The sequence below is a fragment of the Pinus tabuliformis genome, chromosome 1_2 (assembly GCF_031772625.1).
Source record: "Pinus tabuliformis cultivar Carrire ecotype Pingquan chromosome 1_2, CPIR1, whole genome shotgun sequence".
NCBI classification, from domain to species: Eukaryota; Viridiplantae; Streptophyta; class Pinopsida; order Pinales; family Pinaceae; genus Pinus; species Pinus tabuliformis.
This window is the reverse complement of record NC_142298.1, coordinates 1,228,553,256-1,228,625,344: the sequence shown is the minus strand read 5'-3', so window position 1 is coordinate 1,228,625,344 and position 72,089 is coordinate 1,228,553,256.

Sequence of the window (72,089 nt, the reverse complement as noted above, 5' to 3'; positions counted from 1 at the left end):
CCTAGAGGCTGAAGTTACGCGATTGGAGCACGTGAAGTGCATCACTAATGTTGAGGCCACAACCCTCTCGAATATGCTATGGGTGCCACATTTCAACCACACCATCATCAACACAGTCTGTATCAGGAAATTTCTCACTCTAGTATATGATGTGTGTCTCTAGTTTGGAGACCCCATCCCAATTATAGATATGATAATCAACAGGATCACCTTGTTACAATATCAAGGGTAGGATCCCGCAACTACGTTTGGAGGGAAGTTGTAGGAAACGAAACTTGCAAACCAGATGAAGAGAGAGCATGGGTTAATCAAAACGTCATGTCGATATTCCATCCGCCCAATTTCAAATCCTGTGTTGTATTTTTCTATGTAAATTCTAGGTTGCAAGATCATGTGGATGTGTCACATGAACGAGGTTCTGGTGCCCATGATCTATTTGGTGGCACAATGCTCCAAATGAGTCTAGTACAACTGGGATCAGTACTTGTGCAATGAGTTTTTGGAGAATTGTCGAGAGGCTCAAGATGAGGGCAAGGAATTTCATTATGCCTGGCTATTACTATTGATTGTGCTAGTCATGTGGAGGTTGCTAGAAGACAACCAATTCCCTCCACAAGAATATGGCTTACTGGAAGGCGTGAAGTTCGCTTCGCTCTAGGAAACTAAGGACGTTGCGCGGATCATCGAGACCAAGATGTTTTGGTTGATGGTCGATATGGATTTGCACACAATGATCAGCCAAAGGACGAGACTGTCATGCACAATATATAATAGTTATGAGCCTTACACTGAGTTTAAGGTGGATTTCAGTAACTTATATATCCACGCCATAAGGGACCTAAAGAAGATATGTTGTAAGTTGTCATATCTTATGAGCAAAGCAGATGTCACATATGTTGTGAATTTTTGGCTGGGAGAATGGATGATTCCATTTGATAGAGGAAGGAAGCAACAACTAGGGAAGCTGTTGCTAAGGAAGTTGCAGATACAGAAGCTGCTGACAAGGTAGCCACAGAGAAAGAACATGTAACACAAGAGACCACCATTGATGTGGAGGAATCAGAGTCTGAGCATAGCTAGGACCAAGGAGGGACTAAGGCTGAAGGAGGTGGGGGAACAGAGAAGAGAACCCCCTTTAATCTCAAGAAAATAACCAAGCAGACAACATCGCCGCCTAGAAAGAAGAAACAATCTGATTGATATGCACATGTGGATCCACTCGTCCTCACTGAGGGGACCTTAGAGGAGATCTATGACAAGGTATGGGACATGAATATAAATCTCTGGATTGAGTTCGAGCAATAGTACCAGCAGGCATTGGGAAATGCAGAGAAGGATCTGCGTGGTTTATAGATCCAAACAAGAAGACTGCAAGCGAGCATGGAATAGGTGAGTGGGATTCAAGTGAGCATGAAACAAGCGAGTGTGTGAAAAGTAGATGCATAACATACCTTGGATCTCAAGGTAATCTAGTTTCCATATGGGCCCTGTGCGTAGATATAGAGAAGGCCATAGTACAACTGTCACAGATCAAGCATATGGGCCTCAACATTATGACACTTCCTGTCCAGACCCTACATGAGTTTCACCAATGAGTCTCGGATGAGCTGTGGGTTAGGGAGAAGTGCACACTGTTGATCATTAATGAGGTTAAAACAAATAATCAACAAAATTTCAAGGAAAAGGCGTAGGTGTTGAAGGAAAAGGAAGAGATGGATGCGCACAACCAGCACATGGAAGCAACGTTTACACAAGCATGTAATGAGCTACCAGACCTTTAGATTGTAGCTTATGTAGAATCTAGAGAAAAGATTTGGAAGCTGGCCGCATTGATCAAGGAGTCGAAAGAGGAAATCATCTGAGTCCAATTTGAGCTTCAATTACAGATTTCAGAGCTACAACTCAAACTGTAACCAAAGAATCTACTAAAGGTTCAAGAGTAGTGTGTCGTTGCTATCAAGGAAGGGATGGCCACTTTGGATGCAATTGTAAAATACTGCACAAAGCGTTTTGAGCATGCCATGGAGATTTGGACTTCACTGCGAGGACCCTACTCTACAAAAAATTAACACATGCTTAAGGAAAAAACAACTACAGTTTGATGAGATAAGGTCAATTGCGTGAATGATGGCACCAGTCCAGTGGTTCACAAAGTTACAGGAAGGAAAGCAACTTCCTAATGAGATTGAAGAGATGCACAGGAAAGAAACCATACTTAGGACAAGGAGAAATTTTTGGACTGAGGAAGCTAGTCAGTTGACTCTGTCTATGTAGAATAAGTTAAAGGGTATGCAATAGACTCAAAGAACAATGGGCCTCGCAGTGAAAGGCCCTACAATAGAAAAATTAGTCGAGGAAGTGTAGAAGACAACTACGTAGGGGAAAAATGACATGCAATTTCTGAAGTTGGAGTTCTATGAAATCCACTCCAAGATTGAAGCACCAGTTGAGTGACTTGAGGACGAGTCACCTAATTATGTTGGGGATCTATTGGGATGAGGTCCCTAGGGTTAAATTTTGGTTAATTTTTTGTATAAAGGCAAAGTCTTCGCGATTTGTGGAAGCAGAACACAGAGATAGTATGTGTCAAAGGAGTTTTAGTCCCTTAGGTGGGTATGTGTTAGGAAGGTTTTGAGACCCGCACATCATCCGCAGACCATGGTATTGTAAAGAGAAAGGCTATATATATATATATATATATATATGAGTCATAGTGAGTCTAAGGAAGTAACTGAAAATGGAATATCATTATTTTGGGCAACTAAGCTAAGGCATGAAGGTTTTCTCCTGTACTTAGGCAAAAAGGAAAGGCTCCTATAGTTGAGTGCGTGGAGACCTTGGTAAGTCCACAAGCTAAGTGTGTGGGCCCCTGCAGCTGAGTGCGCAGGGAAAAGAAGTATGTACATTGAAGATTATCTAATAAAAACACAATTTTGAGACATATCTTGTGTACTTACATCTCTGTATTTATTTTTTCACTTTATATGTATTCGTTATCTAACTAGAAATACATGAACAATTACTTATTTGATACATGAAAGCAAAAAATCTGTAATATTTATGAATGTTATGATTGTTTAATGATATTCGCCAAGATATAAGGGTTTTTTATGAGATTTTCTGCTATTAATTGTTCTAGGAAAACTATGGTTTGTGAAGACAAAGATAAGCCCTAAGGACCACAAGAACCCTTCACATAGACCTCTAGATGCAAAAACCTAGTTCTTTCATCCCCCAATACTACTTCAAATGAGACTGCAGCCTGCACTATCTGGGTTGTTGCTAAAAGGGACAACAGTTAGGGTTTTGTTGGCTGGTGCAACTAACTTTGAACCTGGGTCAAGCCCCATCAATCCCACAAGGAGTTTTCTTACGTCACCCTGTTTCAACTACTCGGTTTGTTTGTGATTGATTACTATCATTCTTATGACTCCATGCCCAATGGACCCCTCCTTCACCTTGCAATCACAATTTTAAATCCTATCTTTTGATCTTCATAACTAACCTAAAACCTAATATAGGAATTGAAAATCCATACAAAGGGAGTCATCTCTAAAGATGGAAGGGCTAGATCTAAGCTTTAAAGTTCTTTGTGGTTACCTCTGTAGTTTTCTCTTCAGCCTAGGAAAACTACGAAGTGATAACATTCTGGAAAGCATATGGGGGATTGAAAACTAAATATTCCCTAGTAAACATTAATTTCAAAGGCTTAAACCTATTTCCTCTGAGTGATAGTGACAAAAATCATTAGGCTAAATTTTTCACTCAAAATTTTGTTTAAAACTAGTTGTGACAAGTTTTCTTAGAAATATGGGTTCTACAAAGATCCACACAACATCACATCCATATCCCGATCCTTCTAAAGATGTAAGTTATCCTGAGAAGATGATTACAAAAAATAAGTTTGAAGTAGGTCAAGCAAGTAATAGTCTTATCCATAGATCTCAAACCCTTCCTAAAAGTATTATTATAGTTTAGGAAATTGAATTTTATCTTCCTTTTGAACATAGACTTTCTAGATATAAATCTAAAATCTCTCTATCTAAAATAGTCCTTGATGAATCTAAATTCACACCACTTATCCCTACAAAAAAATTGGTATTTTAAAGTCCGACAGAGATATTTTATACCAGTTCCACAAACTTTAGGATTTAGTTAATCAGTTGCATATGGTTGCAGAAGAATCATCCATATTTCAGTAGATTACTTCTACATCATTTTCCCATCAATTATTGTTCCTTTGATACCTAATCATTACTCTTCTCATGTTACTTTTGTTGTCTATACTCCCCCCTTTACAATAAATCAACAGATTCTAGTTTCCTCACCTCTACCACCTTCATCATCTAGAACTATAGTGAGTACATCCATCTCTCATACCATAATCATGGGAGCTTGATATGCTCCACTACTTTTACAAGCACCTTTGAATGTCATGCCACAATATTATGGACATCACATACCTTAATTTGATGGTACTAGGGAAATTAAAACTAAATACATATTGACAAAATGAATGATTTTACAGACCTTGAAGAGGTAGATGATGATGATGTGAAACTAAAGATTTTTTCCCAAAGTCTTGCAAGGGAAGTCAAGAAGTGGTACAAAGGGTTGGTAGCAGGAAATATTGCTAGTTTATAGCAATTTCATCAAGTTTTCCTTTCTCAGTGGGAGGTAAAGAAGAATCCACTTCAAATTCTTGCAGAATATGAAAATTTGAGAAGAGCTTCAGGTGAATCATTTCAAGAAAACACAAATAGATTCAACAACGCTTATATAACTTTGTTCCAGTAGAAATAAAGCCTCCGCTGGGTTTGGATTTGCTTCATTATCCAAATGGATTTGATGCTGACATGGCCTACCAATTAAGATAAAGAAGTCCTACTACTTTAGAAGACATGCAGAACATTGCAGTAAATGTAGAAGCAAACTTACTAGCCAAAAAAGCTAAGTTAAAGTTTAAGAGGAGGGTGACTATCAAGAAAGAAAATTCAACATCATCAGATGTTAATTTAGATACTTTGGTTAAAACCATGGAGAAAATGACCTTGAAAGATAAGGGTTCTCCAAGAGAGCCTCAAGGAGGTCCTCAAATCAGAAATCCAAACTTTAGGAGACAAAAAATTCAAACCAAACAGAGATACCAAATAAATCCAACAGACCCACAACAAATCAAACCTCCTTTACAATAGAATTATGCAAAAGAATAACAAGAAGCAACAGAAAAGTAAGAAGATGACCAAATTAATATTTTTGGGGAGGGAGAAGTAGGTAACATTTTCTTGAAAAAGGAGGAACAATATTTGTTTTTGAAATCACAACAAGAATTCATGCTTGCAGAGTTTGAAGACTATAATAAGGGTTATCAGAATGCCATTATGGAGGTTCACAAGCAATATAATTTGAGAAATAAGAAAAGTATAACAAATCCTCCCAAGAAGATCTAGACTGATACACCTTCTACAAGTCAAACAAAGGTTGATCCTCCCAAGGAAGCTCCTCAAAAGAAAGATACCATTGTTAAGGAGGTAGAAAAATATCAATCATCTTTTAATCTCGAGAATGAAATATAAAAAACTAAAATTTTTGTTCCATTAGTTGAATTGATGAAAAAGGATGCATATAAAGGTCAAATTTTGAAGCCATTGAAGGTTGAGAAAGTATCAGACACAATGAATTTAAGTGATGATCACCTAGAGTAACTTTTTCGTCTAAAGGTTCACAAAGAAAGTTCTCAAGAAGGAAATGTGTCACCATTCTATATCTGCCTTAATATTCATGATTTTATTTTGCATAACACTATGTTAGATTCAGGTGCTTCACACAAATTAATGCCTAAGGTGATTATGGAAAAGTTGGGTTTGGATAATAACCAGGCCATACAAAGATTTGTTTTCTTTTTACGCCAGTAAAGTGAAGTGTCTTGTGTTGATAAAGGATTTATGTCACCATTACAAAAATTTGAGCTAAAAGTGTGGTTATGGATGTGGTTGTCGCTAACATTCCACCAAATTATGGTATGTCGTTATCTAGGTCTTAGGGTGTGAAATTGAAGGGCTCACTGCAAATGGACATGTCATATGCCACTATCCCAATATTTGGACAACCAAGGAAGTTTTATATGAAATATCTCATGAACTACATTGTAAGAAGTCAAGATAAACCAAATAATTATCCTGTTTATTCTTTACATTCAGATATGGATTCATTTATATTGTATAATGATATATGTTTGGAGGATGAGGTTCAAAACATGGACAAAAAATTAGAGAAAGAAAAAGGAGTGATGTTGGAGACTAAACTAGAAAATGATGATGAAGAAGGCTTATGGAATATGGATTTTGATGGGGAAATCAACAAGGAAGGAGCTGGTGTTGGTATATGGATCTTAGACTCTAAACCAGGTAGATCAAAGACTTATTCCTATAAACTTTCCTTTGAATGTACCAACAATGTTGCTAAGTATGAGGCTTTGATTTTGGGTCTACATATTTTGAAAAGGTCAGGAGCTAAAAGGATTTTAGTGTATGGAGATTCATAATTATCATTAAGTAGATTAAAGGTCAGTATTCAACCAAACACCCTAGATTTAGGGCATATATAAATGTTGTCATAAATTTCTTTCAATGTTTTCCAGAGTATCATCTGTTTGTGATTCCTTGTGATCAAAATGTGTTCACCGTTTCTTTGGACACCTCAGCCAACACATGTAAGATACATTTCAATCTAAATAATAAATATGAATTTGATGTAAAACATAGGCGTTTTTCCTGAGACAAAGTGAGATATTGGCAAGTTTTCGACAATGACAAACAAATACATAATTTTTTGCAATTGAAGGAAGAATTTGTTAATTTTCATATTGATGGGGGTAGTAAGGTCTATCGTGATACAAATAAAATTGAATTCAATCAAATTAGAGAAAACAATGATGAGCATGAATTAGATCTTGAAGTTTTGCAGTTGAAAGACAATGTGATTATGAGAGGTTTAGCTCCATTGGAGGAATTGTTTGATTTTAATGATGTAGCACATAAGCCTAAAATTCAACCTATTGGGTCCGATGTGGAATACTGTAATATTGGGACTGAAGATAAGCCAAAAATTGTTATTAATTCTTTACCTCCTAAAGAGAAGAAGATGTACATTGATCTATTGAGGGAGTATTCTGATGTTTTTGCATGGGGATACGAGGACTTGAAGGCCTATGACAAAAGTATTATTCAACACACCATTCCTATCAAAGAAGATCAGAAACCTTTCAAGAAGAAGCTAAGGAGAGTGAACCTTGTTTTTCTACCCTTAATTGAGAAAGAGGTAAGAAAGATTTTTGATGCAAAGATTATTGTCCCTTTGAGATTTTCTAAGTGGTTGTCAAATTTAGTACTAGTGAGGAAGAAGGCTGGAGAGATAAGGTTATGTGTGGATTTTCAGAACCTCAATAAGGTTTCTCTCAAGGAAAATTACCCTTTTCCGAATATGGATTACATATTATAGTGGGTAGTTGGTTCTAGCATAATTTCATTGCTTGATGGTTTCTCTGGTTACAACCAGATTTTAGTGCATCCAGATGATCAGGACAAAACAACCTTTACGAAAACATGGGAAACATTCTTGTCACATGGAATGAGTCGATCTTGCGGACAAGATAGACCTTCCTAGAATCTAATGATATCTAGTGACAATCAAGCCAATCAAAAACTATCTTTCTCTAAATATGCATTTATAAACAAAGGCAAACAAGTGTTTTAGGCTTACCTTAGGTCCAATTCAAGTTTGTGGAAGTCTCGCTCCTTTGATCCAAATGAGCTCCCTTGTTGCAAATATGCAAACACAAACAAGAAAACAAATTAAATAGCACCTGAAAAACCAATATCATAAAGCATACTTAACATGATGATCAAGGAATTCATGAAACAAATGGCATAAGACAATTTTTTGAGAAAAATGAATATGATTGTATTAATTCAAATCAAAGAAGAACTTTACAACCTATGCCTTGATGTTGTACAAGCTCCTCCCAGGGTCCAACAAGAAGTCTCCTCTACTTTGACAAGTTTCACTCTCTTCCCAATGAAGCCAAAAAGGTATGTGATCTCTCCTCTCAAGCTTAACTAGGAAGTCTCAATTCCACCAGCATTTACCCTAAAAAATGTTTAGCTTCTAACCTCCCTAGCAACTAGCCCAATGCCTTAATTTATAGTGCAATGGAGGGAAGTTACTAGGTCCTCCTTCAAAGGGATAGCTCCTCTCATCAAGGGATTAGCTCCTTCTCTTTTGGGATACATGAACCACCTAAGAGCGACCAATCCACGTCAAAATTCCTTCTAGAATCATCTAGAATTAACACAAAGTGAGTTTTTTAGAATAAACTTGCGCCTTTTTTACTTTCACAGGGGTTCACACCCACTCCTTTAGGGACAGAGCGGGTAGGTCCATAGTTTTGGTAAACAGGGGGTGCGAGACCGCAGGCAACAGTGACAGAAAGTGTTGAACCAGAACTTTTTTGATTTTCAATGTCTTTATCTCATTTTCAAAGCCTGACTTGAAGAGTTGAGGTCTGAGACTTTCTTAGGAGATCAGTACAAGTGATGATAGACCCATACTGACTGCAAATAATCACGGTGATGATATTTTTGTGCAACAGATTTCCCCCTAAATTGCGAAGTCTATAGTAGATGAGGATTTCATTTATCATTTAGGAAGAGTGAAGTACTTTATCATTTCGAGGATCATCTTGTGGAGAGCCCAGTCAGAACCTATAAAAACATTCAATGCAAGATATATATATGAGATCATATCATCGCTGAGGTAGGCATTCCCATACTTAGAGCAAAACTGACTTAGAAAACTAACTACTGCTCTGGTACAGGAATGATCTTGTAATACATCACAAGTATAGACTCGTGTGGACACAGTATGGATGCAGCCATCTGTTTATGAATAGTCCACTATATAATGAATACAAAATTCCTCACAGCCTGGATTGCGGAAACTAGATCCAGGGTCTTCATTTCTACTTCCCGAAATAGTACGATTCTATCCATGCGAATGAATGTGTTGAAGTCGAACATGGTGGAAACCACTTGATTACCAGTCAATGATGTAAATTGTTCACAAGTGTGATAGAAACCACCAGTGATGTCAATGGCTCTCAAAGTACCCAGTACAATCCATGAGACGTGAATAGATGTGTTGATGTTGAACATGTCACAGAATCCTTTGATCGAAGGTCAATGATGCAACCTGTCGTAAAAGGCAAGAAACCTGCCATTGAGGCATGCAGATCCCAAGGTACTGATGATTTCTAGATCATCTTTCTAGATAATGAGCTGAAGTCGATAGAAAGTGATCTATCCCAGGCAAGCCCACAACACGAAATCATAGATAAAGTTAAAGAAATTTAGTTGCAAGGATTGACTCAGGGATGGTAAAGAAGGATGACAGATATTTTGCAGATGAATGGCTTATTGGCACTGACCTCTTGAACACATAATGACACAACAGATGGTTTGGTGACAATTGACCCAAAGTTAATACCCAAAAACTGGTTGAAAACTTTCAAATGTGGTTTGATCAACTGTTAGGCAAAGGATTTCCCAACCCAGGTGAATAAAAGTGTCGTGTTCAAGAGTGGTTACAAAGTGTGACAAATAGGCTCATTTTTCTGTCTTTTCCCCCACCATTTCTGGCAAGTACCTCTTTATTTTGGACAAGCTTGAGGATGATAACATTTTCTTGATTATAAGCTCATCCTTCGGATGAGTCCAACTTAGTTTAAATTTGAACGCTAAGAAGGAGTGGTTCGTTCATGTTTGTAATTGAACAGGTCCTTTACTGTGAAATTTTAATGAGTCGAGTATAGGAGAAACTCGACGTTTTTCAATTTTAGAGAGTCTGAAAAAACTTAAGAAGACTCTGGGGTTGACCTTTTTCGTAAATTTGTGTCTCCCAAGCCCGAAAAAATATAAAATAATACTTGAAAAAACCACTTGACCTTTACGACCAAGGAGTACTTTTCGTAATTAGTGCCCCTGATCCGAAAAAGTAAAAAAGCGATCAACGACACGTCATTTTATAACCAATATTGAATTTGAAACGAAAAAAATCCGGCAATCTTTTCATGTTTTTATGGTCATAAAAGAGCTGTAAGTGGACCGTCTTTTTAGTTCCGTTTTTACGAGTTCAAAAAGAAAAACTCAGCGATCTTTTCATGTTTTAGGAGTCAGAAAAGAGCTTAAAAGTGACTCTAAATGTTTTTCCGTTGAAAATGATAGATTTCGCCTGAATAATCCATTATCCTGAACAAAAATGCAAACATTACCATACCTGTTTGAAATGGATAAAAATGCTGCAAAAATTACCTTTCTATAAACAAATTTTCCATTCATTTATTCAAACAACTTATAAAAAGGGTTTTCGTCAATTCATTTTTATCATTTGATATTTGGGTGAGAAAATAGTGCATTTGTTCAGAAACTTCCTGTGAATATTGCGGAAAATCCAACCGTTGGAATCGAACTCCGTCTTCTCCAGGTAATCCACATCATCCTAATCTTCAATTTCAACCATTTCAATTTTTCTTTTAGGGTTTTATTTCATTTTTTAGAGGGTTTTTAGGCTAAAAAGCCGCACGCGGGGGCCCGCAGGCATAACATTGGCAGCCCGCGGACCCCGAATTTTTCTCAATGGGGAAAACGTCAGGGGTCCACACCTTCCATGAAGGCAAGGGGCGGACCCACGCACTGTCTCTAACGCAGAGGGTGCGGTCCCTGCAGCAAGGGTTTTTAACCCAAAAATTCTCAAATTTGACCCAAACAATTTAATTTCTTGCATTCTAATTTTTCCTTTTTGTTGGATGTAGAGTGTACATCATGCTAGATTGGCGTGAACGGGAGAATGAGGACATGGATCTTGCCACATTGAATCACCAACCTTCGATTGATGCATTGAAGGCATGCGGCTTGTACAAATTCTTGGCCATACCTGGAATGAGGGCCCAGGTGGATTTTTTTACAATGGTTGGTAGACAGGTGGAGCATACAGGACCAGTGCTTCTTTATTGGTGGCCACCAGCTCGAAATCGAGCTGGAAGACATATACTTTTCGACTGGTTTGCCTAAGAGAGGCGAAGACTTGACTCTATTCGGGACTAGGCCAGGTGGCCAGTCTGTCGATAGCCTCTGGCTAGAGTTCTACAATAGCTAGGCTAGAGACAAAGGGATAGACATTAAAACCATATCTCGTCCTGAAATCATGGTGATCGCGTTTACTGTCTCCAGACTTTGCGGGAGTGCTGCATTACATATTGTCACCGGATCCCAGATGCAGATGGCAGTTGACTGCTTTCGAGGCACCATCTTCAGCTGGTGCGATGTTGTGTTGGCTAATGTAAAAGGCCAACTAACCAGAGCCAAGAACGGACAATTGAAGACCTTTGGTTATGGGGATTTGGTTATGAGCTTGGTCTGGAGAGGGTCCCAATGTTGGTCCCGCGGCACCTTACTGTTGGAGCTGGGCTTCCTCGAGAGCCCAAATTGATGCGATGGGTTGCAGTTATGGCCCGTCATCCGGACGAGGGGACAGAGGTTGTTCGATTAAAACCTGAGTATTTCCAATGGTTGGAAAACCAGGTTTTTTCTATTCAGGACTTCCCTTACGCTAGGGTAGATTTTCGTGGTGACCCAGACATGGCTCTTCCACCAGGAGCGCAATGGGATGACTCAGGTAAAATCATTTTCAACATTTTATTATTTAAATTTATTTATTTATTTTTTTATATCATCCCAAAACTGATAGTAAAAGTTTCAAATGCAGATGTGGGTCCACAGCGACTAGCCACTCTCCGGCCTTACGAGAGGAAACAACTAGTTGCAACCATGCCAGCCCCACAGGACGAATCAGTAGAGACCTTGGCCGAGTTGGAGAGTCATCTAGAGTGCTTGACAGTAGACATTCCAGAGACCAGCATAGATGAAATTCATCGTTGACTTCAACGCTATGTGATTGGGGTCCCACGACATTTTAGGAGGTTCCTTTGCAAAGTGGCCCTTGTAGTGGTTTCTTATCGAGATCATCACCAGTGATAGGATGATCGCCTATTGTAGGCACATATGACATTTTTGTTTTTTGTACTTATCATTTTTGCCGATCATAAGGTGTTTTTCAACCTATGATTGAGGACGATGTATTTTTGACACACTCCTATATATATCACTATTACCGGCTTATCTTGTAAATCATGTTATGGAATAGTTTTAAATTTACATGTATGATTATTGCAAATGTCTACTTAACATTCGAGAAGCAATTGCATCTGCTAATGTATTTAAAGATCTTGGAATATGTTGATATTCAATATAATCAAATTCACGTTCCAAGAGACGCACTCTCAAAAATAATCTCAATAACACTGGATTTCTAACGGCATACACTCTATTAAGCTGTAATACAACGAGTTCAGAATCTAACCTCACTATCAAACACCGAATCCCAAATCAAATAGATTCAGATAATAACTCAATCACTGCACTATACTCTGCAATGTTGTTCGTTGTTTGACCGAGGCTTACCCCATGCATAGATAACAACTCGTCACAGGGTGAATAGATAACCCAAGCTGAGGAAGAAATGTTCCATGTATTATGACAAGCACCATCAACAAAACCAATGTATGTTTGGAGAGGCATCGACATCTGCAATATCACGAGTAAAACCAAGATAAGCAGGAATAATGAAGAAAAACACTCTCTAAGCTAAGCACACTTTTTAAACTAAAACACACCAGTTAGAAAGAAAACTATCCTAACTAAAAATCTCCAAACCCATTCTTTAAGCATAATACCTCTTCAGGTAAAGACCATTTCTGGGTTTACTTAAAGAGTCCCCATCAAAGTCTACCAATTCATAGGCCCCTTTTGCTACCTTTCGCTTGACAACATAGGGACCATGCCACATAGGAATGAATTTTCCAGTGCCTAATTTATCATTAGCTTAATCGTACAATAAGACTAGATCTCCTTCCGAAAAATTTCGAGGGGTCACATTTCGATCATACTGAGCTTTCATACGTTTTGCGTGAGTTTCGATTGCCAATGCAGCGTCACGTCAATTCTGATCTAATTGAACCAAGTATAATAAACGTTTTTCCTCTTCGGAAGTGGCTGGAAGTAACTCGATGGCCATTTTCAATGACAGGATCTCACATTCAATGGGTAACACAACTTCCAGACCATAAACCAGTTGGAAAGGAGTGAACCCTGTTGACATTTTTACTGAGGTTCAATACGCCCAAAGCGCTGAAAATAGCATGTTATGCCAATTCAACCGATGAATCCCAATGATTCTTCGGATCATGATGACTAAAACTTTGTTGAAGGATTCAACGAGACCATTAGCTTGTGGATAATAAGGAGTTGAACTATCGTGACGCAAGCCAAGCTGGCCTGTAAGTTCGGTCATCATAACGTTTCGAAAATGACGCCCATGATCAGTGATGATCGCTTGTGGAACACCAAACCTAGCAGTTATATGATTGAACACGAAAATTGCAGTTGTTTTACTGTCTACCTCAAATGTAGGCATCGCCTCGGCCCACTTGGTAAAATAATCTACCGCAAGGATGCTATACACATGCCCCCCGGCCGAGTGAGGGTTACATGTAATAAAATCGATACCCCATTTAGAAAAAGGACCAATGGCAATTATAGGGTGGAGAGGAGCAGGTGGAGCGCGCATCTTTCGATCAAAAATTTGACAGTTGTGGCATTTTTAGACCGCGTTAATACAATTTTTAAACAAAGACAGCCTGAAGTAGCCAGCGCACAATATCTTTTGGGATATGGCATACCCAGACATATGACCGCCACATGCTCCAGAGTGACAGTCATTTAGAACCCTTTCAGCTTCCTCGTGAGTTAAACAACGTCGAAAAAGAGAGTCTGCCCCATGGCGATAAAGAGTATCTCCAATAATTCTGAATTGTTGGGACTGGAATCGTATCTTCCGACGTTCTGACTTTGGAATTTCTGGCCGAAAGGATTGGGTCTAGAGATAAACAATGATATCCCCATACCACGGATCTAAAGTGCTGATTAGAAACAAGGATTCGCCTGCAATGGGCTCCTCCGCCATAGTTTCCGTGTCAGCACCCGGGAAGTCACACATTAACTCCGCAAAAACTAAAGATTTCTTAGACTTAGATTTTTCAAATTCCAAGTCGAACTCCTGCAGGATGAAAATCCATGTAGAGTACTTGCCCCCTAGCAATTGCTTGGTCAAAATGTAGATCATAGGGTTGCAATAAAAAATTACTGTAGTTTTACATAGTAAAATGTAGTGACGAAAACGTTGGACAACTTGAACAGCTGCCAATGCCAATTTCTCCACGTGTGAGTATTTTAGCTCAGTTGGATTTAAAGTTTGACCAAGGTAATATATCACATGTTCAGTACCGAATTAATCTTCCTGAACTAAGACCATTCCAATGGTGGAATGAGAGGCGGCGAGATACTCGAAGTAGTCTTGGTTGTAGTTGGGAGGATGTAATAACGGTGCATGGGTCAACGCATGTTTTAGTGCATCAAAAGACTTTTGAGCTATCTCATCCCAATAGAATGGAGTATTCTGTTTCAACAACCAGGTAAAACCCTTTATAACCTTGGCATAGTTAGGAATGAACCGTCGTAAAAAGTTTTCTTTCCCTTGCAAACTTTGGAGTTGGCGAAGACTCGAAGGTGGAGGCAATTTGACAATAGATTCGACCTTCGAGGGATCGATGCAAATGTCGGCTTTCGAAACAACAAACCCCAACAATCGACCTGTTTCTATATAGAAAACACACTTGTGTGGAATCAACCTAATCCGATAATTCCTGCACCTCATAAAGATTGCTTGTAAATGAATGAGATGATCAGCTCGATGTAATGAATGAGCAAGAAAATCATCGAGATAGGGTTGCACAATGTGCTTGATGTCATGAAATGGATAAGACATGGCCCTTTGAAAATTTGCCCCGACATTCTTGAGCCCAAAAGGTAATTTTCAATAAGCAAATGTCCCCCATGGACAAATGAAAGGTGTTTTTGGTTGATCGACAGGTAGAATATTGATTTGATTATTTCCGGAAAAACCATCCATGAAGGAGAATATTTTGCTGCCGGCATAATCATCAATGATTTGATCGATATAGGGAGTTGGGTAATTGTCCTTTGGACAGGCTCGATTAATGTCCCTATAATAGATACATATTCTTATTGTCCCTTGCTTTTTGTTAACCGGAACAATATTCGATACCCAATCCGTTAACGGGATTGGATAAATGAAACCTGCTTTGAGTAATTTTTCAACTTCTGCTTTAATAGCACCAACGTTTCTTGGGTGAATCTAATGCAAACGTTGCCGAACGGGTTTAGCGCCTGGGTAAGTCTTGATTTCATGAACAACAATTGTGGGGTAAATTCCTAGCATTTCCTCATAGTACCAGGAAAACACGTCACATAATTCTTGAAATAGGGCCTTATATATTTGAATTTCATCATCTGTAGACGAGGCACCTATATGAATGTTTTCAACAATTCCAGGCTTAAGCGAAATGTCAATAGGAATAGTTCGAGAAATGTTTCCCAAATTTAACTCTGAATCAGGATTTTTCATTGAATTCTGAGGTTCCTTGATATATTCAGTCGTAAAAATTGATGAAAAATCATTTTCAAAACGATCATTCTTGGGTAAGAATGAAGATCTGTGATGGAGATCTTCCCATGGTAAATCATCTACACATAGGATTTCACGAATTTTCTCATCAGAGTGAACAAGTTCAGAAAATGTTGTTGAATTTGAACTTTATGTGAAAAGTGATTCCTCACAGACCACATTCATTAAGTCAATTTTGGTTGAAGATGGGTTGGTAAATGATTGCACAACCTCATATGCAATTTCATATGGACTCAAAGGCATAACATCACCAAATGAGTCTATCTCAGATTCAGAAGGTATGATCCAAGGATCATGGTAAACAATGGTGTCTGACGAAATCATATGAATAGTTGCAAAAGAAGATGATGCGTTGATCGGAGGAAAGGAAAAGTTCCCAGTAAACCAGCATCTTTAACTAGTCCTACTCCAACATCCTTATACGGGATAGTCATTTTATCAACGTGCTGAATACTTTCACAAGAGGCTGGGTCGGATGAAAAGTAAGCCAGCTGATCTATTGTTACGATCTTTCCATTATGAGGAAACTTTATAACCCGAAAGACCGATGAAATGACAGTTTTCATAGTGTAAGACCAACTACGACCCAAGAGAAGGTTGTAATCTAGAGGGGCATCAACCACCTCCACATCTAGATTAACGGCTTTTCCTTCAACCCCTATAGGTAAATCATGTAGAATGCCAAAAGGATGAAACCCACGACCATCAAAGGCCTTTAGAATCGTCGGGGATTTATTTAGTGAAGGAGAACCAAGCGATCTCCAACACTGTATCGACATAATACACGTTGAGGCTCCCTCATCAATCACAGTCCTATGAATAGGCCTATTTTTTACTATCGTTGGGATCTGGAAAGCCATTTGATAAGGTAAGCGCGGTGTACTATTTGCTAGATTGAAAATTATTAGGTTCGAGTCCTGAACGTTAACAACTCCTATAGCCAACAAAAGTAATTTACGTTGTGCTGGACATGATTGCAGCACTTCCAAAGCTGACATTGCTGAGGGTGAAACAGCTAAATCCTCAACAATGTTATAGTTCTGAGCCACTCTCGCATGTGGATTGAAAGCTGCCTTTCGAAGTATACCCTTGGTGGGTGGTTTAATTACCAAGTCTGGATTAGGTTTCTCGATCTGTAGTGGATCAGAACCGGGAGCTGAGGTTGATGGGTTAGAATGAGAAGATTATGCTTCTTTACCATCAACAGGACTTTTACTACCATAATCATGCGATCAAGTTGCAATCCTAACATGGGACATCATCACTATGGGTTCTTCATTGGCACTCGAGGAAGAACCTATCATCTTACTGTCTTGACTTGGAAAAGGATCCCTTAAAACAGTAGGCGTTTGGGAACCTTCGACAATCTTCACAACCTATACACGATGAGGGCAATCTCTTGTAAAATGCTCTTCGTCACAAATGAGACAAGGATAACGAGGTTTGCGTTTTTCATCATTGGATTCTGATTTTTCAGGTTTCTCTTTTGAATTTTTATCCGTTTTATTTTTCTTCTTCCCTTTCTTCTTACCGTCGGATTTTGATTTGGCTGTAGATGACTCTACGACGTGAATATCGGCGGAAATCTCCATGGAAGAATCTCCTGTCGGGGAATCTAGCAAGGTTATGATATGAGAAGAATTCTTGGAAGACTTCTTCTTACTTTTGGTGTTAACCGTACCAATCATACCATCAGCGGCATGAGACATTGAAGGAGCTGCAGCGATTTGATTTTTCTTAGGAAGATTGGGGATTTTCTCGTGTAACGTACCTGACTGAGTATAAACCAAGTCAAGGTACTGTGGTTGAGCAATTACTTGCTCCTCAGTAATGACTCCAGCCTTAGCCACATCCTCAGTGATCTTTGGCAACAAAGATTTTACAAAACATTCAGTTAAGATTTGATCCAGAATAAAAACCTTCACTAAACGTCGTCGACGTCTCCATTCATGAATGTGATCTGAAATGTAAGTGGACGTCGACTGCTTTAATGAAGTTAGGAATTCTGTGCCAATGTCATATCTGACTGGCAACTGAAAATGAGTTAAAAACGAGGTAGCTAATTGACTAAAGTTATAAAAAGTGCCTCGCGGTAACTCAATGTACCACTTGGCCGCGAGATCAATTAGAGTGCGCTGGAAAAGCCTTAGATGGATTGAATCACCTAAAATTGAGTTAGACACACACCAGAGGTGATATGTCATCACATGGTTTGACGTGTCCTCTCTTGATTTGCCTTCAAACTTAGGAATATCACTAGGCACCTTATTCTGCATTGGCGGCCAAAACAGAAGATAATTAATGGGATCGTTCGTTAGGCGTGACAAGTCAGGCAAGTCCAAAGTTGCGATAAATGATAACTGACTATTAGGGTCCCTAAAACTCTGGGTCATGAGGCCAGCCCCAGGAGGAGGATATCCAGGATAACTAGGAATAGGAATTGCATTTGGGATATTGTATCCTCATGGAAAACTAGGATTAACTGTACTGTACTGGGGTTGTTGAGGTTGTTGATATGTGTACCCAGGGTACGGTTGATACTGATAGACTGGCTGCTCCACAGCAGGACCGAATTGGTATTTTCCCTGGTACAGTTGATAAGTAAATTGTGGTTGACTTGTGACGACCGTACTTGAACCAGGTTGTTGTTGAGCTAATTTATGTTCCTAAACTAACACAATTATTTACTATCAATCCGGGTTGTTTATTCTTGGAGGCAAATTCACTATTTGTGAAGATCAAATATAATCAAACTTTGAAAGATAAATGATTAAAAACTAAGAGAAAATATATCTTAAAACTCTTGATTCAATCAGCTTAAAAGAGGAAACATTGAAAGAGTTCTTGAACTCAAGAAGTCTACTTCCACCTCAGTTATTACTTAATGAATTAGAGATGATAACCAGAAACTCAAGATGCATAAATCATACATGAAAAAGGCTCTTAACTTAAGAGACACTTAAAGTTTTCCAACATAACTTATTCATCTTAAGATATAAATCTAAATGGAAACAAACTATTTGCATGTAAACAAAAGAGACTAATTCTAATTCACCATTTCATAGAGAGAATGCCCAACTTGAACACTTGTTTCCCAACTCAATTAGATGATGAATAAACCATTAACAAATGAAATCAATCACTATTCATAACCATGATGCAATCTGAAATAAGACTTTGAAAAACTAAAGCTACCATCAACCAGATTTGCAATGAAATAAAACTAGTTTAACTTGGAAGTGTACTTAGCTTGGAGTGGGGGCCCTCCACCCTTGCCTTGCACACTTATGAAAATGATATCAGAAGCTTTATATCAGCCAAACATCCATGTATTGATCAGCAAAATGAGAGTAACACAAGTCTCCAACTTAAGTCTTCAAACCAAAAATATTACAGCATAAAAGTATCATATGTCAATTGTGTTGAGCCATCAAAGTGTGGCTCTTAAATAAGGAGTTCATGAAACCAACTGATCTAAAATCACTCTAACAAACATATCTACTCTAAGCCACCTATCCAAGTTGAATCCATCTCCCTCATCCCAAGAAATATGACTAATATCTTGGAATCCCAAAACAGCCCTATTTAGATGGGATTTCTGGATGACTAGTCATGATTGACTAGCTCCAAAAAGGCATAATAAAGCTCGTTCTGTTGGAACCAAGCATAGGTGGCTTGGTCCTAGTTCCCAAGCTTTCTATTCATGCATCCCATTCACGCTGAAGTGGCCTGCATCCATATCAACCATGAAGTGATTACGGGAATTTCTGAAATTGCCAAAATTGCACTTAAAATCAAACTTTTATAAAAACTTTAGAAATTGACAAATTAAAGCTAAATACCTGATTAGACATCAAATATTCATTAAAATGAAATGGATGAAGTGAAAATGAAGGATAAATGGATAGTTAGGTAAGTTTCTCAAAGCAAAATGAGATCAAAACTGAGGCCCAACATCTCTCCCATGCTTATGATCAAGCATGTCCCCATGCTTGCTTGCTCCTCTTGGACCTTCTGCCCTCTGAAGTGGATGTTGTACCTGTAGCTGTTTCCCTGTTCACACAATCAGATTCTGATTCCTGTTTTTCCTTTAACATTGCTGCCTTAACCTTTTGTTTTTCATATTTTGCTTTCCACATGTTTTTATCTTTTAACCACTGGAATGCCTGTTTGGAAAGCAATTCATTTCTCCTTTTCAACCTACTTATTTCTTCTTCTAACTTTTCATTTGTTTTCATTAGTTTTTCATTGTCCTTTTTCTGTGCCTTATTCTCTGATTTTAATTCCTTTTCCACAATTTTGCTTATTTCTATCTGATCTGTTAAGTCTTGGATTTTGGCCAAATGAATTTCCTTTTCAAAATCCTGAGTGGTTTTCATTAATGATTCCCCTGCATCATTATATATGGAATCCCTTTCAAGGGGTTCTTGTGCTATATCCTGTTCTTCTAGTTTCCTAGGAGAATAAGCTTCTACTTCTATCTCAAGATCAATAGAATTTCTATTCCTATGAACAGACATAAAAGATGTTTCAGTCTCATGCATGGCCATATTTCTAGCTCTTGTTCTTGGATATAGGGGAGAATTCATCATGCTTCTACTTTCCTGTTCTACCTTTTCCTGTATATCAATAAGCTGTTCTGTAAAATGATTTTTATGCATGAATTCTTTCCATTCTAGGCCCTTTGATTTCACCTGGTATTCCACTAAGATTTTAATTAGCCCCTGATGATAGATCTGTGCTGACCTTGGCCTATTTTCTTGTTTCACTGTTTCAATCATTTTTACAAGACTTTTGTACAGGAAATATGGTAAGTTAATTCTATCATCTCCTTTGATATGCTGTAGTAATCTAACATGATATAAATGAGCAATGTTGTATCCACGATCACATGTTAAAAACTTCTGAACAATCAAGACTAGTTCCTTCCATGGTTCATTGAACCACTCTCTGGGTATCCCCTTAGTTCTATCAAATTTCCCCTTTCGGTTCTTTTCAAGGAAGAAAGTCCACCCTTTCTCCTTGAAATGTAAACCTTTGTGATACTTTTCCCCTATCATTGGCAACTCTAAGGCTTTGGACAAGTACTCTTGAGTTACTGGGACATTGATTTCTCCTACTTGAGTTTGGTCTTGACTGAAATTATTGATGAAATCTTTAGTTATCTGATCAGAATAGCCATTAAATTTCTGTAGGAATCCTATCATCCCTGACTGATACAGTTTCTCTACAGTTTCTTTGCTCCAACTCTCTATTTGAAATTTTGGTTCTACCCAGTTTGTCATGATTTCTGTGAACCAATCAATATAATCCTCTGTTGTTACTAACTTCATTTTAACAAAAATTATGACTATTGTTTTTAAATGAAATTGTAGAAGCAACGAGGCTTACCTTCCCCCTCTGACTCAACTTTAATCTGTTTGACTCTGTCCTCTTTAACCTCTGCTGTCTTTCCTCTGCACAAACTCTGTTTCAATTCCCTGTTTAAGGCACACAACACCTGAATATCTTCTATCAATACACTGTTTTCTGTTTGTTTTTGAAAAGTAAATACACATGCAGCAATAACCATGTTTTTTTCAATCTCAAAATAACATGTGTTACTGTGTATTTAAACAAAAACTTGAAAAATTTTGCTCTCGGCCTCTCAACAGCTCTTCAAAAACATTCTCTGCCTATTCACAAAGGAAAAAAAAATGACTGTGTAATTCACAAATTGCTCTCGGCCTCAATCCTTTTCATCATTTTTTTAATAAAAATGTGACTGCGTAAATACTGCACACAGAGTTATAAGAACAGAGGTCTAATCACATGCGCTCGGCCTCATATTCCTTACTGCTTATAACAAATGACAAACAATTTTTTTTTTTTTTTAAAACGCAGACTATGCAGCTCTCGGCCTCAAGGCACAACAATGCAAATTCGACATTCAACTAAGATTTGCAGTCACCATTCATATATGCAGGCGTTCCTATGTCTTTCAACCTTCTGAATATGGCACAAATGCATTAAAATTTCAATACACAGGGCGTATTATGGCATGAATACATTTGACTTGTTTTGCATATACACACTACAGCATTCCTCTGTTTTTATTTGACAATCCTCTCGGCATATACGAATGCGCACTCGGTTTACACACACAACACTCAAAAATATGTTTCAATGCGTTCAACCACCACATATGACAACACTCTATATTTGAATGCGTCCTCTGTTCTGAGCAAACACATATCCAGATGCATATGACAAACATTCCATGATTTATGCGTTCTCTGTTGGCAGCTAATGACAATTGCACACAGCCAAATCATATTCACATTCATATGACAGACTTAATGGCTATGGATACGGTGGCGCGCAGCAAACAAATGAAGGTTATGTGCAAACAAATGGTTTAACAAGCAGCGCTCATATATAACAACCCTTAGCGCTTCGGCATCCAACTAACACTCCGTTTTTGATGCATTGACTCCACATTTAACTCGAACTCCGCTATCGTGTTATGCATGCAACATGTAATTTTAAATGCCGGGCGATTGACCATTAATTCTACACCATAATCTACGCATAAATATCTGTTCAATCTATCCATACGTGCTGCAGACTTGGAGTTATCCCGGTTTTAGTGTTACCTGACTGTCACTGGCCGCGTGGGATGCAAACAAACACTTCAAATCCCTCCTTCCTCGGTCAGACAAACTGGTGTCAAAGCAGCGAAATCGTGTGAGTTAATGGCGAACTCATCCCTATCTACAGTCGCCGAGCGAAATAAACTCGAGTTCTTACCTTGTTTGCTTGCAAAACTCGGCTTCTTCTACTCATACGACTCAGATTTTGCCTTTAAAATCTCCCTCAACACACTCCTTTCTCCTTTTTCTATGTTTCGGCTTCAAACTCGACTCTCTGAGCTCTGGCAATGAAGAATGGTGGTTTGAACAGCGCAGGGAAGGTTTCTTATGACCGTTTCCTCGTTGTACCCTGCATTCATTTGTTTGGTATACGTGGTTACATGGTCGTCCTCATTGACTCAGTCCCCCGACTGAGTCATGAGGATGGCCGTATGGTTGTTTCAAATGCATACCTTCCGCCGCTCCATCATCCAATACCCACAATTGGCCAGAACACCGTGTCTCCACCGTACCCGTGTGTTGGCCTGTGTGGCACTTATGGTTTATCATTCTATTCACTGCTGCAATGTTTCTTGATTACGACCATCGTCGTGCGTCTTCATTGCAACGACCTTTGCATATGGCGTTTCATTATTTGGCTGCCGCACCACTGTGTGATCATTATCATATGGCCTGTGCACAACTATGCCAATATATACCTTATGCTCCATATGTTTTACGCCCAAAGCTATGGTTGAACTTTATAACCTTTGCACTTTCAACGTTATACCATAGTTTGGTGCGTTTGAAATATATATGCCATATACCTTTCTCTCACCATCGTATTTGAATATGCTTTCGGTTTGGTGATTTTGAAATATATATATACCATAACTTGTTTTTAACATCATCCTCTCTCACCATCGAATGAATGCTTACGACCTCCACTTGTATCATTACATTGCGCCTTTATAACTATGTTATAGGCACAGCCTTCACATGTATCATCATCATAACCCGCGGCCTTTTGTCACTATGTTATATGCTCCTTGGTTGTTTGAATATGCGCATTGGGTTATATATATTTCTTATATCTCCATATTGTATGCGCAATACTTTATACCCAATACCTTTCATATATGCGCATACTATATTCTTTTGCAACATCATTAGCTTATGCACATTTGAAAAATACTTTAGCGCTCATATAACCTATGATGTATATGTTCAATTCTTTTATACTTTAGCGCATACCTTTTATAACATATCTTTATAATTTTAAAATGACCATTGGGGTCGTGTTTAAAATTATAATCATTCTAATGCTCTGAGTTCATGTCCAGGTGAAAAGAGTGGTCCCAGTTTGATCCTTTTGCGTTTAAGGAAAATACCTAGGGAAATTTATGTGAATGAAATGGAATATGAATAGGGAATGTGGGGTATATATTGGGAATGAATATCAATGAATATTTGCAGTTACTAGCTTCAATTAGATCAAAACTAGAAGTTTCTAAAAAAAAAATTGAATTTCAAGCACAAAATGGCTATGAATATACTCCCTTGTTGTTGTTTGTACAGGCGGAATGTTGAATGCTGTTTGTACAGATGGAATGTTGAATGTTGTTTGTACATGTGGAATGGAATCCAAAATGTTATGGATAGATGAAAAGTAGACTTTTATTACTGCTCCTTGTTTACTATGCTCCATTTCTTGAATTGTTCAGGTCCCTTTGAATAATGTTTCCTTTTTCAGGTCCCTCTGCAATGCTTCTGATAGATTGTGTCGGCTCTGATCTGGTTCTGCTGCAACTAAGTTTGCTTCAGGTCCCACTGAATAATGTTTCATCTCAGGTCCCTCTGCAATGCTTCTGGAATGATTTGATCTGCTGCAACTAAGTTTTCTTCAGGTCCCACTGAATAATGTTTCATCTCAGGTCCCTTCTGGTTCTGCTGCAACAAATTTGCTTCAGGTCCAAAGTGAACAACACAATCCCTTAGCTGTGGCAGCTAAAAGCTTGCTCCAAGACTCTCCCTTGTTGAGTGTTTGACTTGTCCTCAAGTCAATTGTGGAAAGGTCCTGCATTGAAATTGTGTGAGAGTAGTAAAACAAGAATACAGAATTCATAGAGTCCAGGTTTCCCTGGTTTTCCCCTATGAATTCGTGTTTGCTTAGTGCCAGTTGCCTGGTTTTCACCAGCAAACAATTTATTTGTTGTTTTGTTTTTTTTTCATATATCTTTTTCTCTTTTTTTATGTTTTTTTTTATAGATATTTTTTTTACTATTTTTTTTATTCTTTTTCTGAACTGGAAGATGGCAGAGCCATAATTTCCAGTCCTGATTCTTCTACCAGTTGTTTCATGAATGTCTCTTTACTAATAGGCTGATGATAAACTTTCAGCCTATGACCATTTACAACAAATGAGGTGGGGGCCTGGTCAATGGTCTTTATCTTCACTGCTCCGTTATCAAAGATCTCCTCGATTTCATATGGCCCTAGCCAGTGTGTTGTAAACTTCGCCTTAAAATCCTTGAATTTGGAGTCAAATAATAAGGCCCAGTCTCCCTTATGAAATGTCTTTGTCTTTATGTATCTATCATGCCATTTGATTCTCTGTTGCTGTACTAATGCTGTCTGTTCAATTTCTTGTTGACGATGTTCATCCAATTGGTTAAGTTCCATGATCCTTTGTTGCTGTGCTTCAGTCAGGTCCATGCCCAATTCTGCTGCTAGTCTATAGGTTTGTATCTGAAATTCAATAGGCAACAAGGCTTTTTTCCCATAGACCAACTGGTATGGACTAACACCAGTTGTGTTTTTCCATGTGATTCTGTAGGCCCATAATGCATCCTTCAACTTTTTAGACCAATCTTTCCTATTTTGCTGCACTGTCTTAGTCATGATATTTTCTAAGACTTTGTTTGTGGATTCTACCTGACCATTTGCCTGAGGATGATATGGAGTAGACTTCCTATGCTTTATCTTATATTTCTCTGTCAAATCCCGCACTAACTTTGAGGTAAACTGCGTTCCTTGATCTGTCACTATTTGTCTTGGGACTCCATATCTCACAAAAATTTCTTCAAAGAGGAAGGTAACCACTGTGTCCTCTGTCGCTCTGCTCACTGCTTTGGCTTCCACCCATTTTGTTACATAGTCCGTGCACACTAGGATGTATCTTTTTCCACTTGATGGTGGATTAATGGGTCCAACAAAATCAAGTGCCCACTGTTCAAATGGCTCAATGAGGACTTGTGGCTTGAGCGGCATTTCATCTGACATGATGGGTCTCCCTATTCTTTGGCAACTGTCACACTGTTTGACATATGCCTTAGAATCTTTGAAGATAGATGGCCAGTAATAGCCCAATTGCAGCACTTTATATGTTGTTCGCTTGTCTGCAAAATGACCACCACATGGTTCGTCATGACATGCCCTGAGAATATCTAGTATTTCATCTTCACGCACACACTTTCTAATCATTAGATCTGAACCTGTATAAAACAAATCACCATTCACCCAGCTATACCTAGAACTTTCTCTAACAATTTTCTTTCTTTGCTTGCTAGTGAATTGAGTTGGAAATTTTCCAGATGACAAGTAATTGGCAATATCTGCAAACCAAGGTGTTTTAACTGCTATGGCAAATAGATGTTCATCAGGGAAGTTGTCTATAACTGGATTTGGGTCTTCAGGTGATTGGATGCGGGACAGAAAGTCAGCCACCTAGTTTTCTTTACCTGGCCAGTCTTGGATTGTAATGTTAAATTCTTGCAATAACAGGAGCCATCTAGTAATTCGTCCATTAGTGATGGGTTTGTTCATCAAGTATTTTATTGCTGAGTGATCTGTGTGAATAAAAACTTGATATCCTGTGATGTAATGCCTGAATTTGTTTACTGCATGTATGATGGCTAACATTTCCTTTTCAGTGACTGTATAGTTTGTTTCTACAGGTGTCAAATTCTTACTGATAAAGTATATTGCATAGTTGAACAAATTTTCTTTCTGTCCCAAAGAGGCACCTATTGCAGTGTCTGATGCGTCAGTGGAAATATGAAAAGGCAAAGACCAATTTGGCCCTCGAAGTATGGGTGCCACTGACAGTTTATCTTTTAAAATTTGAAAAGCATTCTGACAGCTATTCGTCCATTGGAATTCAACATCTTTTGCTAAAAGTTTAAACAGGGGTTGAGCTATTTTGCTAAAGTTTTCTATGAATCTTCTGTAATAACCCGCATAGCCCAAGAAACTCCTAACCTCCTTTTGAGTTGTAGGTGGCATTAAGTTAACTAGGACTTGAATTTTGGCTGGATCCACCTTAATTCCGGAGCCGGAAATATGGTGTCCCAGAACTATACCCTCTGTTAACATCATATAGCATTTTTCATTACTTAATGACAGATTTGTTTCGATACATCGCTTCAAGACTTTCTCAAGATTGTTCAAACAATCTTCATATGTGTTTCCATACACCGTGAAGTCATCCATATAAACTTCTACACATTCATGGACTAGATCAGCAAATATCGCAAGCACTGCTCTTTGAAAAGTTGCAGGTGCATTGCATAAACCAAATGGCAAAACATTATATGCATAGGTTCCCCATGGGCAAGTAAATGTAGTTTTGTCTTGGTCTTCTGTTGCTATTCTAATCTGATTGTACCCACTAAACCCATCCAAGAAAGAGAAGTATTTCTTTCCAGCCAAAGAGTCTAGCACCTGGTCAATGAATGGTAGAGGAAAATGGTCTTTCAATGTAGCCTTATTTAATTCTCGGTTATCTATACATACCCTTCATTTTCCATTTTTCTTTGGTACAACGACCAGTGGTGAAACCCATTGACTATCTGAAATAGGATAGATGAATCCAACATTTAGCAGTTTTTGCAGTTCTTCTTTCACTATTTCTTTCATCATTGGATTCATTCTTCTTTGTGGTTGTCTAACAGGTTTAAGTTTATCATCTGTATAGATGTGGTGAATACATGTGTTAGGATGGATTCCTTGCATGTCAGTGTAATCCCAGGCAAATGATTTTGAGTATTTCTGTAGTAATGAAATTACATCTTGTTCTTGTTTTGGTTGCAGCTGGTTTCCAATATTTAAATGTTTTCTAGGATGTACCTCAATTATTTTGATTAATGGGTTGCTAATTGTGTTTACAGGAAAGATGTCTCCCAAAGAATTCTGCAAAGTTCGAATAGTACATGTTTCCTGAAAACATTGATTCAAAAGTTCATTTGCAGCTTCATATTGAACTTTCCAAAGCTGCTCTGAAATACTCGGTTCTGAGATAAAAAGGTCCATCAGATCTTCATTCTCCTCTTCTTCTCTAAAATCAAAAAATTGATTGATACTTAAAACTTCTTTTGTTTGTTGCTTTTCCTGGGTTTCAAGTATTGATTCTAAAGAAGTGCTTTGTGTAGGTGAATAAAGAGTGACATGCTTCCTCTCATCTCCATGTGAAATTATCATACTTCCAGATCTGCATCCTATGAAGGCATCTGCAGTGGCTAACCATGGTTTGCCTAATATCAGAGGATGTCCTCCCAAGTTTGTCTTTGGTTGCAAGATCAAGAAGTCAACAGGATATTCCCATGAATCCAAGGAAACTATGATATCTTCTAACATTCCTTCAGGAACAACCTTATATCTATCTGCTAATTCCAATACTGTTGAGGTCGATCTAATGTTGTTTAATTGCAAAGTTTTCATTGTTTCCATTGTCATTACGTTGATAGCTGCTCCCAAGTCTATTAATGTGTTAGGCACAGAGAAATTATTTATTGATATGGTAACCATTGGGATACCAGGATCAATATATTTTTCTATTACAGTTTGAGTAGACATGAGACTTGCTAATTTACCAATGTCTTGGATTGTTGCAGGATCCTTTTTCTTTCTTTCTTTCCTAATGCACAGTTCCTTTATTGTCTTTGCATATATCGGTATTTCTTTGATGGCTTTTAATAAAGGAATCTTAACATATGCATTTTTTAACTCATCTAAGATATCAAATTCAGGAAGGGTTATTTGATTTTGAATTTGTTGTTCTACCAACCTTTCAGGATAAGGTGGTGTTTGTGTAATATTTGCTCCTTTCTGATTTTGTACCTTAGTTTGTGTTGTTTCAGATGATTCCCCTTGTTCAGCTGGTTCTTCTATAATTGGAGGAGAATCCTTCTTAAGTACTTTTCCAGACCTTAAATGGACATCATCAAGAGGAAGAATTGAATATGCAGGATAATATGTTGCTTCCTCTACTGTATATGCAGATTTGTCCGCTTTGTTATTTGGATTTGCCACCGGTTGGGATGGTAATTGCATTGGTCTGGGTTGATTTGAAGGTAACTGTAACTGTTGTGGCTGTGACAGTAATGGTGGTGGATTCTGCTGCTGGAATGGATATGCAGAATTTTGTTGCGGAAATGGCATGGATGGAGGATATTGCGGATATGAAAATGGCTGTTGGTACTGTTGCTGGTAATGTTGTTGATATTGTTGAGACTGTTGTGGCTGTTGGTTTCCATAACCATATCCTCTCCAACCTTGTGCAGGTTGTTGTGGATGTTGTTGTGGAGGCCAAGCTTGCCATGGCATTGGAGGGGTCCAAGGATTATAAGATGGATAAGCATAATTTTGCTGAGGGACTTGTGGTTGATTCGGTTGTGGCATTCTAGGTGGCCATGGTCTTCTTGGTGCAACATAATAGAAGCCTTCTGCTCCTTGCATTTCTTCCATTGAATTAGTTTGTAAGTCTTTTAATGTTACACAATTTTCAGTGGAATGATTGCCTGTACAAAGACCACACACTTGAATGCTATCTAAAGGACAATCTCTCAAAGGATATTTCTTTTTACATTTTGAACAAAATATTGCTAAGGCTTGTTCTTGTTCTTCCTTTTTCTTGTTTGCCTTTAGCACATCTACTTGTGTCCCTAATGTACTCAAAAGATCTGTTTTGAAATTTTCCAATAGACTTCCTATTTCAGCCCTTGTTATCCCTCCTGCAGCTGACTTTGCTGCTTTGGAACTTACTTCCCTTCTTCCGGCTTTTGATCTTCCTCTAGAATATTTCTGACATAACTCGACAATTTCATCAAATGGAAGATTTGAAATATCTCCTTTACCCATTACATTTAAAATGTCAAGGTACTCATCTCTTATGCCTTTGAGGAAGATTGTTCGAATAGTTTCTTGATTTAGGGAATGTTGTTTAGACTTCTGCAGATTATATGCAAACCGTTCTAAATATTCTTCTAGATTTTCATCTTCTTGTTGTGTCATTCTAAACACATCTTCCTTTGAATCTCTAGATCTACAATAAGGCTGATATTTCTTAAGGAAGACAGTTCGCATATCATCCCAGGAGGCTATTTTTTGTTCTCCTAAACCCATAAACCATTTTAAGGCTGCTGCTTTTAATGTTGCAGGGAAAAGACGGAGCTTATGGACATCATCAGTATAGCCATATGTTCTACATAAGATATCGAACTCAAACATGAATGAATCCGGATCTTCCGTAGACATTCCATAGAAGTTTGGCAACACAAAAGGTGGAATGTTTTTCATCTTTACTTCTTCTCCTAGTATTGCACTTGTATCTATTATTGGGAAACCGAAAGTTGATTCTTGGTCAAGTCCATCTTCTTGTCTTTTCCTGTCATTTTCTTCCTTCCTATCATTTTCGTGCTTCCTTTATTCCTCTCTCTTCCTCCTCCATTCTCTTTCTTGTCTTTCATTTTCAGCTCTTTGTTCTTCATCATTAAGATGAACGGATCCATGTCCTTCTGCCATTGTTTGAGTTGTTTCAATTTCAGGTGGAGGTTCAAGTTGTGGGAAGATAGGAGGATCGATGGATGGAAAAACAACTTGTTTCCCTTTCTCCTTTGGTTTTCCGGAAGTGGAGAATTTTTTCTTTGCCTCCCAAGCTGACAAAGTTTGCCTTTCAATCAAGGTTAATCTTTGGCCACTTCTTTGTTTTTCAATCAGCTCTTCAATGATTGGATTACCAGTAACAGGTGTATGTGATGATCCTATCTCTACTTGTGGGGGGTTTTTGATAAATCTACCTTGAGGATCTCTAACTCTAGGCATAAAGAAACATAATTAAAGAAATGAAATGTAACTAATGTTTTTGTATATTTTGGATTTTATCTCTCTATTGACTATGCCGATATTTGCCTCCCCGGCAACGGCGCCAAAATGTTGAGCTAATTTATGTTCCTAAACTAAGACAATTATTTACTATCAATCCGGGTTGTTTATTCTTGGAGGAAAATTCACTATTTGTGAAGATCAAATATAATCAAACTTTGAAAGATAAATGATTAAAAACTAAGAGAAAATATATCTTAAAACTCTTGATTCAATCAGCTTAAAAGAGGAAACATTGAAAGAGTTCTTGAACTCAAGAAGTCTACTTCCACCTCAGTTATTACTTAATGAATTAGAGATGATAACCAGAAACTCAAGATGCATAAATCATACATGAAAAAGGCTCTTAACTTAGGAGACACTTAAAGTTTTCCAACATAACTTATTCATCTTAAGATATAAATCTAAATGGAAACAAACTATTTTCATGTAAACAAAAGAGACTAATTCTAATTCACCATTTCATAGAGAGAATGCCCAACTTGAACACTTGTTTCCCAACTCAATTAGATGATGAATAAACCATTAACAAATGAAATCAATCACTATTCATAACCATGATGCAATCTGAAATAAGACTTTGAAAAACTAAAGCTACCATCAACCAGATTTGCAATGAAATAAAACTAGTTTAACTTGGAAGTGTACTTAGCTTGGAGTGGGGGCCCTCCACCCTTGCCTTGCACACTTATGAAGATGATATCAGAAGCTTTATATCAGCCAAACATCCATGTATTGATCAGAAAAATGAGAGTAACACAAGTCTCCAACTTAAGTCTTCAAACCAAAAATATTACAGCATAAAAGTATCATATGTCAATTGTGTTGAGCCATCAAAGTGTGGCTCTTAAATAAGGAGTTCATGAAACCAAATGATCTAAAATCACTCTAACAAACATATATACTATAAGCCACCTATCCAAGTTGAATCCATCTCCCTCATCCCAAGAAATATGACTAATATCTTGGAATCCCAAAACAACCCTATTTAGATGGGATTTCTGGATGACTAGTCATGATTGACTAGCTCCAAAAAGGCATAATAAAGCTCGTTCTATTGGAACCAAGCATAGGTGGCTTGGTCCTAGTTCCCAAGCTTTCTATTCATGCATCCCATTCGTGCTTAAGTGGCTTGCTTCCATATAAACCATGAAGTGATTACGGGAATTTCTGAAATTGCCAAAATTGCACTTAAAATCAAACTTTTATAAAAACTTTAGAAATTGACAAATTAAAGCTAAATACCTGATTAGACATCAAATATTCATTAAAATGAAATGGATGAAGTGAAAATGAAGGATAAATGGATAGTTAGGTAAGTTTCTCAAAGAAAAATGAGATCAAAACTGAGGCCTAAAGAATTCTTGGAAGACTTCTTCTTACTTTTGGTGTTAACCGTACCAATCATACCATCAGCGACATGAGACCTTGAAGGAGCTGCAGCGATTTGATTTTTCTTAGGAAGATTGGGGATTTTCTCGTGTAACGTACCTGACTGAGTATAAACCAAGTCAAGGTACTGTGCTTGAGCAATTACTTGCTCCTCAATAACGACTCCAACCTTAGCCACATCCTCAGTGATCTTTGGCAACAAAGATTTTGCAAAACATTCAGTTAAGATTTGATCCAGAATAAAAACCTTCACTAAACATCGTCGATGTCTCCATTCATGATTGTGATCTGAAATGTAAGTGGACGTCGACTGCTTTAATGAAGTTAGGAATTCCGTGCTAATGTCATATCTGACTGGCAACTGAAAATGAGTTAAAAACGAGGTAGCTAATTGACTAAAGTTATAAAAAGTGCCTCGCGGTAACTCAATGTACCACTTGGCCGCGAGACCAATTAGAGTGCGCTGGAAAAGCCTTAGATGGATTGAATCACCTAAAATTGAGTTAGACACACACCAGAGGTGACATGTCATCACATGTTTCGACGGGTCCTCTCTTGATTTGCCTTCAAACTTAGGAATATCACTAGGCAACTTATTCTGCATTGGCGGCCAAAACGGAAGATAATTAATGGGATCGTTCGTTAGGCGTGACAAGTCAGGCAAGTCCAAAGTTGCGATAAATGGTAAATGACGATTAGGGTCCCTAAAACTCTGGGTCATGAGGCCAGCCCCAGGAGGAGGATATCCAGGATAACTAGGAATAGGAATTGCATTTGGGATATTGTATCCTCATGGAAAACTAGGATTAACTGTATTGTACTGGGGTTGTTGAGGTTGTTGATATGTGTACCCAGGGTACGGTTGATACTGATAGACTGGCTGCTCCACAGCAGGACCGAATTGGTATTGTCCCTGGTACGGTTGATAAGTAAATTGTGGTTGACTTGTGACAACCGTACTTGAACCAGGTTGTCCTACAGGCATCTGAACCAAAGTTTGAATCGTAGATCCAGATGGACGTAAAGATGTCTGAGGAGTAGATACAAGAACAGTAGAAACCGGAGCTGTTGATACTCCAAGAGTAGGTGGGGTAGATTGAACAGATGTTGCAGTAGTTGCAGCAGCCGTTTGAGCCAGAGTACGAGGCGTACTAGGCCTAGGCTGAGAAACTACCGAAGGTACATAAGTTTGAATAGTAGACTGGACAGGTTGCTGGGGTGAACCAGCAACTAATGGTTTTCCAGTTTGAGATGAAAACTGTACATTCGGTTGCAAGACCTGTTGAGTTTGCGATGGATCCCACACTAAATTCATTCCGGGGTACGGACCCATAACAAGTTGAGGATATTGAGGACCATAATCGGGTTGAGGCTAGGGCTGATAATTTAAAGGTGCATTTCCCATTCCTTGAACATATGATTGACCGGATAGTGGTTGAAAACCTTGGTTCGAGTACTGACCTTGGGGTTGATACCCTTGAGGCACGTACTGATACTTTGGTTGACCTTGAGGTACATATTGATATTAGGGTTGACCTTGGGGTACATATTGAGTCTGGGGTTGACCTTGAGGAACATACTATCTCGTAGGTATGTACTGTCCTTGAGGTTGCCCCCCAGGCGATAATTGAGGATTTTGAGGCTGCCCCCCAGGCGGTAACTGGCCACCTTGAGGTTGAGTATTAGGAATAGTACCTGAAATCATGAGAATATCTTCTACACTCAACGGCTTAGTACCATTGCTTCCAGTTAATAACCCTTATTCAATGGGTTGAGGAGATGCTCCTGCAAAAGTACCAAAAAGTGACTGATACCCAGAGGGAACAAAAGGACCGCCATATAAAAAGGATTCTGGCGATTGAGTAAACATGGACGACTATCTTGACATATTTAATGGAGGATAGTAACCTCTAAGTGTTGGGTGATAAGGAACTCGAGGTGGTGAAAAACTTAGCCTTGGGTTTTCCAAGAAATTAGTCAGAGAAAGATACCACGCACTGCTCCTAGGTGGACTGTAAAAAATTGATTCACGCTCCCTTAGTTCAATAGCAGGTTGATTTTCGGGGATAGGGATGGCTACTTCTTCTTCCGGACTAGCAATTTCTTCGATAGCTATAAGTCCAAAAGGAAGATTTTGGGTAATTATTCCTTCTACCTTAGGTGAAGAAGGACCACTAGGAGCTGGAGAAGTAAACCTCGATGTTGGAGTAGCAACAAATTCACTTTCAGGTTTGGATATTTCAGGTTCCTCACTTATATCACTAGTAGATGAAAAACTACCAGTAACTTCGGAATAGACACTGATTGTGGATTATAATCTGCTACTAAAGCTTGAAAATCAGGATGTACCACCAAAGAAGACTCTCCTTCTTCAGGTTACCCAACTCTACAATCTCTAGGAGTTACGAGGACTCTTAACCCTTCAGGCTGGCTCAGTGAAAACTCAGGAGGTTGGCCCCGAAGTCTATGAGACTTCCTCAGTAATTCAACCACGATTAAAAAAATTTAACTACTTCACACGCAAACAAAATAAAATCTCAATGAAAACCACCTAAAGCCTCTAAAGAACCAAACAAATTTGAATCACACGCCTAAAGAATCTAGGAGGTCAAACACACACAAACAGTAACTTTCCGTACTGAAAACACTAGTTGGTGATGATGCCCAATGTCGCAGAGTTCAATACAGAAATGGTGGTTGGAACAGTTACCTCGACAACCTGCTTAATGAATAGACTGGCACAAGTTCCTCCACTAAACCGTCTCGATGAAGAGAACCCCCCAGAAAATCCAAGTGAGTCTAGCCATCGTTTGCTCCAGGTATAGTGGGATCTTCCCACCACTGTCACCTTAGGAAGAATCCTAAAGAATATGGTCACTAAGCTTACCAACGGAAACAAATATACCTGGGGGAAAGTCTACGATCTGATATGCACATAAGGGCAGAGTAACAAGCTCAATCCCTTTGAAGGCTCCTTGACATAATCCAAGGTTTACCAACAAGTGACCCCAGGATCCTTGACAATGGTTAATCCGAGGTTTACCATTTTTAATACCTGAATATCTGGCGTCGTTCCCAATGGGGAAGGATTGATTCCCACACTGGTTCGGACACGATCTCGTGCTTCTCCTTTAAGAGGAGCTTTCCTAGAGCATAAATGCAACAATTGGATTTCTCTCCTACCACAAGATATAGCTACTTGTTTGTTTTACTATCTTAGAGAGTTAATTACTCCCTACTCCAAGACACTAGCCTAAGCTATATTGGTGTATCAGAGCCCTAGAAATAAAAATATTACTAGATAGATTTTACTTTAAGCGTTATTTTTATTGGCTTTTGTTTAAGTCAAGAGGTGCGGAGATGAAACTCGTGGTATGAAGACTCGACTCGAAATCACTAAAAAATGCACTTAAGATGATTAAACAATCTTTTCCCTTCAATGAACTTCTAGCTAGGAAAGAGCTTGAGAATGCAAATACTTGTAAAAAAAATATTTCTTAACAAACAAATTAAAAGAAGAGATTTTTGTGTTTTCCAATGCACTCAAAATGAGACAACTAGTTATTTTCACAAAAATTTCCCTTTTCTTTCAAAACACTCGACCACTACAAAAACAAACTTTTTCCAAAAGAGATTTTTATCTTCTATTTTTTATAAAACACTCAAAACTATGGAAATGACTAATCTTGAGATCTATAATCTATAAAAACCTATTTCAAGTCAAAGGTTACAAGATGTCTTTTTTAAGGATGTTTTACTTAGCTAGATGTAAACTAAGGACCAATTAATGCAAAATCACAAATCAGTCAAAAAACAACCAATTTCGTTTTCTTTTTTGAAAAATGAAATCCAAACTTTTAACACAAGCTTTTTCAAAGTTTTGTAAAGAGAAAACACAAGGTGGATTCCTCAACAAAGGTAGATTTTGCAAATAGTCAAACTCATAAAAAGGTTGGTAAAAACCAAGGTGATCTGAGGTTTCTACAGCTTCTAAGCTCAGAGCTACTACAAGACCAAAATGAAAACCAAACCCAACAACCAAAACTTCTAGGAATTTCACCTAAAACCCTAACACCAATGAAAATAACCTAAGGAAAGCTTCTGATAGGTTATATGCAGGTCTGGGCAGGGGATAATAACATCTAAACAAAACTAAGCTGACTAACAGAGAAAATATTAGGTTTTCCAAAATTTTGAAAGGGTTCGCAGGCCCACAGTTAACACAGGTGCAGTACCGCTCTGTGCTAAAAGAAAAAGTGCGGATAGGTCCGCACTGTGTTAAAAGTCTAGGGTGCAGTCCTCTCCCAAAGTTATGAAAAACAAAAAATAATCCTAGATCTACTAAATCTACCCAATTCCACACACAACAAGCCAAAAACAGAAACAAAAACAGATTTTCTCAGGTCAAAGTAAAAACAAGGAAAAAATCAAGTCCCCAACAGAGTTTCCATTTTGTCACACGGAATGAGTCGATCTTGCAAACAAGATAGATCTTCCTAGAATCTAACGATATCTAGTGACAAGCAAGCCAATCAAAATCTATCTTTCTCTAAATATGCATTTATAAACAAAGGCAAACAAGTGTTTTATGCCTACCTTAGGTCCAATGCAAGTTTGTGGAAGTCTCGCTCCTTTGATCCAAATGAGCTCCCTTGTTGCAAATCTGCAAACACAAACAAGCAAACAAATTAAATAGCACCTGAAAAACCAATATCATAAAGCATACTTAACATGATGATCAAGGAATTCATGAAACAAATGACATAAGACAATTTGTTGAGAAAAATGAATCTGATTGTATTAATTCGAATCAAAGAAGAAATTTACAACCTGTGCCTTGATGTTGTACAAGCTCCTCCCAGGTTCCAACAAGAAGTCTCCTCTACTTTGACAAGTTTCACTCTCTTCCGAATGAAGCCAAAAAGGTATGTGATCTCTCCTCTCAAGCTTAACTAGGAAGTCTCAATTCCACCAACATTTACCCTCAAAAATGTTCAACTTATAACCTCCCTAGCAACCATCCCAATTCCTTAATTTATAGTGCAATGGAGGGAGGTTACTAGGTCCTCCTTCAAAGGGATAGCTCCTCTCATGAAGGGATTAGCTCCTTCTCTTTTGGGATACATGAACCACCTAAGAGCAACCAATCCACGTCAAAATTCCTTCTAGAATCATCTAGAATTAACCCAAAGTGAGTTTTTTAGAATAAACTTGTGCCTTTTTTACTTTCATAGGGGTCCGCACCCACTCCTTTAGGGACAGAGTGGGCAGGTCTGCCGTTTTTGTAAACAGGGGGTGCGGGACCGCAGGAAAGAGTAAGAGAAAGTGCAGAACGAAAGCTTTGTTGATTTTCAATGTCTTTCTCTCATTTTCAAAGCCTGACTTGAAGAGCTGAGGTCTGAGACTTGCTTAGGAGGTCAGTATAAGTGATGATAGACCCATACTGACTGCAAATAATCATGGTGACGATATTTTTGTGTAGCAATTCTTATACGTGAAAATTCATTTGGGAATTATGAATGCAAAGAAAAATTTTCATAGGGAAATGGATATTCCTTTTTGAGATGAAAAATACATGTTTATTGTGATATAACTTGGTGACATTACTGTGTTTTCTAAAAATCATGAAGAGTATTTGTATCATTTTTTTTAGAAGTGCAAGAAATTTGGTATCTCTTTGAATCCAAAAAAGTCTCTTTTTGGAATGGAAGAAGGTAAGCTTCTAGGTCACATAATTTCAAAGGATGGCATAATAATTGACCCAAACAGAATTGAGGAAATCATGAAAATTGATCCCCCAAGGAACAAAAAGGAAGTGCAGTCTTTCATTTGTAGGATAAATTTTTTGAGGCGATTTATTCCAAACCTTGTTGAAATCTTAAGAGCCATGACAAACATGTTGAGAAAGGATAGTGAAATTAAGTGGAATGCTGAAAAAAAAAGTCATTTAGTGAGATAAAATCAACATAACTCATGCTCTTGTTTTGGCTAGTCCTGATTACACAAAGGATTTCATTATCTTTTCCTTTGCCTCAGAGCATACTATTGCAACAATGTTGATGTAGAAAAACGAGGGTCATGAGAAGCCTATAGCTTTTTCAATAGAGGATTAAGGGATGTTGCTTTGAAGTATAATATAATGGAGAAGCAAGTCTTTTCCTTAGTGAAAGCCTTGAAATACTTCAAAGTGTACATTTTACATTCTCACATCATTGCTTTTGTTCCTAGTGTTGTGGTAAAGGACATCCTTACTCAAAATGATCCAGAAGGAAAGAGAGGTAAGTGGATAGCTGTCATTTTGGAATATGACATTGAGATCAAGCCAACTAAGCTTATAAAAGGTCAAGGACTAGCTAAGATGATGGTTGAGTTAAATTTACATGTATTAGACATAAATTTCATTACATCTTAAGACAAACAAGAGGAAGTTGTCAAACAAGTATTAGAAAGGTTCATTTATTCCCCTTGGTATTCAGATATTATTTATGTTCTACAACATTTTCAAGCCCCACTTGACATGACGAAGACTAAGGAAAGGTTCCTAAAATTGAAAGTTGTTAGATTTTGTATTATAAATCAATCTTTGTATTGGAAGGATGTAAGAGGCATACTACTAAATTTTTATTAGAAGATGAAGAAAATCAAGTAATGGAAGAATTTCATAAGGGTGACTATGGAGGTCATCTCTTCTAGAAGACTACAACAAATAAGATCCTAAGAGCTAGATTTTATTGGCCTTAACTATTTAGTGATGTTCATAAAAGAGTGTCTACTTGTCATGAATGCCAAATTTTTGAAGGTAAGAGAAAGTTGCTTCATTTACCCCTGAAACCCATTTCAGTGGAGGCGTCATTTCAATAGTGGGAATTGGATTTTATCAGGGATATTTATCGAATTTCTTGAACTCAACAAAAATGGATTCTAACAACAATGAACTATTTTACCAAATGAAAGGAAGCAGTTCCAACTAGGCAAGCCATAGATTCAATGATTATCCAATTTGCAGAAGGTAATATTCTATCTAGGTTTCCTTTTCCTCATAAGATCATTACTGACAATGCTGCTACCTATAGATCCAAAAATATCATTGATTTTTGCAATAAATATCATATAGTGTTTGGAAGTTTTATTTCCTATTATCCATAAGGCAATGATTTGGCAGAATCTTCTAACAAGAGTTTATTTAGTATCATTAAAATCTTATTATAGCAGAAAAAAGGGTCTTGGCATAAGAAGTTGATAAATGAGATATGGGTTGATTGGGTAAGTACCAAGAAGTCAATTGGAATGTCTCATTTCTAGTTGGTTTAAGGAGTTGATGTTGTTTTTCCTACTTCCTTAGGGCTTCCAGTGTTGAAATTGTTACAAGAAGAAGAGGTAGAAACAAATGATATGCATAGGAGAATCAATCAAATGGTACAATTAAAACGAACTAGAGAGGAGTTTTATAATAATACTCAACTGATCCAAGACAAGATCAAGAAGATTCATGATAGAAGGGTAAAAGAGGAAGATTTTCAGATTGATGATCTTGTGTTGAAATGGGATGCAAAGAATGAAGAAAAGAGGAAACATGGAAAATTTGACAATTTATGGAAGTGGCCTTAGAAAATTGCAAGCTTTCATGGAAAAAATGCCTTTTTATTTAATGACCTGACAAGGGAATTGCTTGCTGGAGGGCCTGTTAGTGGAAGACTAATGAAAGCTTAATTCAATTATGTCCAACTGATATTAGATATAGACATTGTAAATATCATATTTTGTTTTTAGGATTGAAAGTGTGTGTGGTTGCCACTAGAGATTGAAGCTCAAAGTGAAGGCCCTGGGTCTCTTGTGAGTTGTTGTTGTTTCTAATAAAAGTTTTAGTTGGTCAAACTTAACTTCAATTGGTTAATGTGAGGTCCGTATAATACTCTTCTTCTATTTTGTGAACTGTTATTGTTGTGCCCTTACATTACTATTGTTATTCTAGCTCTGATTATATTATGACCCCTTAGACTCCTATATATACAAAGGAGGTTTTGTCATTTGAATCATCCAAGAATTTTTTATTTGGTTAATGTAAAGGAAGTTTCCCCTTGAAGTGGCTAATTTTGAAGTCGTTGATCTATCTCTTCTTATATTTTGTGAGTTGGTTGCATAACAACCTTTAGGGTTTAGTGAATTATTGAAACCCTAGTCCAAATTTCTAAGGTTCAAGTGTATCCAAGCATAATATTACTATGAATGAAACCCTAGATGTAAACTTTCTAGTTCTAGGGTTTGTAACAAATCCTAGTAAAGTCTTCCATGAAATTCTAAAAAGAATATTGTTGAAAACCTAGATGTACAATATTTAGTTTTCTAGGTGTTGAGTCTAGTTTTTGGGACTTAATAATTTATTTCACTATTAAGTTGTTAATACCTAAGATTTAACTTTGGAATGTAGGGATTACGTGAAAATACCTAACATAAGATCTCAAATTGGATACAAAAGATTATTCAAGTTTAACCTATGAAAGTTTGACTTATTATGATTGATACTCTCTTCATGTTGATATGGTAAACATGTATTGATATCATACTCTTGTTGGTCTTCATAATTATATTTGAGTAAAAAAATAAAAGAAAAATATTATTGACTTATTAAAGCATGGGTTTCATGTTGGTCAATATGTCAAGCCTCCATTGTAGGATTTTGAGATATATTTTGAGTCAAAGTCAAAGTCATTTTTGTAAGAGACCCTTCTTGGGCTCCTTAAGATCAAGAAAGGAAAATTGTTGTCTAAATATCTCCTCCACCAAATCAATTCCTTCTCCCAAAAGAATTACCATTCATCATTCAAACTTGGCCTCAAAACAAAAGATAATCAAGTCAGCCTTCATTAAAATCCTACAAGTCGGGTTCAAGCTAAATTGTTCATGTTAGCTAAAATGCATAATGACCAATAAGTATAAATAGCCTACTATTTCAACATTTGAAGGAGATAAGTGAAGCATTCATTCAATAAGTAAGAAAAACTATTACAGGACATATAAATGGAGAGGAAGCTGAAAATGTGAATTGCAGAAACAATTACAAGGAGGCCAAAGTTCCTTATTGCAAAGATGATTACAAAAATGGTTGAGAATATTGCAGAAGTAAGGCCAATATTTATGAAGAAGGAAGGTTGAGATTTATTAAGTAGGAGGGTTGAGACTATTCTAGAAGGAGGGTCAAAATTTTGAAGTTGAAACATAGGGATCCAAGAACCATGATTGCAGAGGCAATTTCGAGAGAAACTAGTTTGGTGGTTGGAGTAAGTTTATTTCTTTAGTCAAAGAGTCAAGTGTGACTCAAGCTCATTTATTCTATTATATAAATAGATGACTAGGTTTTCCCCTTCATAAGGGTTTTTCCGTGACTATGCACCTACATCCTGTGTTCTTATCTTTTTTATCTTCATGTTGGAATTTATTTGATGAAAGGAACACTGACACAATCAAGATATAATTTCACTAGTAAATTTTAATATAAGAGAAATTAAATTGAAGAATCTAACTCACATAATGCCCTATATTTCTCAACAAAGAAGAGTTATTGGACCTCATTTGAGTCACACAAGTAATTTTTTCTCTTCAAGAAATTTGAGGAAAATTGAGAGTGATAAATAGGTGAAGGATAGCGAGGAAACAAAGAAGGTTTTTTTTCTTTCATTGTGCATCAGTTCTTTGTTTGGCAAGCTTGCACGTATGGGAAGAAAGTTATCTTTGTTCAGATTTTGCGCTAGAGAAGAGCAATAGACCGATTTATAGAGAGAAGCATTGTTGTTTGGGTGGTTGGCCTATCACTTGGTGAGTTTTCTTAATCAAAGTTCTTGGAAGTTTTCCTTGGATTTCAATAAGAAGAGAATTTTTTGGGATTTTCCCTAGTGGAGGGGTTTTTCTATAGCTTGGAGCCTATGTTTTGTGTTCTTGTTTGAATTTTCGTATTATTTATTGGAATTAATCTTAGGATGAAAACAAAATAATAATGATGATGATGAACTAACTTTATATCAAAATAACTGTCAATATAAATAGATAAAACATTATAAAAGAAACCCTAGTTTTGTTTTCCCTAGTTGTTATCAACATCTATGGTCTTGGAATATTTGCAATGTAGAAAGAAATATTTTCTTGAGACTGAATCCAATGCAAAACTAAATCATTCACCTGGTAGCCAAGCTTTTGGTGGGATAAAGTTGAGGAGTAATTCGATGAGTTTTTTTCACGTATATGACTCCAACCCCAGTTAATCTTTCAAATTCATATATGCAAATGACAGTTCTTGAAAAACAAAGGAAGGAGGAGAAGTTAGATGCGATAAATACTTAATAAAATAGAATAAAAATGATACCATTGCCTTATGCCCAACTAATATAGTAAGAATTTCTCATACTGGCCTACATGAAAAATGACAGTTTATGGTCTTTCACTCAAAAAAAGAAAAATACTACATGAATTTGTTTCATGTAAAATTTTGTTATTTCTTATAAATATTTATGTAACTCCCACTCGAACAAGTCATACAACAAAAATATCAAACAATTTTTTTGTCTCACCTAAAACCTTACCATTTTGAGATATTTTCTTTAGATAGTTGTTCCACTTCAACATCTAAATTGAAACTAATTGTCCTACACATATTCATGAGACAAATGAGGCAAACTTAGATTAAATTTGACCAAATATTAAATTTAATTGCATGAATACCTGAATCAGATCCTTTTGGTTTCAAGAATAAATTTTTGGAGTAGTTTAATCTTGGAACAAACCTCCCTCCACTCGACGAAGCAACAATGAGTTCAACATTCACTTTGTTGTTGCTCTATTGGATTGAGGGTGTTTTTCTCCAAAATTACTCAAATACTAATTTATTCTGAATAGGGCCAACCATGTGAAGATGGAATCTCTCATGGCCCCTACCCCACCTCACGTCACTCTCAATTCCCTAGTATCCAATCTATCTACTATATTGGGAATAGTTGAAAGCAAGACATTAAGGTACATAAAAAAACAAATAGAAAACATTGATTCATTGATTCATTTGTAAATACACAAAATATTTCATCTCAATAAATTTTATCATAAAAGATACGTTTACATAATATGAAACAATTTCATGTACATAAACATACATATAACAATTATACATTAACATATAACATTAATTCATTAATCATAGACATGAAACACTTCATCTCAAAAACATTTTTCATCAAAAATATGTTTTCATAATATGGTACATGATTTTTCTAATGATTTAACTAGTACAATCATTTTTTTTCTTTTTCGTTATTTTTGATGGTCTGGTTGTGTACTCATGACGCTGTCGAGGCTGCCGCAAGAGGGGTGGATCATCATAAGCAACAAGAAAGAAATGTTAAATTGATGTTTTTTGTTATTATTCATTAATAAAGATAACATTACTTTTTTATTTTATGCTGTGCACTAGTCGACATTATTGGAATGACTGTTATATTTTCTACAATATTTATTGTAACTAATTTATATATTGGTTGCATTTTCTCCAATATATTAGTCGAACAAAATTATAACATATATTATTTGTCAATTCACAACCGTTTTGGATTATTATGACAATTTAAGTACATATGAGTGTATTGTCCATGATGGGATGTATGAATTATCCTCTGGAAATTTCCCATCTATAATTATAATCTTGAATGGGCTAGCACTGGTCTATCTCACCATCTCAAAATGACCTGGAAGATGAAAATTTACCATGTCTAGCATCATTAATTCACATTGTCTCATACATGATCCCTTCTACACATTATATGTATCAATTTATAGTAGGTTATCCCCTCTAGCTAGCTTATGATTGATTGTGAGAACAAGTAAAGAAAGTAAATTTTATAAGGAGGGGATCTTGTCAACAAAGATCCGTTAATTTTCCTTTATTCACTTGTTGTCAAAATAAATCATAGGATAGATAGAGGGGATGGCCTTCCATAAATTAATGCATATATTCGATAGACCATTTAATGTTATAATCATTGACAAGCAATTTGGGGAGGGAAATTCATACGTCCTGTCATGGACACTACACAAATATGTACTAAAATTTTCATCATAATCACGAATTGTTATGACTAGGCATTGAAGAAGGAGTAGATAAAACCTAATTTAGGATTAGGATAATGATACAAAGTAGTAGATGGTTGACTTATCATGGGTACGAATTGTGTAAAGGTGTAGTTTAACATGGGAATATGATTATAGACTCTTGGTTTTCCCAACGAAGCTAAGAAACTTATACCATGAATTTATCAAATATATGGTATTCTACACCCTCCTTGAATTTGAGATTAGTGAACAAGGGTTATCAAGCCCAATTGGGATAGGATGTCCTTAGTGTATAGACTAACCCTACCTATCTATCTATATGGACCAAAGTGATAACCTACTGACCTATATGTGCTAGCCAAGATGGATCAATTATGAACCTGTGATGATTATACTTGCCTATAAATATTTGAATGAGCCATCACATTGATCTGTAACTAAATCCATGTAAGGATATAAATCTCAAAAAAGTGTCCAATATTAAAGAGAAATAAACTTAATATTTTAATCAACTCTCTGCCCTAGATTTCTCAACATGGTAGAAAATCTAGGTTTTGAAGTGAGGGAAGAAAATAAAATCAACTTGGAACCATCTATCTAAAAAAGAGTGAATTCCTTAGTCCAAATTTGTGAAGGGAAGAAGAAAAAAAATAAGGGCATAATCACTATCCCTAATTACAGAGGTAAGGTCGATATTATAGACAAAATGAAGCAAGGGGTTTTTGAGGGATATAAGCACTTTTCTTAATGGCCAAATAGCTAGAAGACCTTCACTTCCTAGAAACAACCTATCAAAAAAGAAAGAGGAGTCCTAGACTCATCCTATTAGCCCTATTATCTATGAAATAACCTCAAACTTACTCAAGAAGAGAGAGAACTTATGGAATTTTTTCATGATAGAACAAAAGTCTATTTTATGAGCTCAATAAATGCCTAGTATCTTAAAAACATAAGTGAAGGTATGAGGTGATTTTAAAAGATCTGAAGTCTTTAAAGTTCATCGAACAAGTTTTGAGTTATCATAGTCTAAACTTGAAAGGCATGTGGAGGAGTCTCTTTTGGAATCCATAAAAGGCTTTCCATTGTCACCTTTATAAAGGGAGACAAAATAACTATTGAAAGAAGATGAAATTTTGATTAAAATAGATCCAAGATCGATGGTATTTATGAACTTGTTCTAAGATTAAGTCTTGTTGAAATAATTCCAAAAACCATACTCTACACCTATGCATCAAGATGTCGAAATTATGAGCACATTTATTGTTTAGATTTTCATATTGCAAGTGTGGATCAATTCTCTCATTGGTCTCAAATCAAGTTTGGGATAATGGCCTAATTGGAAATCTAGAAGAATTAATTTCAGTCTTATAAAGAAACAATTCTAGATATCCTCTTGTTATGGGTATAAACACAGTTAAAAAGGGAATAAATTCAAGCATCAATCATCCCTAAAAGGGATTTGAGCCTCCTATTGTAATTGTAAGAATAATAGACCTTAGATAAATCTCTTAAAGACACATCTAGCTTATCTTCAAAGCTATAGTGACCATTGATCACGATAGATTTCATGAAAATGTGTAAGTGGCATAAGAAGACAAGAATATTTGTATAAATTCTGTGACTAGGGTATATGTCAAGTATGATTGGATGAGAACAATAATTTGTATCTAGAATTAAGTACCTATTCCTAGATTTGACATTTGTTAACCCCAGGATTTCATCCTCCATTGTTGCATAGAAAGCCTAGATTGAAAAGAATAACATCATGCTTTTAGTATCATCTATTTTGTACTTGTCAATAACCATTACAAGAATAAATGTTAAAATTCAGAGGGAACACATCGATAAAGGAAACTATACAAGGTTTTTAAAAGAAGCAACTCCAGGTATGTCTAAAACTATAAGATTTGTAATAAAACTTTTTCATTAAAATTAGTTTAAATTTTCCTTATATTACTATCTTATGTTTAGGGTTTTGAATTGAAAAGATTCTTCTTAGGAATACCAATCACTAGATTGATTCAACTCAAATGCAACACAAAACTAAATCACACACTTGATAACCAAGTGCTTGGTGTGCTAAATTTAAACACTACTTTGATGAGTTTTTTTTTGTGTATATGGCTTGAACCCTAGTTAGTATTTTCAAAGACATATATGAGAATGAAATTACCCGCAAAAAAAAGTACGAAGGAGAAGATAGATGAGATAAATAATTAATAAAATAGAAGAAAAAGCATACTAGTGCCTTATGCCCAATTAATAGAGATGATTTTATCCTACTTCCCTGCATGAAAAATGACAATCAATGGCCTTTCACTCAAATACAAACACAATGGTTAGAGAAGACAAATACCACATGATTTTTTTTCATGGAGAAGTTTCTTATTTCTTATAAACCTTTATGTAACTCCCACTTGACCAGGACAAACAACACAAATATCAAACAAATTTTGTTGTCTCACCTAAAGATTTACCATTTCGATCTATTTTCTTCATATAATTGTTCCACTTCAACATCCGAATTGATACTAGTTGTCCTACACATGTCATATGAGACCAAAGAGGAAACCTTATATTAAATTTGACCAAATATTTGTTTCCATTATGACTAATGTGTTGTCCTTGATGGAAACCTACTTGATGAGTTTCCCATTGATGGAAACTAACTTGATACAAATGTCAATAGGATGTGTCTACATATGTGACATAGAGTTTGGACAAAGGGATAACAGTTTAGAGGCAGAGGAATGACAAAGATGAAATTTCAAGAAGTATACATGAGTTTTGTTAATAGAAGATGCATACACATGTGGTTATGAAGAAGAAAAGGCACATATAGTTTCCTCACCATGGTATTCTAAATACCAAGGGTCCTTCCCATAGTATTTCCCTATGGTATTGAGCCCAACAATGGATGTTTTGATCTCCTCTAAGAAAACCATTAGGCAGACTATGGTTTTGACGCATGGTATTGGATAAGGGCTAAGTTATATAAGGAGATGAAGATCAAAGTGGTAAAAGTGTGGAAGTGATGAATTTTTTCATGAATAGATAGATTTGAAGAAAGTGTGCATGTAATGGACTATTATTGATTTGTTAGATCTAAAACTATGTATGCACCCGGGAATTTGATGATTGTTATTGGGAAATCTAGTGTCTATTTAGAGTTGCTAGTCCCACTAAGACGGGTAGATATCTTAGAAACAAACAGATTAAAGTCACTTGTTTTTCCTTTATGAGAGAGAGATGAGAAAGAAGCAGAGAGTACCAACCTCAGTCTTCCGCTTGGCTCCTTGCTTGTTTCATTTTCCCTTTGACGGAATCTTGCCACTACTTCCTTACTTGTCTAGCTTCAAAGAGCACCTGTAGATTCACAGTAGCATAATACCATAAAATCATAGAGATCTTTCACTATAAACAATATAGGATTAGATATATATTGACCATACAAATGCATATAACAAACACAATATTCAGAGATACACAAGAATATGGAGGAAAACTCAAATATCTTTATTCGTAAAAGTCATAGAAGAGATGATTACAACCACTTGGTCTAACCCAGTGCCATCCTCCCAGCTTGAAAGCCCTCTTCACCTCACACAAAGCAAGATCACCCAACAATGTCTTCAAAGAGAAAGTAGAAGCACCTCTTTGCAAATTACTAAATTCCAACCTTTGGATCTCTTGGATGAGGCATCCATTTATAGATATTTGCAGGGGGTGAGTCATCTTCTGGGATTTTGATTAGTTTCATCTCTCTGATAGTTCCTGGTTCCACGTGGAGATTTTAGATCTCTTACTCATCCCTGGGCGAACTCAGAGAGGCAAGTGTCAAATGAGCAGTTTCTAGATGATTCTTTGGGTTTCCACCTAGAAAACTGCTTGTGCCATTTGTCAGCTCTCGCTCATCGCACCCTATAGAAGGGATTTACAGTATGCATCACACTTTTTGCATGTGGCAGGTGAGATGAATCACACCTTTAGCACTGGGTAGTCTGTATGGTCTTACTTTGACCAGTTCTGAGTAGCTTTTCCTGGAAAACCTCTGGGATATGAAGTAATCAGCTTACCTTGCTCCTTCAGGGTCTAAAACAAAACTTTTAGGGACTTAGAAACCCTTGGCTTCTAGACATATGTGATTGGGGTTGCAGTGCCCAAATATGTCTATAACAGTTTCCCCCTAAAGCATGAGGTCGTAAGTCTTTTGATGTCGGGTGAAATGCTTTATAATGAGGATCCGAGGTTTTTCACACTGGAAGGTGACCTGTAATAAGATACAATATACATTATCTTCATAATATTTTCATGATCTAGCTAAGGCGGGCATTCCCATGCTCAACTTGATAAATTCATTTTCATGTACATAGGACAGACAACCGTCTGAGTGCAGACTGATGATTCTGGTAGAGCCATCATCCCTTAGTTTGGATGATTATCTATGCAGCAATGATGTACATTTGATGTATTTATTTTCCGGATTATATCACAGCCCAGATGGATGAAACTAGATCCAGGGTGTTCAAAACTCGTTCAATCTTTGCCTGAAAGTACAATTCGATCCATGCGAAAAATATGTTTTGATGTCGAACATGGGAGGACATCGCCTGATTACCAGACAATGATGTAAGCTATTAACAGATGCGAGAGGAATCACCGATGATGATGATGACCCTCAAGGTACTATAGTACAATTCAAGTGGTGTGAATACATGAGTTGATGTCGAACACCACGCAAAATCTTTCGATTGAAGGCCATTAGTGTAAACCTGTCGCCAGAAGTGAGCCATTGAGGCATGCAAGCTTCAAAGTACTGGTAGGGTTGTCCCTAGGTCGGCTTCTTGGATAATGAGCTAATGTTGACAAGAAGTGACCCATCGTAGGAGGGCATTAATGGATCCCACATCTACGACACGGAACATAGCAAATGATTTTGTACAGGTGAAAACGATCTAATGATACAAGGTTCAAGGTGGTGGTCATGAAAGCATGAAGCATGAAGGGATTGTAGCAACTTCTCTTGAACACTGAAATGGATTGGTAGTGTTAGCCCCAAAAGTGGATGGTACGTGGACCAACGGTGATAAGACCGGTGAATGAAATAACCCAACCCGACTCAATCATGGTGATGGAGTGAAAGTGTCATGTTCAAGAGCGACCTACTACTAATAAAGTTTCTTCAAGTTTTCTGCCCAATTTTCCCTAGTCATTTCTGACCAGTACCTCTTTATTTTTGTCAAGCTTGAGGAGGATAACATATTCTTGTTCTATAATTTTCCCTTCGGGCAAACTCGTCGCTATGTTTTAACAAGCCTAGCAACAATGAAACTTGTTCTTGTCTGAATGGACAAGTTTGTCGCTATTGTTTTAACGAGTTTAATGACAAGGATAACTCGGTCCTTTTCAATTTTAGAGAGTCTAAAAAGAGATGGAAAGAAGAATCCAATATTCCTTTTTCATAACATAATCCCTTAAGTTCGAAAAAGTATAAAACAATGTGAAAGGGATGACTTTTCGATAGTTTTAATAAGCCGAACAAGACAAATGATCGATCTTTTTGTGTAATAATCCATCAGGTCCAAAAAGATTAAAATCTAGAGGAGGGATAGCACTTCCAATCACTTTAACGAGATCGAGAGGCCAATCGCTCACAATCTTTTCATGTTTTACGAGTCAGATGAAAAGAGCTTAAAGGAGACTCGTTTTTTGAGGAACGAGTGATGTTTTCAGATAGCAGTTGGTTCGAGGTAAGGTTTGGAACTTTCCAATCACGACAGTGAAAAAAGGTGGCTAATAGAATCACTCATCGCAGTCATTCCTCAAAATGGGTAAACAATCAAATGGAGGCGAATGATCGGAAACAACAGAGTGGAGGTGATGGTACAAACATGACCAAGGCTCAAAATCTAATGAAAATGCCTTCATAATGGTTATTTACTGGAGGTTGGTTCATTTTTTAATGAGCTTAAACTCTGGTGGAAAATATGCTCATTGCTAGGTTTAATTTTTAATGAGCTTGAACTTCGCGTAAAACTACTTGAGATAATGGTCATTGATATTTGATTCACCGTTGACACTATTTTCTTTTGACGGTCGTACTACCTATTCAATTGCTCCATCAAAATGATTAGAAATAAGGAAATATGCTTGAAAAATGAGTTAAAAATATAATACCCTACTTAGATTACGTGAAAAGTAACCTAAAAATAGTTTTTTACCCCTCATTTTACCATTTCATTTGGAGTTGTGACTGTTGGAGCTCTAGAGGTGTTTCCCCCTTTGATTTTCACCAGCTGATTCTGGGAGATTCTATGGATGATTTTCGGCACCGTCTCAACCAGGTAGGAGTTAAACCTGAGCTCTTCAATTGCATTCTTTCCTTTTTGAATTTTGAGCATGTTTTCCCACTTTTCTGGGTCCATGGGGTTTGAACATTTCGTTCTACCCCCATCACACTTAGTGTATATCGAAAGGTGTGATGCGTCTTAAGCTATCCACTAGCCAGAATGTATGCATTGCACTGTGTACCTAGCCAGGGTACGATGGGCAGAAGGAGGAAAACTTTTGCACTGATTTTTCATGGAAATTTTTCTTGTTTTTTGCTAAATCCTGATCTGAAATGGAATGTACTTTTTTAAGGGTGCAAGGTATCCATTTCCCATAATTTCAAATGTGAGTTATACACTCGAAGTGACCTCTGAAAATGTGAAAACTTCTTATTTATTATACAGAGATAGACTGTAGGGGCATTCACCAGACATGTCACCTCTAAAGAGAGGATGAGTTCTAGAGGCTACCTGGCCCTCTACAGGCTCTGTCTAAAGAAATAATGAAGTAAACACTTAGAAGTCTTTGACATACACATACTTGAAGTTGGATGTCTTGCGGAATAAGACAAATAGCTTTCTGCAGCTGAATAGGTGATTATGTGTGTATGCAAGTTATGTATATTTGTTGTTAAACACTTTACATCAATTTTGTTTAGCATATCATCTTCAGCAAATAAAGACATCAAAATGATGAAGCAGTTCACCCCTCCTAGGCTACATCCGCTAGACCAAGCCTCTCAAACTAGGCTTGTCCTCTTGTATTAAAATGCTACAAAGGCTAATACAAGAATATGAGTGTCTCAAAAGACAGATCTGACTATAAATATAGAATCAGAAGATAGGAATTAGCTAAACATGCTCTTTCCAAAACACTAAATAGTGAAATTGTACCTTATACAGTACTTTCCCCAATTGGCCCTTGTGGCCCCTTAAACTTGCATGGAGAATTTCGAGGTGAATATGACCTCAATTGGTTTTGAAACCTCTGTCATTAGACTCAGAAAGTCGAAACTAGCAGACATAGGCTTTTGAATCACCAAAGATGGATGAACATAGCCCCCAAAAAGCTCAAGCACTGAAATGGCCCTGGTGGCCCTGAAAGCTTCCCTGAAGCTAAACAGTGAGAAGAATGCCACAGCAGGAAAAACGAGCTGTAGAAATGGATTTAGAATACTAAAAAACTTCAGGAATGACCTTCGTTCCACATTCATTGGCTGAAAAATTCCCAATGCAGCTCCCAAACTGATTTGGCCCTAGTGGCTCCTGGAACTTCCACGAAGCAAAATCACCTGCAAATGACTTTAGATGGTTGTGAAACCTGTGCCAATGGCTTTAGAAGGTCGAAGAGACCCAAAATCAAAAACAAATTCATCCAAAAAGAATTTTCCTAGCCAAAGTTATGGCTCATTGAATATTTCCTCCAATTTGGCCTAAAATCACTCCAGCTAACTGTAGTGGAGGTCCAGATAGGTCCGCCAATTATGGCGGGACTGCCCAAATTTGGCCGGTGCACCAAAAATACCGCCAGACAGACCACGCATTAAATGGTGAGTTGCAACTGCATGTGAACAGATTTAACATATGGCAGTTTTCCTTAGTTTTCGTGCCCAAACATTGGGAACGGGCAGTTAGACTAACGTTAACCCCGCGTTGAATGTGGCCATGTGCCCACGTAACCAGCATATAATGGTGACTGTTTAGAGTTACCCACACAGTTTAGGGAGGTTAGCACCCAGTTTTCTAGACGGTGGTCACATATATGAGGTCTGGCCCCCTTCGCACCCCACCCAAGCATAATACAAAGCTCTTATGCCATATGATCCGCTACACAAACACAAACCACCTGTTTTGACTAATGGTAAGGTGTCTCGTTAGTGTCCTAGAGGTTGCAGCATCAAACTTCTCTGCCACTCAAAAGTTTTGATATATGCCATCTGAACTTGTTGATGTCACCTTGGCCACGTGGCAGCTTCCGGGCCTACCACGTGGCAGCTTTCCATTTGTTGCCCAAAAAGAATATTCTGTGGAATATTCTATTTTAATTTTTTTTTTGAAAAAATTCAAAATTTCAATGTTATTGGGCAATTTTCTTTTTGGCATAACTTCCTCATACGGAGACCGTTTTTCGAACCGTTTGCAGCACCTGAATTAGGAAGAGGAGATCTATCCAGTCGTTTAGGCTCAAACTCATTCTGAGCACTTTCATTTTTGACCATTTTACGACACTTTGTCCTAAGCTCCTGATCACACCTCCCAAATGAGAAGGCTTTTGGTCCCCAAAATCTTACTGAATCTCTGAACTGAACTGTACAACACTTGAAGAACAAAAATATCCTCTTCTGTTCATCCAAAAGAGCATACTGATGCCCAAAATGTCCTGCCTTGCCAACTGCTGTCATGGCGACTTTTTGCTACATAAGCCAAGTACTTGTCGAATCCTGACCAAGTTCTTTCGCCAGACAAATTTGAAATTTCAGGAACCAGCAATGAAACTTGCTGTTATATGAGCTGAAATATTCCTCTGAACATGTGGGCTTGCCAACTGTCACGATGCCCATCCATTGCACCTCCTCTCTAGAAGAGGAGATACCTCCCAAATGAGAAGGATTTTATCGGCTGTAGCATGCTGAATGTCCTGCAAATGCTTATCCCAAACTCTTGGGAAAATTTCTGCAAAAAATTCTCAAAAGAAGTAGAGAACCATGCTGAAATTTGAGCCCTCTTTGCATGCATGCTTTTCCAGCTCATGGGATTGTGCACTGCTTTGCACCAATTTCCTTCCCTGCACCAAATGACACCAAAGGTACCTTGTGCAACAAGAGAATCATCAGCAACATGTTGTCTTGAAATATGTTGAACAATGGACTCAAGCATCAACATAGCAAATGTGTACACAACCGACAAGTCAACGAAACATGTGCACCACAATCGACACAAGTGGATAATCAATGTGTGACACAATCGACAATATAAAAGTGTGCTCACAAGCAACACTAGTCGACTATCAACAAGATACATTTACAAACACATGTATGTATCAAAAACAATGAACTATATACAGTTCGATAAACACACCTACAACATCTATGTACAAGTGAAACTTCAACACTTCTTTTCTAAGACCAATAGGTACATCAACCCAATAAAAACACATGTGGGTGACAAGAGTTGAAATAGAGTGAATCTCATACTCAACTTTTTCCATCTTGCAACTTGCATTCCCTTAACAAATAAATGCGTTCAATCAAAAGACATACAACTTTAATTGGATAAGAATTCTAACCATTTCTTACCAATCCATTTCAAATGCACTTCCTTTAACTGCACATCAATATCAACATGTGTATCATCCTGACACATATCAATGATGGAAACTTCCTTCCCATTCTTGCCATACTCTTTCTCCAATTTCTTCAACTTTCGTGGAAGCATTGTTGGATTCAGAGTCCAACACCTTTCAGCAGTATGTCCTTGCTTATGGGAATAAGTGCAACACATGTTCATCTTCTTGACAACATGATTTGCATTGTTCAATGGAACTTCGGCTTCTTGCCTCCTTTCCTTCAAAAGTTTCCTGTATGTTGCCATTCTTTTCCAACATCTAGAAACACTATGGTTAACCAAACCACAAAAAGAACATGCAATTATTTTCCAATGCTTGTGTGGAAGTTTTCCATGCTTTACATGATCAAAGGAAATATGATGGAAATCAGATTTATACCTTTCTCTTTCACCTTCATTACCTTCATGAGGAGGTGAATCAAATGAAGAAGAAGCTCCTTTTGGAACACCATCAATCCCTTCAATGGTTTTAGAGATTTCACAATTCTCTTGTTCAAGTGCATTCTTATACACACCTTCTTCTTGCAAGGTATGTTTCAAGCTATTGCATTCCTCAAGGATACAACCTTTACAACCTTGAGATAGATAACTTGAAATGAAACTCCTTCTAGGAACTGTTTCAATTGCCTTCATGGCTACTTTGGAACTTTCTCCATAAGATTGTCCATAGCCAAGACCCAAATACTTAGGCCTTACCTCAACCATTATTGGCTCAACTATACCCTGTGCTTGTTTGCCGAATCCTTTTCGTTCATATCCCATTTTGGACATCAAGTTGGATCTTATGCCACTGGTATGTTTCTCAAAAGAACCAACATAAACATTCTTATAAGAATTTGAAGAGAAACTAGAATTATTTACCTCTTCTTCAAGCTGATACTTGGCTAAGGCTTCTTTGGCAACAAGGATTTGTGTCTCCAACTCATGCATCCTTTCCAGATTCATGTTTGCAATATGAAGTTGGCCTTCCATTTCCTGCAATTGGTCAGAAAGCAACTGCTTCTCTTCTCTCATGGAATTCAGCTACTCTTCGAGTCTAGAGCTCTGCCTTTCATCCTCATACATTTCTCTCACCATATTCATCATGATGAAAAATTCTTGCTTCAAGCCTTCATCAAAGAATCTTGTGAAGGAGGATGATTTTGAGAACTCACTTATGGAAGTTGTCATTATAAAAATGAACAAAAGAGCTTCAGCAAAATCAAACAAGAAGTAGTTTGCAGAATAATAAGGCAGTCAATCTTCAACACTGCTTAAGACAACTTTCAAGCTACACAATCAAGCTAGTGATGTCAGTCAAGCAAACCTATTGCTCTGATACCTTCCTGATCTGAAAATGGAATTTACTTGTTTAAGGGTGCAGGGTATCCATTTCCCATAATTTCAAATGTGAGTTATACACTCCAAGTGACCTCTGAAAATGTGAAAACTTCTTATTTCTTATACAGAGATAGACTATAGGGTGATTCACCGGACATGTCATGTCTAAAGAGAGGATGAGTTCTAGAGGCTACCTGGCCCTCTACATGCTCTACCTAAAGAAATAATGAAGTAAACACTTAGAAGTCTTTGATATACACATACTTGAAGTTTGATGTCTTGCGGAATAAGACAAATAACTTTCTGCAGTTTAATAGATGATTATGTGTGTATGAAAGTTATGTATATTTGTTGTTTAATGCTTTATATCATTTTTTTTAGCATATCATCTTCAGCAAATAAAGACATCAAAATGATGAAGCAGTTCACCCCTCCTGGGCTACATCTGCTAGACCAAGCCTCTCAAACTAGGCTTGTCCTCTTGTATTAAAAATGCTACAAAGGCTAATACAAGAATATGAGTGTCTCGAAAGACAGATCTGACTGTAAATACAAAATCAAAAGATAGGAATTATCTAAACATGCTCTTTCCCAAACACTAAATAGTGAAATTGTACCTTATACAATACTTTCCCCAATTGGCCCTTTAAACTTGCATGGAGAATTTCGAGGTGAATATGACCTCAATTGGTTCTGAAACCTCTGCCATTAGACTCAGAAGGTCGAAAATAGCAGACATAGGCTTTTGAATCACCAAAAATGGATGAACATAGCCCCCAAACAGCTCAAGAACTGAAATGTCCCTGGTGACCTTGAAGTTAAATAGTGAGAAGAATGCCTCAGCAGGCAAAACGAGCTGTAGAAATGGATTCAAAATACTGAAAACCTTTAGGAATGACCTTTGTTCCACATTCACTGGCTGCAAAATTCCCAATGCAACTCCCAAATTGATTTGGCCCTAGTGGCTCCTGGAACTTCCATGAAGCAAAATCACCTGCAAATGACCTCAGATGGCTGTGAAACCTGTGCCAATGGCTTCAGAAGGTTGAAGAGACCCAAAATAAAAAAGAAATAAAAGAAATAAAAAAAAAATTCATCCAAAAGGACTTTCCTAGCCAAAGTTATGGCTCATTGAAGATTTCCTCAAATTTTTGGCCTAAAATCACTCCAGCTAACTGTAGTGGAGGTCCAGATAGGTCCACGAATTATGGCAGGACCGCCCAAATTTGGTAGTGCACCAAAAATACCGCCAGACATACCATGCACTAAATGGTGAGTTGCTACTGCATGTGAACAGATTTAACATCTGGCAATTTTCCTTGGTTTTTGTGCCCAAATGTTGGGAACAGGCAGTTAGACTAACGTTAACCTCGCGTTGAATGTGGCCATGTGCCCACGTAACCAGCATATAACAGTGACTGTTTAGAGTTACCCGCATAGTTTAGGGAGGTTAGCACCCGGTTTTCTGGGCGGTGGTCACATATATGAGGGGGCTGGCCCTTAGGGGCTGGCCCCCTTCAGACCCCACCCAAGCATAATACAAAGCTCTTATGCCATATGATCCGCTACACAAACACGAACCACCTATTTGGCCTAACGGTAAGGCATCCCGTTAGTGTCCCGGAGGTCGCGGGATCGAACCTCTCTGCCACTCAAAAAATTTGATATATGCCATCCGAACTTGCTGATGTCACCTTGGCCATGTGGCAGCCTGCCATTCGTTGCCCAAAAAGAATATTCCATGGAATACTCTATTTTAATTTTTTTTTTAAATTTCAATGTTATTGGGCAATTTTTCTTTTTGGCATAACTTCCTCATATAGAGACCATTTTTCGAACCGTTTGCAGTGCCGGAATCAAGAAGACGAGCTCCATCGGGTTGTTTAGGTTCAAACCCATTCTGAGAACTTTCATTTTTACCATTTTATGACACTTGGTCCTGAGCTCCTGATCAAATCAAGACCTTGATTCTTCTCTTGTTTGCTTTTCAGAGATTCATCGGAGCAAAATGGTCATTACATGGCATGAACATGAGCATGAAGAAGAGGACATGGTTGCCCTACATGATTCGGGTACTGTAACTGCATTGCGGAACTGTGGCTTGCTCAAGTTTTTCTGCATTTCTATCATGAGGCAACAAATCAACTTGTTGCAATATTTCCTCGATGCATGGGATCCTACCAACCAAGTTTTCCAGATAAGAGGCAAATCCATCCCCATGACTGTTGAGGACATCTAATTTTTGACCAACTTATCGAGGCGTGTTGCCCCTCTCTCACTATCAGGTTCTGCTCGTGGGGGTGAATCCGTGAGGGATTATATTCACTGATACTATAGGGAATGATCTTAGCCGAGCAGGGACGTTAAGATCAGTATCCGAGATGTCATCACGTGGACTTTCAGGACTATTTTATTCACCTTTGCTAGATTGGCTGGTAGGGCAACCCTTCACTTGGCCAACAGGTCCTATATGCAATATGCCTTGGAATGTCTCGAACCCAAGGTATTCAACTGGTGTGATGTAGTACTTCTAGTTATCAAAGAACATCTCACCAAGGTGAAAAACGGAAGATCCAAGAACTTTGGCTATGGTTCTATTCTGACTGCTTTCGCCTTGAAGAATATCCCACTGATGCAGCCGCAGTACATTTCACTTGGCCTACCACCACCGACTGAGCCATGGATGCAGAGATGGGTTAACCTTATGGCCAGACATGCTGGTAAACTGCAGGTTTCATTCTCTGATGCCTTCTTTGAGTGGTTCAACCATCAATAGATGGTTTATGCTGAGTATCCATATGCTGGGATGGATTTCCTGGGTGACCCAGATTTGGTGCTATCGGCTGGCGAGCAGTGGGGTGTCATAGGTAAAAATCTTTGACCACATATATGTTTATTGTTTTCATAATGTTCTCATTTTTTTAAAATGTTTATCAAGACTAATCAAAACTCATGTGATTATGCAGATATTGGGCCAATGCAACTAGTAGCGTGTCTGAGAGGAGCAGCTACCGTTCCAGTAGGAGAGGCTATAGGGACGGCCATTCTTCATTACCTGGTTGTATCCGAGACCCTTTCAGTGTTACAGGATCAGATCGAGGGTCCCACCCTTGGTATTCTGGATGTGAGGACCGATGAGCTTCCTCTGAGATTACAACGCCATACCACTGGCATGCCGAGCCAATGGAGCAGGATCTTACGCACGATTACACAGGCAGTGACTAACTATCACGAGCAAAATTAGACTAGGGTGCCCCCTTGTATTTTTAGTTTTTGGGTCATATGACTGATTTTTTCCTGGACACAGAACACTATGTACAAACTATAAACAGTTATATATATATTTTTTATTTTCGGAGCTTTCTTTTGGTTAAGTTATATTTTCCTGATGTAGTTTATTGATAAAGTGATTTTCTTTCACAAATTTCTATCTAACACATAATTTTCTAATGAATTAGTTAGTGTGTTTAAGTTTCTAGAAATATGTTGATATTGAATAGAATCAAACTGCCTTTCCAAAATCTTGACCCTCATGAACATATGATAGATGGCTGGATTCTGAACGGAATAGATGCCTGTAAGTTGTAGAATGACAAGTTGTGCATCTAGCCTAATGACAAGTCAGTGTATGCCATGCGCGATGGCATCAGAGAGGAGTTCTATCAACACGCTATATTTAGCGATGTTGTTTGTTGATTGACCAGTACACACCCCTTTGAAACTCACTAACTCGCCACTTGAATCGAAGATGGCCCAAGCTACAGAAGATAGGTTCCGCGTACTACAACTCGCCTTGTTGGCATATCCAACAAATGATTCCAATGGATTCGACATCTACAACAAAATGAAAAATTGGATTACCCAACCAAAACAATCACTCTTAACAAAAACAAAAATGTAACAAAAGCATATGAAGATGTTACCATGTTGAGTCAAGCATAGTAACTCTTAAGGTACAACCCGTTTTGTGGTTGCGACAGTGGAATCCCGTCATAATCTACTAGCTCATAGGCTCCTTTTGCTAATACACACTTAACAATATAGGGACCCATCCATAAAGACTAGAACTTACCTGCTCCCAATTTATCAGATTCCTGATCATAGAGCAAGACCAGGTCACCTTCTGAGAAAACGTGGGGTTTGACATTCTTGTCAAATTACGCTTTGACTTGTTTCTTATGCACTTTGTTAGCCAAGGCAGCGACATGAAGAGTTTCATCCAGTTGGATTAATTCTAAGAAATGCGCTTCTTCCTCTGAAGTTCTGGGGAGGAGGTCAACTACGAGCTTGAGAGATGAAATCTCACACTGAATTGGTAAGATTGCTTCCAAGCCATACACCAGTTGAAAGGGTGTAAACCTGGTCACATTTCTCACTGATGTCCGGTATGCCCACAAGGTTGAGCACAGGATTAGGTGCCAACTCCGTTTATGGACTCCAATCATCCTTTGTAGCATGCATTTCAGAACGTTTTTGATCACTTCAACTTGCCCGTTTTCTTGCGGATAATACGGAGTAGAGATGTCATGGGACAGTCCTAATTTGGCGGCCAATTCAACCATCATGCGATTGCAGAAATGTCATCCATGATCTGTGACTATATCTTGCGGGACGCCAAACATGGTGACCACATGATTGAAAGAGAAAAGAGCGTTCGTTTCGCCGTTGTTGTTTAATGTAGGCAACGCCTCGGCCCATTTCGTAAAATAGTCAACTACAACTATGATATACCCATGCCCCCCGGCCGAGGTGGGTTTACATTGCATGAAATCTATGCCCCATTTGGCGAATGGCCCAATAGCAACTACTGGCTACAGAGGTGTGGGTGGTATTCTAGTTTTGCGGTCGAAGATTTGACAAGCATGGAAACTTCGAATTGCAGTTATACAATATTTGAACATTGTTGGCTAGAAGTATCCTGCTCATAAAATCTTTTGTGCTGTAGCATAACCAGATTGGTGCCCCCCACATGCGCCTACATGACAATCATTCATGACTTTTTCGGCCTCCTCATGGGTGAGGCACCTTTGCATAACAGTATCGACACCACGACGGTATAGTGTATCACCGACGATCATGTAGTCTTTTGCTTGGTATCGAGTACGTCGTTGTTCTGAGCGAGAGGTATTAGACCTATATGTTTGGGTTTGGAGATAAATGATTATATCTCCATACCATGGATTGCTTGAAGATATCAGAAACAAAGATTCATCCATGATTATTGCTTTGGATGTTGAATCGTTGGACGATGATGGGAAATCACATAGTAACTCTGCAAATACTAAAGCTTTCTTTGATTTAGATTTTACAAATTCCAGATAAAATTCTTGCAAAATTGCTATCCATTTTGAATATTTTCCCCCAAGCAACTGTCGCGACAAGATGTAAGTCATGGGGTTGCAATCTAACAAAACAATAGTTTTTCAAAAGAGAACATAGTTTTGAAATCTTTGCATTGCTTCAAAAGCTGCAATAGCTAGCTTTTCAACATATGAGTATTTTCTTTCTATACCATTTAAGTTTCGACTTAAATAATAAATAGTATGTTCAATTCCATTTTCTTCTTGAACTAAAACCGTTGCAATGGTTGTATCTACTGCAGCCAGATACAGGTTAAAGTCTTTTTGATAATCAGGAGCATACATTAATGATACTTTTATTAGGGATTCCTTTAGAGCATGAAAGGAAGCTTGCGCGACCTGATCCCACTTGAAGGGTACTTATTTTTCAAGAGACGCATATAACCTTTAGCAAGTTTGGCATAATTTGGAATGAACCTCCTTAAAAATTTTGCGTTCCCTTGGAGTTTCTGAATCGGAAGCAAATTTGAAGCTGGAGGCAAATCGATGATTGCCTGAACCTTGCACGGGTCGAGACAAATTCCGTCCTTTGAAACTACAAATCCAAGTAAACGACCAGAACCGACGCAAAACACACACTTGTGCAGATTGAGTCTTATTTTGTAGTGTCGGTAACATAGAAATATTACTCTCAAATGTTGCGGATGATCGGTCCACTTTCATGAGTGAGCCGGAAGATCGTCGAGGTATGGTTGAACAATGTTCTTGATGTCATGGAAGGCATAATTCATTTCCCTATAAAAAGTTGTCCCTGCGTTATTTAAACCAAAAGGTAGCTTACAATACACGAATGTGCCCCATGGACAAATAAGTGCAGTCTTTGATTGGTCCTATGGGTGGATATTTATGTGATTATACCCGGAAAATCCATCAATAAACAAAAAGATTTCACATCCGATGCATTCATCAATTATCTCGTCGATGAAGGGTGTAGGGTAGTTGTCCTTTAGAGAAGCTTGGTTTACATCCCTGTAATCGACGCACACTCTAATTGTTATTTTCATCACAAGAACAATGTTCGATACCCAATCAGTTAGCAGAACTAGGTAAATGAAACCAGCATGGAGAATTTTTTCAACTTCTTCTTTAATGGCAGCAACTTTCTTTGGGTGCACCTGCCAAAGCCGTTGTCTTACTGGTTTGACATCTAGATACATGTTAATTTCGTGTTCAACTATGCTCAAGTCAATGCCTGGAATTTCTTCATATGACCATGCAAAGACATCTCTAAACTCGCGAAAGAGAGTGTAATATATTTCCAGTTCTGAAGAAGAACAAGATTTGCCAACATGAATATTTTCTACAACATCTGGTTTTGTCGAGATATTTATGGTGATAATTTCTTCAATATTGGATAGATTTTTCTCGAAATCCTCCATATTTATAGTATTTGATAGAAAATAAAAAACTGATGGATGATTAAGGTCGTTGGAGTAATCTTCGTTGTAATCCAGAAGATGGGAACGATGGTGGTAATCTTCCCATGGTGCCCCCTATATGTTCATTGAATAAACAATTCCTTCATTTGTAGAATGTACATGCGACCAATGATCTGAAGAGGTACCATACTCCTTATACCTATCTACCCAAATGCTTGACGAGTGTTCATTGGGGTTTGCCTCCCATGCCGAGAACATTGATTGCTACAATATTTCTATTGGGCTTGGAGGCAACACTTGGTGACGATCCATGCTAATATCATTTTCAGACATCTTCTGGATGGAAGATACCATATTGCAGGTTCCCACCATTGCCACTTTTGCCATGTTGTTTGGAGGCAGTAGGGCAAAAGTACCCATCAATGTAGGAACTTTGAGTAGGCCTACTCTGATATTTTGAAGCGACTGAGAGCTTCCGTGGATCATCGGAATGCTTCCCGTAACTTGCGAACTGTTGGGGAGGAAGGTCTTTTCATCGACGATTGGAATTCCCCCTTGGAAGGGAAATGCAATATTTCTAAAGTATGTCGACACAATGACAGCCATAGCATAAATCCAGGGCCTTCCCAGTAGGATGTTGTAATCGAGGTTTCCATCGATAACTTCCACATCAATTTCTATTGTTTTACCCCTCCGAGACTAGAATTTCTTCATTTGCATTTTGATCAGAAATCTTATGGGCTTTCTTAGATGTAGCCTTTGTCGATTTCATGCTCGTCATACCTATCATGCCATCGCCGACATGAGAGTCTTTGTTTGATTTAGGAGGAGGAGGTAAAAAAAATTCTAGTCTCAGAGCATCAAGGATTTTGTCATAGAGTGTGCCAGACTGAGTATAGATCAAGTCTAGATATTGCGCACGAGCAATCACCTGCTCTTCAGTGACAACCCTCCCTTCGCCACATCTTCTGTTATAGAAGGTAACAAAGACTTAATAAATCATTCAGCTAGTAGCTGATCAGGGACATATATTTTTACCATTCTACGACGACGTTGCCATTCATGAATATGATCGGACATGTGAGTGGCCGTCGTTTGCTTGAAATTGTTAAAAAACTCTGTTCCTGTCTCATACCTTATTGGTAATTGAAAATGGGTTAAAAAGGTTGTGGCAAAGGTGCTTAAGTTATCAAACAAAGCTCTAGGAAATTCGATGTACCATTTTGTTTCCGGACCAGTTAACGTTCGCTAAAAAAGGTGAAGCTAAATCGAATCATCATTGAGAGTGTTGGATGAACACTATAGATGAAAGGTCATCACATGATTCGACGGGAGTTCACCCGGATTTCCATTAAATTTAGGAATATCTGATGGAAGTTGATGAGGAATCGCTAGCCACCAAGGGGCATAAGCGATTGGATCGTTCGTTAGCGGATTTAGATCTGGTAACTCTAGAGTTGCCACGAAGGGAAACTGTTTATTCAGGTTCAGCAAAGCATACCCAGGATAAGATGGGATCGCCTAAGCAGTGGGTCTTTGCATACCAGCATAATGCATTTGATGTTGATAAATTTGATAAGGTGGTTGGGCATAACCAATTTGAGATTATTGGTTATAACCATTTTCAATATACGGCTGCCCATTACCTACATAGTTTTGCCACTTAGATCCTTGGTAAGCTTGTTGGAATTGCGGTTGTTGATATTACACTAGCCATGGTTGTGAAACCATTTGCTATTGCCCAATACTATACATTTGACCAAGATGAGGGGTAATAGTACCCGTTTGAGCCTGAGGTGCTTCAGTTAAGGAGCCACTAACTGGCGATTGCGGTTGTGTCGATGAGACAAGAGGTTGTTGTACAACCACATGAGAAACTTGAGGTTGGCATGTAACAGGAAATGCTTGTACTTGCAACACTGTCACAATAGTTGGTGTAGTGGGGATATTCGACACAGGTAGACTCGGTTGCATTGAGTATACAACTCTTGGTTGTTGAGATAGTATTGGCACCCAACCGTTGGATGTGATTTCAATTTGACCTGAATTCAGTTGTGAACTCACATATGGTTGTTCTCCCGGAGGGAACAATGACAGGGTGTAGTGCCCCCCATATGGCGGCAATCTAGTGCTCAAAGGAATGATTAGCCTTTGGAGACCAGACTGGCCAAATTGATATTGTTGTGAAGGATCAATTTGTTGAGATTCAACATAAGAGATTCTAGATATTGTTCCAGATGAACTAACGGGAACAGACCATATTGTCAAAACAGTCCCTTGGTGGACTCCTTCTAGCGGTTGAGAGCTAGTTGGGACAGATGTTATACTAGTGAACATCGTCGGAGTGGTGGCAGGAGGTTCAGCTACCGCTGTATCGAATGAGACAGTCCTAGATGTCGATGGTTGTCCAAACATATCGAGTCTATCCAAAAGACTTCCTAGCGCTTCTACAGGAACTTGCGCTGAAGGGGCATTAACTTCTGAAGTAGAAGGATATAGGTGGATTTCAGTCCCAAAATGCAATGGACTACTAGATGGATGATCCTGCGTAATATCTTCTATAGCAATCAATCCAGGTGGAAGAGGTAGACTGTCAGGTCCGTAAAATATTTCTGGTGCCAAAGAAGGTATAGATTCTGTAGCGACAGATGTTGGAGGTGTAACACCTTCCGAATCAACCCTGGATGGAGCTAGTTCAGGAAATAAGTGTTTACTGTTACACTGGGATCAATTCTAATGTCCTCTTGTAACTGCAGAACTTCGTCTGTAGAGGTAGAGGTACCAGAAATAGTTGGAGTAACTAGAGTCTCAGAGGATGTTGAAACAAAAGTTTCAAACAAACCAGGAGACTTTGACCCAGTTAAATGAGTTCGCTTGACCTGGAATGGTTTGGTTTCTGGAGTTAAAGACGGTTGACTCGTCAATCTCCATGACGACGGGGTTTTGATTGACTTTCTTCCACGATTGCGGATTATTTGATCAACTCAAAATAAGAGGGGAAAATGTTATTCCGAATTAAATGAATTTTTGACGCTTTGGAACAACTTTCTTTTTCAATTTTTAAGAGTCGAGAAAAAGCTAAAGATGACTCTAGTCGCCTTTGATTTTTAATGAGCTTGAAGTGACAAGTGCTCAGATTGTCCTTTTCCTTTAACGAGTCTGAAAAGGAATGAAAGAGACTACTCTGGAAATCTAGACAAAGGGATTACCAAACCAATCACAAAACTGCAGAATACTTTTTACGATATGGCATTCAATCTTCCCGAATGTTGTGCTCAGTGCATTGCAATCGATAGGGCAGCAGAAACGACTTCCTAAGGATAAAGGATATAGCCTATTGTGGTCTCCCAATATATACTTGACGGTACGTGGGAGCACAAGTCCATACTGGAACTTATCTTCTCAAAGAGGAGGAATCACCCAACCTATGATGAAAACGACAATTACCATGCTTTACGACGCCGGAATACGTCTCTAGCCTAGACTTCTAAATGTTGTGTGTTAGGTTCCAAAGCGTTTTTATGTTCATTGAATTTATTTTACAGTTGATCTTTCTTAAGAAGTTTGCTTTTAAGGTTCACCGCGTGATGTAGATATACAATTCCTAAAATGAAATCTAAGATGATAAATAGTTGTTTAATCTTCTTTTTGCAATGAAAATCCTAGCTACTAAGGAAAGAAATGAAATTCTTTCAACATAGAGGAGAAAGCACACACTAGATGCACTGTTCTAAATCACAATCAACAAGTAGTCTAAATTCAAATGCACATGCATGTATTTTTTTTCTTCTTTCTTAATGTGTGAATGACAAAAATAATGCTAAGTACAAATCTGAATTATCTCTTCTTTCAAAGCGACAGTACTGATGATTTTCTTTTTCAAAAGAAATAGGAAGGCAAGACAACACTCTGCGATTTTGAATTGAAAACTGCTTTCGACACTTGAAATACTTATAGATTCAGGTCAAATACAAGAGTAATAATGTAATCGACTATCAAAAAGAGAAGTATTATTTTCTTTGACTGAAAACGACACTTGCGACACTTCCAAATCAAAAGACGACAGTTTGATTAAGCTACTATTTTGTAAAAGAGAACTGTAAATGGCGCACAATACATAAAAACATTCACAATTATTTATACAATAGAGGTTGGATGTTGTAAAGAAGGGGGTTTCAATAGTGATCTACTGATCACAGACAGTAAAACTCCTGAATAAAACTGAAGATAGTGAAGAAAAAACCAAAATCTGGAGGCAGATCTAGTCTTGTCTGATCATCGCACCTGCAACATAGGGAAATCGGGATGCATCCCACCTACTGCACACGGGAGGTGTGATGCATCCAGATTTCCTAAAGGAGAGGGTTTGATGGTCAAGGAATGAGACTTTAACTTGGCTTTTGGTCACAATTTGCAGTTTAGTTTAGGCATTTAGGCCGAGCAAATGATAGCCAGTAACTACAAAGTATAGGGCTGATCCAATGAGGTTACTCAAGCTACCTCTAGGGCACTTAGGATGTTTGCAAGTCAATTGTTCAGTTCATAAACAAACCTGGAGATTGACTGAAGCAGCGTTGATCTACTTTGCACTTGCATAGAAAATGCAGTTCGAAGGCTAGCTGGCTTAACTTCAGGCTCTGTCTATTGTTTATGAATCAAACAAATAGAGACAAGCAATCAAACTAATCGCTCACCATTGGAGTCGCCATTTTGTTATCGGTAAATCTAGTGTCTATTCAAAGCTGCTAGTCCCACTAAGATGGGTAGCTATCTTAGAAACAATCGGATTAAAGTCACTTGTTTTTCCTTTACGAGAGAGAGATGAGAAAGAAGCAGAGAGTACCAACCTCAGTCTTCTGCTTGGCTCCTTGCTTGTTTCCTTCCCCCTTTGACAGAATCTTGTCACTGCTTCCTTACTTGTCCAGCTTCAAAGAGCACCTGTAGATTCATAGCAACATAATACCATCAAAGCATAGAGATATTTCACTGTAAACAATATAGGATCATATATATATTGACCATACAAATGCATATAACAGACAAAATATTTAGAGATACACAAGAATATGGAGGAAAAATCAAATATCTTTATTAGTAAAATTCATAAAAGAGAGGATTACAACCACTTGGTCTGACCCAGTGCCATCCTCCCAGCTTGAAATCCCTCTTCACCTCACACAAAGCAAGATCACCCAACAACGTCTTCAAAGAGAAACCAACAACACCTCTTTGCAAATTACCAAATTCCAACCTTTGGATCTCTTGGATGAGGGATCCATTTATAGATATTTGTACAGGGGTGAGTCAGCTTCTGGGATTTTGATTAGTTTCATCTCTCTGATAGTTCCTGGTTCCACATGGAGATTTTAGATCTCTTACTCATCCCTAGGCGAACTCATAGAGGCAAGTGTCAAATGAGCAGTTTCTAGAAGATTCTCTGGGTTTCCACCTAACAAACTGCTTGTGCCATTTGTCTGCTCTCGCTCATCACACCCTATAGAAGTGCTTTCCAATATGCATCGGACTTTTTGCATGTGGTAGGTGAGATGAATTACAACTTTAGCACTGGGCAGTCTGTATGGTCCTGCTTTGACCAGTTCTAAGTAGCTTTTCATGGAAAACCTTTGGGAGATGATGTAATCAACTGACCTTGCTCCTTCAGGGTTTAAAACACACTTTTAGGGACTTAGAAGCCCTTAGCTTATGGACATATGTGATTGGGGTTGCAGTGCCCAAATATGTCTATAACAATGATGAATTAGATCTAATAGATCTGAAATGAAAATTTTGATTATGGGTTGATTTGATTGATGTTGGTAGTTCCTTGACGTGTGGTTTTTCTGTGTATGTTGAGATATGTGTATGTCTAAAGCTATGTGACGCAACAAAGATTTCTGACAGTAATTGTAGATCTATACGCGAGGTTGAACACTTGAAAGGTGTGTTCACACATGGTTTTAATACTGGTAAGTCATGTATATATTTAGATCTATACACAAGTTTGATTCTGGAGAAGCGTGTATACACCTAGAAAAGTTTTGAGGAAAGCACATATCTAAGCTAGGGTTTTGTTGAAAAGATGTATAGTTAGTTTAATCAGTATTACTATGTTTTTGTTGTCTGTCAATGATGTCTTGCTTGATGATCAAGGCTTAAAAATGATGTTTTTTATGAGGATTGATTGATTGAAGAATGATGAGGCTACTAGTTGTTTGTGAATAAAGATCACGGGTGGTTCTGTGTTAATTTCATAATGATGTAGTGGTTTTGTGTATGATTCAATGTTTGTTTCAGAGTGATAGTGATTCAGTTTTAGTGTTCAATATTTTGAGATATGTACACGGGTGTGCTTCAATGAAGTCATGTATACATGTGGGTTTGCTACAACAAAGTAGCATATATATTTTGATAGTTTATTGATGAGGGTTTTCAGTTGATTCAATAAGATGATGGAGTGTTGGGTTCAATATTAGTACTATGGTTACAATGATCTGATTGTTCTGGTTGTTTGAGAATAAAAAATAATTACAGATCAAACGAGAAAATTACCTAGTACCCCTTTTTTTGAGGTAGCAAAAAATCACTCGATTTTGAAAAAAGGTGATTCAAAATACACCTTTTTTTTGGAGCATATTTTTGACACTTCAATTTTTTTTTATGTATCAAGTATGAACATTTTTTTAAAATGTTAGTGATTTTCATGCTAATTTCGAAAAGTGTTGATGCAATGTCAACACATTTTTTTAGAAGGCTTATTTTTGACACTTTATTTTTTTTTATGTATCAAGTGTAACATTTTTTTTTGTTAATGATTTCCATCTTGATTTTGGAAAGTGCTAATGAGAATCAACCCTTTTTGTTTAGAGGGTTTAATTTTTACACTTTAAATTTTTTAATGTATTAAGTGTGAATAAATTTTTTTAAATGTTGGTGATTTTCATGTTGGCAATAAAACATGAAAAAAAAAAAAAAAATTGAAGAAAAAAAAAGAAAAACCAAAATTAACTTGTAAAAATAAAAAATAAAAAATAAATGGAAAAAAAAATTAACGGAAAACAAAATAAATAAATAAATAAATATATATATATATATATATATATATATATATAGATATATATATATATATATATATATATATATATATATATATATATATATATATATATATATATAGATAACCATTTTTTTTAAGTTTAAAAAAAAATCCTCATTAATTTTTTTTTAAATAATTACCCAAAAAATTAAAAAAAAAATGTTAAGGAAAAAAATAATAAAATAAATCAATTAAAATAAAAAGATTAAAAATATTTAAATTAAAAAATTTATATTAAAAAAAAAAATTAAGAAATAAAATAAGAATTTAGGATTTTTTTTTTTAATTAAAATTATAAATATCTAAAAATAACATAAAAGAAAATTAAAAGAAAATAAGAAAAAATTAATTAAAATTAAATTATAAAAAATAAAAATAAATAAATAAATACAAATTCAAAACAATTAAAAGTAAAAAAACAAATTAAAAAACATTTAAATTTAAAAATTATTTTTTTTTATAGAAAATTAAATTATAAAATTTAAATTATAAAAAAAAAACATTAAAAAAATATAAATTATATAAAAAAAAAATCCCCCTTCCCTCCACCTCCCCACCCCCACTCAGTCTACCTCCTTCCTTGTCCTCCCCTACTCATCCCAGTCCATCCCGCCTGCAACCCCGCTGCCCTCCCCACCATAGCCTACCCCTCCCTTGCTCCTTGTCCACCCCCTTTATCCCTCTCTCCACTCCCCACCCAACCCCTCCCCGTACCTCCTTCCCCTCCCCCCGACCCTTCGCACCTGCTCTCGGCCCAAGTCAGTGGCGAAAGGGCCACTAGCTAGGGCCCTATGTAGGGTGGGGAGAGGGGGGCGACTACTCTTAGCCCTCCTTTCCCTCCTGGGCCCCTAGCCAACAGCCAAAGGGCAGCTGGTTGGGGTCCTCGGCATGCGAGGAGGGTCGAGTGGGGAGGGGAGAGGGGGGAGGGAAGCGGTGGGGAGGGGTGTTATAGACATTTTTGTGCCTAATAGCATGGAGCATGAAATGTCAATAATCTGAGGGATCCAAAGTCCCTAAACATGTTGTTCTTACCCTTAAAGGAACAAGGTCAGCAAACCACAGCACTGAAAATCAGTTCTCCACCTAAAAACACTCAGAAACAGGCTATTTCTGGATCATGTCAGCTGCTCCACTGAGCATCTGCGCTGAATGTCAACTGCTCCTCTCTGTACCTGCGCTGAAGGTCAAAATTAATGAAGGCTACCTGCGCTGGGCGAGATTGGCCAAGTGGCACAGTCATTCTGCAAGGTGTCAACTGCCCAGGAAGCTTCCAAACTGACACTTGGGTCAAGGAATTCGCCTAGTGATGAGTAAGAGGGTCTAGATCTCCAAGTGGAAGCAAGATTCTCCAAGTGGACTCAAGAACTGAAGATTAACTAAAGTGAGAGAGGACACTAGTCAGCTTTATGCCAGTCTCAAGATGACTCATCCTTTCTCCAAAACCCTATATATAGATCTCTCTCATGAGGTCTAGGGAGGCTGGAATTTTGTGCAAGTAAGGAAGTGCTGTTGGTTTGAGTATAGAGCTATTGGGTGTCTTGCTTGAAGGAGGTGAAGAGGAGATTTCTTTTTGCTGGGAGGTGTTGCTGGATTGGGCCTATTATGGTTGTAACTCTCTCAGAACTTTACTTCTATTATTAATAAAGTATTTGAGGTTCTTCTATATGCATGTGTCTTGATGATGAATTGATGCTTGTATGTTTGATTTATGCTAATCCCTGAATCGATTATGGATGTATGCTTCTTGTAGTTTCCTTTTCTTGTGCTTTTACAGGATCTTTGTGTAGCTGGGCCGGTGAAAGGGCAAGGAGCTAGGAGCAAGCAGCAAGGAGTGAAGACTGGATCGACTATTAGTGCAAGATAACGGTTAGTAGATCATCCTTTTCTTCCCTCTCTCATCTCATAAAGAAGAATCTTGAATAGCTTTGCATTCAGTTGTTGCTGAGGTACTATCACCCTTAGAGTGGGATAGGGGCATTCTGCATTAGATACTTTTCCCAAAAACAAATTGGCGACTCCGCTGTGGATCGTATCTTGTTGGTTGTTTGTGTTTCTTTCTATTCATTTCATAAACAGAGGGAGTACCGAATCGAACTGTATTTGGATCTACCAAATACAAAGTAGAGGGCAGCTACTCTAGCTCAGTTTCTGGGCAAGTTTATGATTTGAAGAGATGATCCACAAGGACTCTAATAAGCTCTTAGTGATAGCTTTTCATCCTCCTTTAGATCCCTTAGTGTGTCCTTGACTGATAGCTTCTGATTTGAGCAAAAACTGTGAATTTTTGAGCAATTTGTGACCCGGAAACCAAGACGGACGAAAGTCTCGTTCTTCAGTGCAGGTTGTACAAAGGCTGTCTGCATTTCAGCATAGTTCCCGAAGGGGCTACCTACGCTGAAGTTCAAACAGGTAGTGTTCCACCTGCGCTGGACCAGTCTTGGCTTGAGCTGCTGGGGTTTCCTGCTATGTCTTGCCTTGTTTTCACTGTTGTTTTTGCTGTTTGTTGCCAGTCAGTGGGCCTATATGAAACCAACTTCCTTTGTCATTATTCCGCCTCAGTTGTATAAAGAAACTGTATTTGTTCTTTTGTATTTCTTGTGTCATTTACAGTTTCCCATAACGAAAGTGCACCAGTCTTGCATTGACCTCTTAGATCTAGACCTATGATTAAGTGTCGTTTTGATCTTAAGAGTTAGTTTGTTTGCTGTTCATAGCTGATTGAGCTTGTTGCTTTCGTTATATGGTTTGAATTTATATATTTCTAGTGTCGAAACAAGTAAATCTTAAGGTGTCTTTCGATTTTGGACAAACTTGTTTGCTTTCGCTTGAAATTGAATTCAAAGTTATACAACAGCTTTCTTTTTGCATTTCATCAACATTAAGAAAGAGAAAAGAAATACTTGCATTGTGCATGTGCATTATGACAGTTTGCATGTTGATTTATGAAAATGCATTAGTGTGTGCTCTATGATCTGTGTGAAAAGGTGTTATCTTCCTTCTCCCTCAGTAGTTAAGGTTTTCAAAGTTGAAAGATTGAAAAGCTTGCTTATCATCTTATACTGCATTCAGGAGTGTTACTATACATCTCGTGGTGATCCATAAAGGCAAACTGCTAAACAAGATCAACCTTAAAATAAATTGAATTTACATAACAACGCATTGAAACATAATGCAAACATCTAGAGGTCTAAGCTAGAGACGTGTTCCGGCGTCGTTAAACATGATATCTTAGCGTTGAGTGGTTGGGTGATTCCTCCACGGTGAAGCGATAAGTATCAATACGGACTTGTGCT